Here is a 72,089-nt window from a genome sequence, read left to right as displayed (position 1 = left end):
GTTAAAACTTTAGGCATTAGGGCGAAAGCGTATTTGTAATCCATTTATATGTAAAGATATTCTTTTTCTAAATAAAGTTTTCTAAATGAGATTGAATCGAGATCAATACCTTTTACATTCATTTGCATCTTATAGCATTTCATTGCATCATTTGCATTCAAAATTATAAAAAGACCTTAATTAGTTAAAGTTATTAAAAAGAGAAAGAAAAAGAGAGAGAAAGAGAGAAGAGGGTCACGGCAGAGTGAAAAAGAAGTTAAATGGGAATTAACGACGTTCCCTTACATATCCCCGACTTTTGTGTCAGGAGAGATAGCTTTCTCGGAGAAGGGGGTGTTTAGAAATGAAAAATAATCCCATCAATGTCATACAAGAGGAACGGACTGAACAAAGAAACCTTGAGGGCATTCACTTATGAACCGGGAAGTTCTTTAAACAATTGGACTGCAGAAGAACTTCCTGTAATCTTTAGGAATTTTACGGAGTAATATTCAGAACACTCTTATTGCTTTAAAGCCTAGTAGTAATGAGATTTCTTTTGAGAAGTGGGCTCATATTCAGACATTTTTATTTTCAATAAAACATACTTTTATTATTTATCCGAGTAAAAAATCTTTCATTCTGATTCTTTTGACCTTTGACATTCTTTATAAATTTTCATTTCATGTAAATAGTCATTCTTGAATTCATTTATTCCTTGTATATTCTTTTGTGTGCCTATCATAGATCCTTAGATATCAATGACACGGGCAATGATACTACAGATTCAGAGTTTCTTTAAGTGCGATATGTGTTTAGAAGAATCTCAGTACTTTGAAGGTGACAGAAATTGTGACTTGTTTCTGAATTTGTTGAAAATGGTTTTTACCCGATGAAGTGGTGGTAGGAAATATAGCCTTAGAGGAAGGAAAGATTGCGAAATTGGAATTAGCTGAGGAGACAAAACAAGACCTTGTTGAGACTATTTTGGGAATTCAAAAATGTGGTCCAAAGACGCATGCTGGAGGATTTGCAATTGCCAGGATAAACATGAGGTTTTGGGGCATTGTTAGTCCACCATAGAAATCGCATCAGTTGTACAATGAATGCCAAATTTAAAGGAGTCAAGACTTATGGGGTATGTATGTTATAGGCCCGAGCCCGTCAAAAGTTTCAAGCTGACAATGACTCATCTTTGTGGATGTCAACTACTCCATTAAGAGGGGGAGATAGCTTTATATGCCAATATTACAAAGTCAAAAGTCATCTATTTCAAAAAAAAAAAAAAGAAGAAGATTATATATAACTGCACAATGCCAAAAGTTTGCAATCTTTTCAAAGATAATGTGCCATACCACAGTACAACAAAGGTTGCCAAAAGAAAAGAAAAATAAGAAAAAAACAAATTACAGAAGATGACCGAGACTGGTAAAAATTGGCATAAGAAACTACCGCCCACTCTCTATGCTTACGCTGGGGCAAACACCTTCAATTCCAATTGTTTTAAAGGTTCCAACCATCATCCTTAGAATGGGTGCATTGTTTGGCTTTCCTGAGCAGTCTGATGTGCCGTCAACAGCTGCGATGGTTAGCTCCAGACGGTGGCTATTGATTTCCAGCTATGGGGCATCAGGCCGTACACAGTCTCTGAAGCTTAAAATGATAGATTCTTTCTTCAAAACCAGTTTCTGACAAAGTGGATGACGGTATCATAGACTTCTATACAAGTTCAGAGAAGAGGAAACCTGATCAAATCATTATTTTTAGGGATGGGGTTAGTATTCAATCAAGTTTTGATCAAGTTATTGAGGCTTGCAAGTTCCTTGACGAGAAGTGGAACCCTAAAGATTGTGGTTATTGTTGTACGAAAAACCATCATACCAAGTTTTTTTTCAGCAGGGATCTCCTGACAATGTGCTACATGGTACTATCATTGACAACAAAGTATGCCATCCAAAGAACAATGATTTTTACCTTGGTACCCATGCTGGAATGATTGGAATCACGAGGCTGATCCACTATCATGTTCTCTTAGACCAGGCTGGGTTTTCGGCTGATGATCTGCAAGAGTTTGTTTATTCTCTATCCTATATGTATCAAAGGAGCACCACAGCCATATTTTTTGTGGCTCCTATTTGCTACGCTCATTTGGCAGCTTCACAGTTGGGGGTAATTTATGAAGATTAGGGATGCTTCAGAAACATCATCGAGTCATGGTGGGATGTATGCTCCGAGAGTAATCTCTGTACCTCAGCTTTCCAGGTTGAAGGATAAAGCCAGCAACTTCATTGTTGTCTGCTGAAAATCATTGAACCATCTTTTTGTAGGGTTTGACAAACAACAGCCAGGACTGCTGTTGGGGCAATCCCTTTCTCATGGGTTTATGAATCAAGATTTTTCCTCCAAGTTTTGATGGAGTCAAGAATTGAACACCTCTAGTAAACTTAACTTGAAAGTATTCTTCCTAAGCAAATGTACCAAGAATGGATGACACAGACTTATGACAAAGAAGGTTCGTCCAAAAGAATTTCATAAAGGAAACCTTGTACTAAAAGAGATCCTTCCCATGCAAAAGGATGCTGAATTAGGAAGGGCCATATGTTGCGAAGAGGGCTTTCTCTAGAGGTCCACTGATTTTGACAAGAAATGGATAGGAAGAATTTATCTGATCCAGTGAATTCGGACTCGGTCAAGGAGTATTTTGTCTGAAGGAGAAGGGAAGCCAAGGTGAAAACCCGCAAAGGGCACTTTGGGACTTCTATTTCAAAAAAAAAAAAGAAAAAGAAAAAAATAATAAAAAGAAAAAAAAAGAAAAAATGGAGAGGCCAAGGTGAAAACCCGCAAAGGGCGCTTTGAGACCAAAGGGGTTTTGAGTTGAAAACCCGAAAGGGCAGCTCAAATTTTGAAAGGCGTGCAGTGATCTTGCTATACTAGATTCGACAAGAAGTGAAATATGTTACATACCGGGGCATCAACAAACTACTTTGGATCTTTTAAACACATGTTAAACTCAAAACAGTCTTCACGAAGTTCGCATACGGAAGCCTAAGCTGTGATATCTGGGGCATCTGATTTTTTTTGTCCTGTTTACTATCTTTGGATTCTCTTTCTTCTTAAAGATAGATTAACGTCCTTTGTTTTTTGATAAATCATTCAAATTATCTTCAAGATCAATTTATTCATCCTCCATTATTCATAAAGTATGTTGCATAGAAACAATGACTGATGAACTAAATATCTTTACAAATGAAGTTTTGCATATTACTCTGGAAATTTCTAGATAATACAAGAAACTGAAACAGGACAATTGTTTAAGGAATTCCCATATGTGAGGGTCGGATGTACTCGGGGAAACTGAAATTTCTTCTTCAGTCTAAATGATGATTGAACAAATCAAACAATTCGATCCTGAGAGAGGATCATCTTACAAACATTTTTAGCAGGTCATAGCATTTGAAGAATGGTACAAACCCACAAGCTGAGTAGGAATGAGACTTCGAGAGAAGTAAAGAAAACTTCGATGAGGGAATAAGTGATGACATCCGAAATAGGGGTCATATTCATAACATTTTGCATTATAACATGTCTAATTAGGAGAATTTGACTCACTTCGATCATAGCATCCTAATTATTAGGCATGAACTCATACGCATTCTACAGGTTATGTCTTTTATGGGACAATGTATATCAGAGAAACAAGATTTGGCATCCCTGTGTTTATAGGGAACAGATCGAAGATAGCAGATCTGACACTCCTGTGCCTACAGTGAAGCAGATTGAAGATTTCAGCATGGCATCCATGTGTTTATAGGGAACAAGTTGAAGATAGCAGATTTGGCATCCCTGTATTTATAGGGAACAGATTGAAGATAGCAGATTTGACACTCTGTGCTTACAGCGAAGCAGATCGAAGATTTCAACATGGCATCCCTGTGTTTATAGGGAACAAGTTGAAGATAGCAGATTTGGCATCCCTGTATTTATAGGGAACAAATCGAAGATAACAGATCTAACACTCCGTGATTACAAATGAAGCGATCAAGATTTCAAAGATGGCATCCCTGTGTTTATAAGGAACAAGTTGAAGATAGCAGATTTGGCATCCCTGTGTTTATAGGGAACAAATCGAAGATAGCAGATCTGACATTCCTGTGATTACAGCAAAGCAAATCAAAGATTTCAACATGGCATCCCTGTGTTTATAGGGAACAAGTTGAAGATAGCAGATTTGGCATCCTTGTGTTTATAGGGAACAAATCGAAGATAGCAGATCTGACATTCCTATGCTTATAGCAAAGCAGATCGAAGATTTCAGCATGTCATCCCTGTGTTTATAGGGAACAAATCGAAGATATGGCATCCCTGTGTTTATAGGGAACAAATCAAAGATAACAGATCTGGCATCTCTATTTCGACGGAGAGCAGATACATAGCAGATCTAACCTTCAGATGATTTTATTAAAGCAGATCCAAGATGATTTGGCATCATTGTGTTTACAAGGAGCAAATCAAAGACACAGTAGATTTGGCTTTCACGTATTTACGCTGAAGCAGATCTAAGATGATTTGGCATCTCTGTTTTGCCAGAAAACAAATTGAAGAAGCAGATTTGGCGTCTCTGTGTTCGACGGAGAGCAGATCGAAGATATCAACATGACAATCCTGAGTTTGCAATGAGCAGATTGAGGACCATGAAGTCTGAAGCTGATGAGACCGGGAAAAATGAGTCCTTTTATAGTCTTTGCTTTATTCTCGTTACACGACAATGAGCAAAGAGGGGCAGCTATAATAACCCATTTTTGCCCGGCCCATCTCAGTATTTAAAATAATAAACCCCTAAAAATAAAAATAAAACAAAGTCCAAGTCCAGTATAAAATTACAAACTTATAATTTGGCCCAATCGGAATGACCCATTACTTGAAAGGATTTAAGGTTCATCTATAAGCTTGACTCATATGGAAATATAATCTTTAAGGATATGCAATCTTAGATATGATATGCAATCTTAAATATGATACAATATTAGATATGATATGCAATCTTAGATACGATATGCAATCTTGAAGATATGATCTTGTAATCTTGGAGATTTAATTTGTAGATATCCTTTAATCTTAACCGTTGATGTAATTGATCTGTACCGTTGGATTTGGGGAGGCTCAACTATAAATAGAGGCCTCTCCCTTCATTGTAAATGACTTGAGTTTTGGGAAGCAATAAGAATTCTTAAAAGCATTCACTCAAATTTCTCTCATTCTTGCGTTCTTACTCTCTGTGGTTTGTTCTTATTTTATTCTTCATCTATATTAGTTTTTCAACCTTTTTTATTTTAATTTCTTCATTTTTCAAATATTTATATTTATTCATATATTTTATACATTTGATTATGTATTTTATATATTATAATATTTAACCTTTTATATAGTTTATTTTCAAATATATATTTTCTATGCATATATATATTATATTATCATTTCATGTATTTTGAACTATTGCATTATATTTTTATAATTTATAAATGTTCTATTTATTCATTTTTTGTGTATGTCATTTATCTTATTTGTGCATAGTTTCATTTTTTATATGCTATGTTTAATTATTTCTTTTATGTGCTATTTTATGATATATATTGTTGTATAATTTTTGCATGTATTATGTTTTTCTTTTAGTTTACTCATGTTTTATTTGTTTATTATCTTATATTTACCCTAGTATGATTTTTTTCATTAAACGTATGTTCATGTTATTTAGTTTTGTCATAATGATATTATTTATGTTTGTATGGAAATGTTAGAATAATTTGTACATCTATGCTTCATGACGCATTAATATGTCATCCTAAAACGTCATTTAAAAATAATATTCCAAGGTTTTTTTAAAAAAAATAAAAGGCAATGCTTGATGTTTGAAAACTTTAACTTACTGGGTTGCGACTTTTCTCGTTGAATTCGAATAGTCAAGCACCCTTCTAAGTGATTTTGAGTTTTCAAAACTTAAACAATTATTTCGAGATTTCAAAACATAATGTCCTAACTTACTGGATATGACGTTTTGTTGTTTCGAGATAGAAATTTTCGAAAGACGAGCTTAGTTTTGAAGGTTTTAAAATGTTGCGTCCTAACTTACTGCATGTGATGTTTTGACTCGTTTGAAATAAGTGAGCCTTAGTTTTCAAAATTGAGACATTCTAATTAAAAGAGGTTTGCATCTTAAAACTTTCAAATTTCCGACATTAAAGACACTTGATAATCAATTAGGTACCAATTTTTGGGCGTTACGAGGGTGCTAACCCTTCCTCGTACGTAACCGACTCCCGAATCCATTTTCTCGACTTTCGTAGACCAAAATTAATATTTTAAAACAAAACATTTTATAAGGTGATCCAATCACACCTAAAAAGATTGGTGCCGACTCCCGTTTTCGTTTTTCTTAAAGTAGATTCCCATTTTCCAAAACTCAATTTAAAAATGGTTTCGACATATATATATAAAATTGATTTAAAAGGAAATATATAATGAAATAGATTTAAAGGAAAACACATAAAACAATAGAAAGTCAACAATGCATGTAAAAACACGATGTTCAACCATTCAAAACGATAATATAAGAAACATTTACATATATATAAGTATGAAAACAAATTTATAACAAAACAATATAAACAATATACAAAACAACATGGAAACAATTTGAAAACTATTTAATATGAAAAATTACAAATGAGCAACATATGAAAGGGTTTGAAATGATTTGCATATATAAAAATAAAAATAATAAATAATATTAAAATAAACATTGTGAAAGAAGAGATTTGGAACAAATGGCATGCAAAAATATTTTAAAAAAACATATCTATTTAAAGGTGATGATATATATATATACAAGAATAAAAATCAATGTAAACAATATAATGAAGATATAATAAAAATAGAGAATAAACAATATGCATGATGAATATCAACTCAATGTATAATAAAACAATATATACATGGGAAATTAATATGAACAAATTTTAGAATGATAATAAGTAGATTTAAAATAAATGAAGGAAAAGAATTTTGAAACCAATACATGTATATAATTTTAACCTAAAAAATTTTAAAACTAGGCAACGATGAGGAAATTTGAAGTAAAGTATATAATGAAAATAAGTAATAATCCGTGGAAGAACTCTAAAATAAATATTGCATGAAAATAAATATGAAATACCGAATAATCTAAACAAAATGTATTGCCTTAAAAAGATAACACATAAAATAAAAGCTTAATAGAATTAATACATATATAAAAGTGACAGATGAGGATGTAAAAAATAAAGACCTCTAAAAGAGATAAATTGTGTATAAACAAATTTTATATATATATATATATATATAAAGAGAATGATTAATAAATCATAAAGCAAAAAGTATTTTAAAATAAGAAATCTATTAAAGTAACAAGTATATTAATATACATTCATATAGATTTAAAAAAAACAAATACATGTAAAATAACATAGGTATGATAATATGTATAGGATAAATTATAAATTAGTTACATTATATATTATATGCATAAATGATTTAAAATATACTTATATATATAAGGAGAACTACATGTATAAAATACATGGATTTAATAATATATATATATATATATATATATATATATATATATATATATATATATAGAAATACATAATATTGTCTAGGATATTAAAATAAGTCCACACACATTCAAACATTGAACATGTTATAAATAATAGGCTATACTAAGAAGACTAAATTAAAGTTTAATTAAAACAAGAGAGATAATTTGAAAATAAAGCAGTAACCATAAAGGACTGATATGCAACACGAGTAAATGCGTAGGGATTTAAGATGGAAATAATCCATCCCCCAAAACGCAGTGTTTAAGCGCGGATCAAATTGCAATAAGGTACAAATCACAAGTCCAAATCAAAAAGAAAAAAAAAGGAGCACGGCGCATAAGGCGCAATTGAAAGCTCGCGTGAATGTGGAGGACCTGGGGCGCAAATTCCCAGTTCTGCATGAGAAAGAGCGGATCCGGGTCGCTTTCCGGGTTGGCATACGGACCCTCAATGTCCCAAACGGTGTCGTTTCGCTGTTAATCAATAAAAAGAAAGAAAAAAACCTAAGACCTAAATGCTTCAACAGACTAAAGAAAGGATAGACGAAAGGGAGAAGAGGGGGAGAGGGGAACGACGCCCACAACGCCTCGGTCTTCGCCGATTTCAATGTTCATCGGTGCTCAGCGCCTTCGCCTCCGTCGTGGCACCAGTCTGAAACCCCTCGAAACGTAGGTAAGTTTTCTTCTCCTTTATTTTGCTAAAATTTTTATCTACCAAAGCAAAGAGAAAAAAAGAAAATAACAATAAAAAAACAAAAGGGAGAATCTCAACCGGAGAACCACCTTCAATCTTTTTGAGTATTGTTTCAAACTTTTCGTTTGTATTGATTTCTTTTTTTTGCGTAATCTCTGTGAACCCCTTACAATTGATAATCTTTGTGGCTTTATAGCCGAAAAAAGATAAAAAAAATACAACAAACTTTTATGCTATCTGTTTTTCTTTTTGTCGTGCTGCCTTTTTTGCATTTGTGCGCAGGTACTAATGTACGGAGCTTGGTGGTCGTATGATGCTACGCTGGCGGTGAGGACGAAGGGTTGCTTGGTGGCTACTGCAGCGCCTAGCAGAAACCCTAGGGTTCTGAGTTGGCTGAAGTTTGTTTTGAATTTTGGGCCATTTGGGCCGGGGTATTTGGGTTAGGTTATGGGCTTGTAACTGGGCTATTGGGTTGTATTGAAATTTGGGTTTGTAATGGACTGATGGACTTTTATTTGTTCTATTCTTGTGGTCTGGGCCCGGGCATAATTTGGGCCTTACATCTACAATAAAAACAAAATATTAGAAGTAATAAATAACTTAAGAATTATATTTCATATCCAAACATAATATTCATATATTAACAAAAAGTTACATGATTTCATTAGTTTATATGTCATAATCCATATGTTATAAAATTTTACAACCTCAAAAGTTTGAGATTCAATTTATTAAACTGAATTTGGTTTATAAGCTCATTGTTTGATTGTTATATAATTGTTATTGCTTATGCTTTTTTGTTTATTTATAATATAAGTATTGATATTTTTGTTTGATTATTTTATAAGTAAAAAATGTTTCATTTTTCAAAGCCCCAAAAAATTCATTTAATTTAAATGAATATATTTTACTTTAATAAGCGAATGCGGATACAACTTTTAAATTTTTTATTGAATATATATTAATAACTTGATAAAAAAACAAACAAATATGATAAAAAATTTACCTGTTCTGTTCAATAATAATCCTCTTCCAATTTGCAACCGTTAACTAGTGGGGTTTATGTACCATATATCTGTCCAATTTGATTGGATTCAAGTTGTTATTTAACCATCAAAAATTAATTTTATTTAATAATATGTTCACAATTCAGAATTAGCTTGCACAGAAATGGAAGGGTATTCTAAAGGATTCGTTTACTCCGATTTCTAGACTTAACTAATCCTTCAACTTCAGATTCAGCAACTGAGTAAACAGGATAAACCATGATTTCGTACAAAATAATAGCAAACTCCAATACAACCATGACAAAAAAAAGAGAGAACAAAAATGATTTGCAAACAATTAGTTTGTTCAACTTTCCAGTTTTATGATCAGACCACAAATTTTGGGTTCCACCAATTGATACATGTGGTTAGCCATAAGAGATTGGGCAAGAAAAATATGATGCCAAATGTAACACCTCTAACCCGTATCAGTCGCCAGATTGGGGTTACAAGGTATTATTTGAACTAAATATCATTTTTTTTTGTTTTAACATTAATACATGCACACACTTGGACTAACTTTTAAATCAAACTATTATTAATATCACATAGCCAATTGTAACTTTGACACAATCTAGTATAATATTAAAACATATAAACTTTATAAGTCAATATCTATATATATGTATTCAAAAACATGAATTACCCATATCAAGCCGTGAACATTTTAAAATAAACATATACATGTTCGGTTATAACTAAACTACTTTCAATGCCATATCACATATAACTCATTAACCTATACAACAATCAAAATTCAAATAATCCATTCAATATGCAAAGCAAAAATCGAATCAATCCACTTCATACATTCAAGACATTAAACAAATTTGATACTCATAAAAAAATATATATACCACTCCACCATAATACATTGCCAATTATCCACAAAGAGCTTAATCATAATCCAACAAAATCGAATTTAAGCATGTAAGTTAAGCCATTTTCTCATGGCCTTTATGTACAATGCTATCAAAACAACAAAGTCTCCCAAAATATTATCCTATACATGCCATAATGTTAACTTAGGATTAACTAAGAAGGGGTACCAAAACGTTGCTGGCAAGTGTGATGACTTCGAAGATGGTCCCGAGTATGGAGCGGATCGAAAAGAAATCTAAATAAGAGACAAGTGAACACACCAAATGAGTTTTCAACTCAGTAAGTCATAAGCCATATAATACAAACAATTAGCTGAATATGTCGATCTAGAATCTAGAAAGGTTAATAGATTATCGAAATTATCAATTCAACTACTAGTCAAGTCTTACTGTTAACTCAAGGTATCATATAGCCGAATACCTTAATTCCTTCCTGTAATATTTAACAACGATGAAATAGATGTATTCATGTACCTATGTTTAAATTTTCATGTCCCCAATTTCCTATTCGGACAATAGTTTTGCCCTCCATTCAGTTCCTGCATTTATTTTATCAACAACCAATTTCGCGCACGTAGTGCTCAAGCAAGGAAATTCATATCCATAGTACCATGTTAACCCGCACACATAGTGCCTTAGTAATTCACATACATATTGACATTCTAATCCGCACACATAGTGCCATACAAATTCGCACACATAATGCCATTCAAATTCGCACACATAATGCCAAAATCATTTCGTTTAAACAAGTGATTTATTCAATTAACTAAGTATAATCGGTCACATGCCTTTCAATCAAAAGAATACATAAACGAGAGTAATTCTTTCATGATATGCATACACCAATTATGTATAAAATAACCAAGTTTAATTGCTTATAGACTTACATAATTTTAGATGAAACGGTTGCAATCGGCTACTCGATATTCTTTGCTTTGCCCTTGCTTGATTCCCCTCCTTTGGGTTCTTGAGCTAAAATAAATAAATTAACTAATTTAATTACATTGCTAGTTAGTTATATCCTATAATATTAATGATTTCATATCACGAGAATCACACGGCTAAAATTTGATTTTTTTCACCTTAGGCTTTTAAGCCATTCGACTATTGTTCACCTAATACCACATTAATATCCATAACCCAATCAATATTTCAATAAAACACCTATATTTATATATATGTACATACGGTAACCACTCCTTGCTAATTACTCACATATATATATAAATTTAATAATTTCCATTTCATCTTATAACCATCGTTGTTCAAAACATTGAATCTTTAACTAAAGTTTATCTAATGTCTCAAGGCCGAATGCATATAATTTTTTAGCATATATATAAAGTTTATACTTTAAATAATTTATTCACATACTAATAAGCCGAATATCATCTTCACTAAACATTTAAACCATAATTCCTTAACAATCTTTTCACTTTCGGCATTATCACTACTAAAATAACAATTGCACATCACTTTGTCATTTAACACAAAGTTTCAACACATAACCACCTTGACCGAATACTTTTAAAAACTATCAAAAGCTCCACATTTGTTCATACCATCATTTAAGTTCACCAATATCTATTTAGCTAGCTCATTTTCACCTTTCTAATATTTCTATCCAAAACATAAAAACACTATCTTCTTAGCATTTATCCATTATAACCGAATGCACATTTTGTCACCAATTCAAAAAAATTCACATATGGGTTATAATAAGAGCTTGACTACTAACTCAATTTTCATAAAATTTAATAAAAATAACATAAAATCCTACCTTAATTAACCCTTAAGATGGCCGAATGCCCTTGACATTTTCCTTCTTCTTTCCCTTATGTTTTTGGCAATGAGGATGGAAGAGAAACATTCTATTTCCTTGTTTTTATCACCCCCTACTTAATATATTATAACTTATTTTATATTATAACATATTTCAATTATATAATCTATTATTATAAAAAGCATATAATTATTGTATGCCAACCTCATTACCGTACCCATAATTTAAAAAGGTAAAATAGACATGCAAATCCACCCTTTTAGTAATTCAACAAATTAATCCCTTGGACATTTACCTACCACATTTTTAAAGTTCTCAAACAAGTCCTTTTTAGCTAATTTTACGTTGAAAAGACAAAATTAAAATACCAAATTTTCAAACATATTAATTCAGTCATTAAGCATATAAAATATATGTAATTAAATAAAAAAATAAATTTTTATGACTCGATTTTGTGGTCCCGAAACCACATTCCGACTAGGGTCAAATTAGGATTGTCACACCAAATACACTAAGATAAGCAAAGAACCTAAACCTCACATGGAATAAACAAAGAAAATTTTAAAATCACATAATCTGATTCACAGCACATACCATCAAACATGTATTTTGGAACAGTAAAGTTTCAGCATCAGCTGTAGAATTTATATAATAAAAAGGACTGATACCTCGGATTTTATTATGGTAAGTGCCAAGCAAAGATTATACTTTTCTAGGATGTAACTCACAAGATGTAGAAATACTTCAAACAACAATACTCGAATAAAGAAGACTATAATTTGAAACAAGATGAAGGGCATCATAACCGAAACAAGCACATGATTAACTTTATCCACAAAAATGTCCAGTAATTAAGTGTCAAACAACAATAACCTAAGCAGCTACATGAAAATAGAAACTACAAATATTTAAAAGCATCCAATGTAATAAATGACATTTCTTATGTAATGTTCCCATAAAACTTTTACTAAAATAGATGGATTCATCAAAACAACCTCATAGCCAACTTAAGCCAAAACTGCTGCAACCTTCTTCCTCAGTGCTGCTTCAGTACCTTGTATCATGATCCAACATAAATATTTAACAAAATGAAAGGGGAAAAGCCCTTAAACTAGAACAAAATATGTTTATATAATGAACTAGCAATTTCATACCTTCTCTGAAACCAGTCTTGAACCTACGAGGAACGTGGCAAAGATACCTCATCCTACCAGTTCAAGTGGTCTTTCTTCGGATTGCCTTAGTAGCAGAACAAGTTGCAATGACAGTTCAATAAAGGATCAACCATAAAATGAAGCTTCCTCTTCTCTAAATATATCATCAAATAGCAGGCCTACAAAATCTAACTGCATTAATAACGCTTTATTCCTTTTTTCTTTCTTGGTAGGCAATACATAGGCAAGTTAAAACATCTGAGCAATTAGTGACAATCAAAGGCAAGCAGCAAGTAAAATTGTTTCCAACATCATTCAGTAGAACAAGAGAAAGATTACTCAAATTAGAGTAGGAAATTACCCTCATCATCAGAAGAACCAGATTGCTCAACCATCTTAGTATGTTTTCCAGCCTTTTTAAGCCACTTAAACATTTCAGTTTCCTGAGTGAATTTTCATCCAACAAAGCCATCAGGGGAAATCATGGATATTGGAACCTCGGTAGCTCATATCAAATGTCAAACATAGGAATTTTTCTTAAGAATGCTAGAACTATCTTACAATGGTTAGTAATACAAATGATAACAACGAATAAAATTGAGTGTATGCTGAGAAAGACTAAAATTTAGAAAGACTAAAAATAGATTAATACCTTGATAAATACGTTTGCAGTGCCACTCTTATGAAGACTAGGATCTCGCTGAGAATACAAGATGCGAATAGGGTTGTTATACAGTGAAGTGAAATTAAGTAGATCCAATACCCTAGCCACTGTAGACAGGAAGAACAAAAGCGCACTGGTAATTAATTGAATAATTCAAAAGAATGAAATTATAATTATCTAAAACACCAACTTGTTCTTTCAAAAAAAGAAACATGAACTTGAAAGAAATGAATCATAAAAAGTTAATTTCTAACATACAAGTTCGATCCACTCTTGGGGAGTTGCAAACATGCATTCTATATCTAAAGACTACATACATTATAAGAAGTTCCAAAGCAAAACTAACAATTAACCATTTTTACATTTCCAAGAAACATTAACAATTAACCATCAGCAAGAAATACCTAGATACTATAATACACTTAAACTTTGCAATTAAATTAGATTACAAAGTAATTACCAATAATGTTATACAATTATAATAATTGCATAATATCTTTCAATAACTACATTCCCATTCTAAAAGAACTCACAGTCGAGATGACTATCAAACATCTTTCAATTGTTGATTATTTAATAAAGAACAAGTTTTTAAAGTTAAGTAGAAGTCTAACCACCACGAGGATTGTTATAGTTGACATAGCCGTAGCCGAGAGAACGACCGGTAGCCAAGTCCCGACAAACTCTTACTGAGGCAACCTGAGCCACCTGGCTAAACGTTTGGAAGAGTTGCTCATCAGTAACGGAAGCATCAGGATCCCCGACATAGAATGAAGTCAGCATAAACTGCGGTCCCCCATGTTTGGGAGCAGCGCCGTTTGGCCCGAAAACTGGCGCCTGATACTGAACATGAATTTGTGCCATTAAAAGAACTCTAATCCAACTCTTTTAGATCCTTGTTTTTTATTTTTCATTTTTTACAAAAGTTTAAAAAAAAAAGGTAAAATAAAACCAATAATACAAACATGTTGAAATTATAAAAGAAGAAGAGGAAGAAAAAAGGGGAACTTACAAAGGTTCTCACAAGGGAAAGAAGGCAGCTTTGTAGAGGCGAGGAATGAGTTGGATATGAATCGACGGTTCCCAATGACAGAATCGACGGAGGTACTACTTTTACAACAACGACGAATTGATGAACAATGGGTGAACAAATACAGGGTAAAATTATCTGGGGGAGAAATTTTGCTATTACGTTCGTTGTTGAATAGGCTATTCTTAGCCCCCTTCACCGAATGATGATTTGGTAAATCAGATGAGTAGAAGAGGAATAGCCATTCGCCGAATGAAGAAAACGGTGAAGCAAACTATGGCTTAACTGGTCATCTAAGAATAAGGAGGGAATGGCTATTCCATTCCCTTCAACCAAACGCGGCCTTAAGGATAATGTCCAACATGCCTCAAGTTATTCAACTTGTATTCCTGATTCACCAGCTTGGTGTAATATTTGTCAACAGTGGCAACTCTCTTCATAGTGATATATAAATATTTTTTGGTATCTTCCAAATCCGTTTTATGGCCTATGTTTGGAGTTCATGTGCGTGATTGCTCCTTTTAACAATGCTATCTCCAATAATGTTCGAACATGCATTTTATCTTTAGATGTGTAATGTGTCTTATCATTACACTTATCACTTATTGGTGATATATAATTTTTAATTGGTATAACCACGTGTTCTCATCCGTTTTATGGTCCGAGTCTAATCCTGTTTGGACTAGGGGTGATGTTCAAATAAAATCTTCCTTAACAATGTCCACTTCAAGATTTAAACTTAATCTAAATACTTGAGAAATCATTTGTTATATAATTTTCATTAAAAGGAGGGATAAAATAGGATGGGCCTCGAATTATAATGTATTATGTGAAAGAACAATTTTTGGCATTGTAAGTGCGGCATCGTCAGCAATATATACAAATTTAATTGAGAGAAAAATATGCATATATGATCAAATTATAACCATGACGTACAAAATTAAACCCTAAAAGAGAGGCCTTAAATCGAATACGTTGCTTCCACACTTAAAACATTAGTTCATTAAACAAATAACTTCCAATTATTAAGGAAATATTACCTCAAAAGACTTCATAAATTAATTTATTTAACATTCAAAATGCTTAAACGAATAACTTCCAATTCTAATGAAGCGTTCATTATATATGAGCTATTATGTCATATACAGGGATTGTAATCGAGTTAGTCTAAATTATTTATTTTTATTTTTAAAATTAAATAATCTATTTAACTTAATATAATTACTACATAAAAAATTAGTATTTAAAATAATAAAATTTTAGAGTTGACATTATTAAGAAATATTTACCTCGATCAAAATAAAATTAGACTTAGACAATAAAATAGATGAGGATACTAATCTAAACTCAGTGACAAATTAAGGAAAGTAAGAAAATATAATTCCATAATTAAAATAAATTATATTATTCAAGTGTACTTTAACCTTTTTTTTTTGAAATATATGCATGTGATGGGATTTGAACCCCTAACAATTGCATTGTAAAATTTAAACATTACCATTTCACCAAAACTTTATCTTAAAATATTATGTATATTTTTTACCTTCATCAATTGTATATATTGATAATGTTATTGATTGAGTTGGTGCACGAGTTAATTGGACATCAACCCAAGATCAATAACAACACCATAATAAATAATTATAATGCATTTAATATTCTTAATCTAAACTATTTACCTATTTAAATTTTGTTTTATTCATAATTTAACCTAATTATTTCATTTTAATATTGCATATGTTAAATATGTTATTATTAATCAATTTTAAATCATATCTCGTAACTTTTAAATAGAATTTTTAGTGTTGTTTATATATGATAGGTTAAAAGGGCAATGATATGCATGTTTTTATATACATGGATATAAAGTTCGAGTAAAAGTGATTAAACAAATTAAAGAGAAGTGAAAATCATTTGAACACAGGAAACTCGAAGCACAAACATTACATAAACATTAAACAATCTTTACATCAAACGGCACATTACATTAATTAAACCCACCCTTGATTTACTCTCGATTTTTACTATTTTCAGTGATCTTACACTGCATGCTATTTATTTCACTAACTCTGTAATCCAGTCAAGATGTGGCAAATCCATATCCGCCATCTCAACCCCGTCCCCGTCCCCATCCTCATCCTCATCCTCATCCTTAATACTATTGTTCTTATTTTTCTTATTATTCAGCTCCCTTTCCTCATCTTCCCTCATCTTCAATACCCTCAAACTCTTGAGCAAAGTCGAAACCCCTTCCAGTTGATGTGGCGGCGGCGGTGGTGGTGGTGATGGCTCCACATATTGTGCCTGCATTGACGTGGAACCTTCTACACCACCTGATGGAGACCCCATCATCATCATCAGCTGATGATCTCCTCCCCTTTTCATCACCATCCTCCCCTTGTGTGCAAAAGGGCCGCTGAATTTGGAGTCGGACCTCAGCTGGTCTGGTGTGTGGGCAAAGAAACAAACCTTACGTTGGCAGAACATGCCAGCATTGCATGCACGCGTGCGGTACTTGACGGGGTGCAGCCAGTACTCGAATACGCCGTGAGCGAACTCGCAGGCGTCGCCCTTTTGGCATTTCCCGTTGCGGAAGGCAGGGCAGGCAATGGCGGTGTAGGGGAACTTGCGAGGGTCCCGGCGTTGAGCCTTCTCACCACGGTGGGCGTAGGGGCACTCCGTCCAATCGTGGCTGCGCATCCTGGTGCAGCGTTTGATCTTGTAAGCGTACATGCGGAATTCATCGGACCCATAGATGGCTTCATCAAGGGCATTGTTGTATCGAGCCAGAGCTTGAGCCTGAGCCTGAGCCTGTGCCTGAGCTTGAGCTTGAGCTTCAGCCTCGGCCTCAGCATGGGCCTGGGCAAGATTAAAGCTGGAGATAAACTGTTGCTCTGCGAATTCATAGAAACTGGGATTGGTGACACCTTTCGACATTTCTCTAGATTAATGGGAAATAACGAGATAATCCAAAACCAAATGCAGGTGCAAAATATTGATTGATCTTATTCAAAGGCGTTAACTAGTGCAATTAAGCAAGCAAATCAAGCGCCCCAAAGAAGAGATGAAAATTAAAAGAAACTATATCAATATAACGTATTAGCTAGGTTGAGTCTATTAATGATACAAAGTGATAATAGCAGGAGAATGGATTTGAGTAGAATTATAGTGAGCTGCGGGAATTAATAGAGGAAGAAGAAGAAGAACAGAAAAGGGCGAAAAGCCCATGACTGCATGCTGCTACCTTACTACAGAAACCAAAGAGACAAACAAGCAAATAATAACAATAATGATAAATAAAAAAGGTTGTAGGAGAAGATGAAACACTTGGAAAGTTAAAATGGATTATATAGAGAGAAGTAGGGTTAAAAACTAAAAAGTAAAAGGCAAGGCATGGTGAAAGTTACATTAGTACTCCATAGGCCATACCCATTAACCTGATCTTTCACCTAATAGTAACCGACGTTTTTCTCTTTCTGTCTCTAATGAAGCATTTGCTCCTTCCTTGCTTTCACCCTCCTCTAGCCACATGTTTTTCTTCCATCACTCTACACTTTCTGCTTCCCCTTTTTAATTTACCAACTTTTCTCCAGTATCTATCTTATTCTTTGTTTAATAAATCTCAATCTTTTTACACAACATTTAGGTTTGTGTCAATTTGGTTTTAGATCCCTCTATACTAGTGGTTCTTTTAAAAAGTTAGTTAAATTTATTTGTGCAACAAAATTATAAGATTTTTTTTATAGGACTGCAATTAAAAGTTTTAACCCACAAATGAAATTAAAAAAAAAAGATCGATATAGCTACTTCAATTGTATTTTAAAAATAAATAAATGTTTCATGTTTATGGAATTCATCACATATGCCCAATATTATAGAATCCTATCAACACTATCATACCTTGGCATATCCCTAAATATCAAAGATGAAGACATATAGTTCAATTACTATAATGAATGGCTTGAGCCCTAGATTAGTAAATTGGTGATGTGTTGTTTTCAAATGGTAGTGGATACGTATCGATCAGTACATATTGTTTCAGTCTTAATTCAGTATCAACTAGTATATGTTTCGTCTTGTTCCGGTCAAAATTTTAGTACGTTTTAGTCATTTTGATATGTTTCGATTAATACCAATTTGTATCGGTACATACTTGTCTATAACTGATTAGTACAAAATTTTGACATTTTAAATCAATTTTAATTTTTTATCTTTAATCATTTTAATTTTTTCAAAATTATGTTTAAATTGAAAAGTTATCATCAGCCTAAATAATAATTTTAAAAAATATAGATTGATATAAATATACTTATATAGATATATTTGCATCCATATATAATATAAATTAAAAATGGTACACTAAAACACATTAATACAAATATATACTAGCACTAGCACTAAAATAAAAAAACAGTAAGATATTAACTACATTAGAGAATAATGTGGATTGCAGTTAAGTGCGAATAATGGAGATTAGAGTAATAAAAAAAAGAAAAAGAAAAAAGAGATGGCAATTGCAAATTAATTAATTAATTAATTTTGTGAAATTAAATTGTTGGGTGACATTGAAGTAGAGTAGCATATAGCTTAGGAAGGAAATGGAGGTTAAAAACAGTAAATGACATGGACAGTCACACGTGTTGATTATAAGTAGGCGTACTTATATAAGGACAAAACTGAAAAGTTAGATTCTATGGTACAGGTGTTGAGAGAAAGACATTACTCAGCAACCATGCCATGTCCACACACACACTCACTCACTTGACAAATTTTGTAACTATATGACAAACCTAAGAAACTAACTCTAATTCCCTCGCGGGACTAATATTTCATCCATTCTTTTATGTGAAAATATATTAGTTTAATTATAAATAATTAACTTTATTTTAACCATACAAATTTTATATTAATTTAACTTTTAAGCTATAAAATCAAAACTTGATATAAATTCTGCAATCTAAATCTTAATATAATAATTAAAATTAGTATTTATCTATAAGTCAAATAATTTTTTTATTTTATCCAATAATAAAGGTTCATTGACATCTGCATAAAATATCATCTTTTTTATTTATTTATCTTACAAGGAAATTATATAAATAAAATTTGAAGTTTGAACCCTTATGATTAGAGTGTCAAACAAAAGACTTTACCTATTGGCGTAGATTATAATAAATGGATTAAAAATTAAATAAAGCAAAAAAAAAAAAAAAGAAAAAAAAAAAGAAGAGATTATATTTTAATATATAAAATTTAAATTATTAATTCACCTCAATATAATTGCAAATGATCTCTAGCATATAAGTTGTTTTATTTATTCAAATTTTGTGGGAACCTTAAATGTTGAAAACTATATTTTAATTAATTTGACTTAAGTTAATTACCCAAACCATTGAGATGAGAGTAAGTAGTTGTAACTTCAAAACTACGTATGTTTGCATTCAATATAATGCTAGTGGAAGATTTTATTTTACAAGGAGCTTTTAAGTATTTTTTTAGTTAAGCTTAATGTAGTTTAAAGTTGGGCTCAATTATTACTTTAGTATTTAGTTTATTTTGTATATAATTTCATATTTGAAGTTTCAGAACCTCATATTTGTCACTTCAAAATCTAGTTTTGCTAAAATAATCTGACATTACATGATTCACACAATTTTTTCGAATTAAATAAAAATTCAAAATTTTTTATATAAACTCAGAAAAATTCAGATATTATAAATTATATATTCATTTTTTTAAAATAAATTAAATACAAAATTGTAAGAAAAATCCAAAAATAAATTATTTTTAAAACACATAAAAATGACATATTGCTAAATTAAAATAACTCTTATAGTCCTTTGGGGCTATAATTACAAAACAAATATAATAATATATTTTTAAAATAATTTTTTTAAAAAAGGAAAAATAAAACAGCAACATTTCATGAAAAATAGAAAAGCATTTAAGATTAATAAAAAGTATTATAGATATTTATATATTTATATTATTTTTGTGTGTGTGTTTTTGAATTTTTGCTTTTTTCTTAATTTTATGTAATTTTTTAAAAAAGAAAGAGTATATTTTATAATTTCTGGAAATTTGTTATCTTTTAAAGAATTTTCTGGTTTTTCTAAATTGGTATTCATTAATTTATATTTTATGTATTTAAAACATTTTGTATTTAGTAAAATCGGTTATAAAGATTTTGGCATTACATTTATATATGCTAGTAAGAAGAGATGATTGGGAAGAAAATGTGATGGCATCCCATTTTTTAAAGAATAACTTAATAGATGAAAGTAATTCCCAATTTTATAGAGGAAGAAGGCCAAGATCCTCAATTTTTTTTTTTACTACTTTCACAACCTTTGATTTTGAAATATATATTTATGTCAATTAACATCGCTAATTAATGAGTAGTAAAATTAACTAATTTTACCTCCCTACTGAATTTAACTTTTTAGATTAATTGTTCATGACCATTGCAATTCATGCCTAAAATCACATCATCTTTCTTCACTACTTTTACCTAAAAAAATTCAACTAGAGGATCTCAAGATGTAAAAACATGTCCAAAATTGAACGTGAATTAAGTAAATGAATCATCGTACCTTTGTTGCTGCTTATCAATTTGCTTCCATAATCATACTTGTCAACAACCGTTTCTATGTGAAACCCTAAGCATCTTCGACATTGATTTTTACGATAAGCTTCATACTCATCAAAAGATATCAGACGTTCGAGCAACTTGAATAGCTTAATTTTCAGCATCAGTTTGGTGTAGCAATAGTAAATCATTCGGCGAGCATTTGAAGTATGAACTGATCTCACTAAATCAGAATCCATTGAATTCAAAAGATTAATATGATAGCAAATTGAAAGCTATTTGAAAGAAAATATATTTCGATGCGTTCAATAGTCGGTGGAAACGTTTTAAAATATAAACTTTTTGATACGTGGTGATTAAAAACTATTTGAAAGGAAATATATTTTGATACGTTCGATGGTCGGTGAAAACGTTTTAAACTATAAATTTTTTGATACGTGGTGATTAATGTAAGAAAATTGACGTAGTTTAATTAGTGCAATTTTTATTTTCAAATTTTAAATAAAAATTAAATAATTTTTACAGTGATGCTTTACTTTCAATATCTTTAATAAAAAGAAAAACATCCAAATGTATATATTGGCATTTTAGTTAGGTTATCCCCTTGTTAATTAAACCACTTAAACAATAAATCTGCTAATAAAAAGAAAATCTAATTATGTTATAGTTAGATCATAGCAGTTAATGTTGTATCATCCAATAAACCTGGTGAACAATAGCTGAAACTTGCCGTAAAATGATGGAATTGTGAACTGTAAATATATCTCAATTAATAGATCATAATTGTAGGCAAAATCTTAATGATTTTGTGTATATAATAAACCTAGCTACATTGTTTTCTAATCGAGTTGGTGTTACGAGTCACTAAGCATCAACTTGATTAATAAAATATTTTCTATAATTAAAATAAGTTATATCATTAATTTAAGGGTTCTTTAATCTTTTATTTTTTGAAAAAAGCTAATAAAAAATGTTTATGTGATTAAATTTAAACTCATGTGAATAAAACACTAACATTACCACTTAAGCAAAGATTTATTTTAATATAACATTTACATTTTAATTGTATTATGCATATTTTATTACGTCCACCAATTGTATACATTAATTGAATTGGTGTCACAAGTCAACTCAATATTAACTCAAGATAAACAATTGCAATACATTTAGTATATTCTTAATATGATTCGTTTACATGTTTTAATTTCATTTTATCCATAATTTAATCTACTTTTCATTTTAATATCATACATATTTCATATATTATTACTAATTAGTTTCAAACTATACGTTTAGTTATTTACTATATCTTATTTTTAAATTTACCTCTATGTTTTTACATACATATGCGTACTTTAGAAGATTTTATACAAATTAAATTTAGCCAGAATTATTTCATAGAATACAAGTGATTGAGTTTTATTTTTCATAATGGTATGTTTTACATGGGAAAATTCCGTTATTAGTTAATCAGCATTTATATTTTATATTTATCTATTTTAGTTTTTATATTTTTAAAATTTAAAATTTCAGTAATGATAAAACGGTAATTATTAAGTTTATCAAGTTAAATTCTATGATTTCTAAAGTTTTAAATGGCAAATATATTATTATCTGTGTAACACCATGCTAACTTGTTATTTTTACATAATACTTATAGAAAAGTCAAGTTATTTTAGTTAATGGATTTAAGGGCTAAATCGGAGAAGACTAAATCTATAACTTATGGGATCAATAGCAAAATTTGACCTAACAAGTTTAATTGGTACTGTTTGGATTAGGATAAAATTTGAAAAAGTACAAGGACTAAAAGTAATCAAATTAGAATTAGAGATAAAGTCTACAACTTCTGTATAGTACAGGGACTAATAGTTAAATTTGACCAAAATTGAAAAAGTTACTTTGCTGTAACTTCAGTTTTATCCTAATATAAAATAAAATTATTTAGAATTAAATAAAAGAGAAATTGGGTGGGCATCGACGTAAGGAGGGAAGAGAAATGAAATGAAACTGAAGTATGATGGCGTAAGGTGAAATTGTGATTGTCGGTGAAGAGATAAGGAATTGGAGAGAAAGACAAGACAGAGTCACCTTAATTCCCGCGACCGTTTCTTTTTTCTTTTTCTTTTTTTCGGTAACAAAATGCCAAAAGTATCCAAACAACCCTGACCTCATTTTTACCCTTTTTCTTCTCTCATAATAAATATTGGTTGCTTCCACGTTTTTTTAATCAAAAAGCAGAAAATCAGACTGACAAACAATTTACTCTAAATATTTTATGGGAACCAGTTTATCTAATGATTTAATATTTGATACGTTATTTATATGTTTTTCAAATGATTTTAATTATATTTTTAAATATTTTTGTCCATCAATCTTTATTTTTTAATAAATTTAACGAGAGTTCTGTTAAAAAGTTAACGAATTAATGTATAATATTTTAATGAAATATAATTTATTACTTAGATAACTCAATAAAATAATTACTTGTAGAAAAATAAAATAAAAATTCATGAACTCTTAATTTAAAAAATAAATGTAATTATCTAAAAAATTCAAAATGAATGCACATCACAAGTATTCTCGATTTGATTTAAATTAAGAGTTATTATCTTATTGGGCTACCTAAGTAATAAATTACATCCCATTAAAAATATTTCACATATGAAATTTTACATCATCCAATTAACTTTTTAACGGTAATTTTATCAAATCTATTTAAAAAAATCGAAAAAGAATAAAAGTTAATTACCAAAAAAAACTCAAAAATACAATTAAGTCATTTTAATAAAACATGTAAACATTAATGGCCAAATTTTTCATTAAGACTTAAAATTTTGTAATTTCCTAAAATTAATTATTTAGCAATCTTAATTATTGGATTGAAAATTTGATTTGGCTCATTATAATGTATTACATTTTTTTGTCAATTAAGTACTTTGAAAATTTAAATTCACAAATAAGCATTCTTCATTTTTCTGTAAATTACCTCGTCCTTTCTGATTAACATTGATTCCATCAACATAGTCATCATTATAATTAAAAATAAAAATAATTAAGAAAAGTTAAACTCAATTAAAATTTTCATAAAATAAGATTCTTTTTCATGTTGGTTTTATAGTTCATAGATTAATTATTTCGAATTTCGAGTTTCATGGTTACTTCTCTCAATAATATTATTTTCAAGGTTTAAACTTGAATCTCGCTTTAAAAGTATAATGAATTTTGTCGATTGAGTCTTATCTCGATTGATATTAACATTGTTGCCAATGTAAAAATACGTGAGTTCGAGTGCACTAAAATATATTATCCTCCTATTTATTTCCAAAAAGTAACAAATAAAAATAAAAAATCTTCTCTTCATTCTCTTATATTTTTCTTTGATTACTTATTTTTATATTTTTGTTTTCAAATATATATATATATATATATATATATGAAAGTTTTGATCTAAACAAGGATTAAAACTACCTATTTTGCAAAATAATAAATATTAATATAAGATAACTTTTGATTTCTTATATTTTTATATAAAATATTATTATAATGAGATTTAAACTTAAGTCACCACTAAATTTTAAAGTTTCAATTTAATTATTTCAACTAAAACGTCATTTATTTTTATATAAATTATTATAAATATATTTCTTATACAATTTTTCATCCACATTATGGATGCGCTGTAATCTAATATAAATAATACACATTTGAACAACAATGATCAAAATCAAACACTATAATAATAAATTGATAATCGAAATATCTTTAAACCTAAAAAATAAATAAAATCCATATGTGATAGAATTTAACAACTATAAAAATAAAAGAAAAGAAAAAAGAAGAGAAGTAAACAAAGAATTAGTGAAAGTTTTGCATTTTGTAAAGAATTGAAAAATATATAAATGCCAATCATGATCATTTGATTATACAAATTAAATTTTAGCATATTAAATAATTTAAAATGTGAGTTTAATCCTTATATTTTAAGGATTAAAATATTATCACACAATCAATAATTATTATATAAACGGTGTTTGAATATAAATCAATACAAGATTCGTGTTACACTTTTACGTATAAATCCGTCTAATTTCAATAAATATATATTAAGGGTAAACTATATCAATATTCATTCAATTTTGATAAAATAATAAATTAGTCACTAGTGTTATCGAAAAGTGATAAATTAGTCACCCAATAATGTTTTCGAAAAGGATTTTAGAAGAGTTTTTGAAGCTGTTGAAAACATCATCTATGACAGTAACGATCATCTTTCATCTTCTGTTTCTGTTTCTATTGAAGCACCAAAGGGTTGTCTCAAGTTCTTGCTCTCTCACTGTTTTTATTTTTCATCCCTTATTACTATTGCCTATTAAAATTGAGATAAGGAAAGGGAGGAGTTTAGCTCCTTGTAGCGACGGAGGAGGAGAAGGTGTTGTTTGAGGTGGTAGGTCGTTGTCGTTTTGAAAAGTGGCACGGGTAAGGAAAAGTAAAATATTTCTTCGTTTGGGAATAGAGGAAAACAAGAGAGAATTGAGAGGGTGATTAGAGGGCGAGGAATGAAGAAGATGGCATGAAAATGGACGGCAGGGATGATTTGGGGATGCGTTGAGAGCGGAAATGGATGGAAATGTCGGGATTAAGTGAGAAAGGAGTGGTGGTGGCTACTAAACTCTTTATTGTTTGGTTGCCAAAAAAATCAACAGATAAAATGAAAGAGAAAACTCAAATAAACAGTGGGTATCTCCATTTCTTCTTTCTGCTTCTTGTTCTTCCATCAGCTAGGGTTTTTAAATTGGATTTTCACCATGGCTAGTTAACGTGTCACATCAGTGTCTTCGTTACATCTGTAATAGAAAATGATTATTGGTGACTAATTTATTATTTTTCTAACGTTTAGTGATTAAGTTGTAACTTTTCGAAGTTTAGTGATTGTTGGTATACTTTACCCAAAAATTAATAGTGAATTGAAACTTTTGAGCCATGCTGGAAGCCTATGCGGAGAAGATGAAAATTTCGAGCTGACTTAACCTATGGATAATGTTACCTTTGGATGATTCCATGATTGGTTATCATCATTTCTACATCATTGTTGCTTATCAACGGTGTATTTACTAATTCAATTTTCAATTCACTTAAAGAAAATTATTTTCGTAAATCAAAATGGTCGTACATCAAGGAGACCATGGTTCCAGTGATTAATTACAGTACCTACTGAAACGATTTTACATTATCAATTTATGATATTTTAAAAACAAAAAGAAAATTGCAAGAGACTCATACATCATTATGAATATGATTTGTAATTTTTATACTTCCTATATTCTTATTGCCTTTTTGACTCTTAATATATGTACTCTAAACTTGTTTTCAAATTTCTTCTTTATGTTTACGAGTGTGGAATTTTAATGTATTTATTAAATTGTATATACACAATACATTATTTAATTATTCATTTATGATAGATTGATAAGATTCTAAAATTTCACCACTCACAAGTGTGCTGACAATTTTTAAAATTTCCTTTAAAAATCTTGTGCTTTACTGTTACAGATAGAGAGTTGAAATGATGTAACAATAACTCAACTCTAATCAACTTCAGATTATGTTTTAATTGAAGAAGTTGGCTTCAATCACAGCCAGTTAATTGATCCCTTTAAGTGATAAGGTTTTGTTGAGGGAGAAGAGGAGAAAAATCATTAAAAAATCAACCATATTTCAAGATAGTCTCATTCATGATCCTCTTACAATCCTTTCACTTCAATTAAAGGATATGCAAGTTAGTTAATAAGTTAAGTGTTTTTTGGTTATTTCATAAAATAGTATTATGATAGCAACCATTAGTTTTTATAGACAAAATTATGTTGTTGTTGTGATTATCAAATGTTTGTGAGCTAATTGTTATTACAGTTGTTGAAAAATGTATGATATAAAGAAGCTGTTCTATAATGTATAATTTTCATTAATTTTAATTTTGTTAGATTATTTGTTATTACGAAAGGTTGAAATAGTTAAAATTGTAGTGTTATTATAGTTTAAACATTTGTTGAATATGTTTTAGTAAGATATGAAGTTAGATTATTTGTTATTAATAAGGGTTAAAATTGTAGTTAAACTTTTATTCTTTTAGTAAATCAACTGGATATTTATTAAAGTATAAAAACAGACCAAAAAACAAACATTAAATTAGTTCCGAGAAATCACTGGATTTAATCCTAAAGGATAAATAATCAAAACTAAATGCAAAGAGCGGGCCCAACAATGTAATAACAGAAAAAGGCCTAGAAAACAAAAAACAAAAAAAATAAAGAAAAAGGAAACCTAATCCCTATTCCAATCAACATCAACAGCTGGATTCCACAAATCTGTTGCCTTTTCACATATCTGTTCTAGTAGTTCAAACGACAATAGTTTCCAAAAACTTTCTTTCTTCTACAATCTATTTTCTCTATAGATCTTCTATGAAACTACCTCAATCTGGGTGCCTCGGCCATCGTTCTTAAGAGCGCGACGAATGTAGTCTGGTATAGCTCCCACTAGGTACTTTCCCTCTCCCCTTTTCAACGCTTCATGTGCATTATTATGGGCACATTCATTTTCCGATCTATGAATAAACTGGAAATCAATCTCTTGAAAATGGAACTTTTTTCTTTGAATATCTCTAATAAGCGCCCCAATAATTGATTTATCTGGATCTGTAGTTTGGCATTTCTTAATAACTGTTCTTGAATCCCCCACAATTGCTAATGAATTAAATCTTATTAAGATTCCTAATTGAATAGCTTGCAAACATGCCTGTGCTTCTGCCACAAACAGAAATGAGATTGCACTGTGTATGACTGTCTTTGAGGCTAAAATCTCACCCATCACACCGCGAACCACCAGTCCCGAAGTAGATTTGGAAGATCGTCTGCTGAAGTCTGCATCAAAATAAATTGTCATCCTCATATTTCCTTTGGGTTGTCTGTGCCCTCTACCAACACTTAAAGTAAGTGGCTTCTCCTCCAAACCATCTAACTTTGCCATATGACATTAGATTCATTTCGACAAATCCCTTCTCATCATGATTTTTCCTTCATGTATTAACTGATTTCTTGAAATCTAGATTTACCATAATGCACAGCAAAAGAATCGACATTGTTTCCTAGTACCCATACTGAAAACCCAGGTAAGTCACTCCCAAATACTTTGAATTGTATTATTAAAAATCCAAGAAAGATTTAAGTTCTGCCATACCTCTATTGTTGTAGGGCAGTGTCGAAAAATGTGATTGTTGTCCTCTTCTGAACTACGACATCGGAGACAAGAAACATTCACTACCACTCTTTGTGCCTGAGATTAATTAAAGTAGAAATATAGTTTTAAGAGATTCACCATATAGTGATTGTAATTTTTTAAGGAAGATGTAAATTCCATAGTTTCCTGTAAAAATCCTTGATCTCGGTCTGTATTAAATTAATATTAGGACCCAAATTAGCCTCTTGTAATAGTTCATAGGCGATTCTGATTAAGAATTCGCCAGAAGATTCTCCTCTCTAAACTTGGAAATCATTGTATGCTGCTTTTGCCAAAGGAATCTAAAGAATTTTCTGTGCAATGTCCGTATGAAAGGTATTAGCGATTAAGTCAGCCTTCCAAGTTTTATTTGTGGCATCAATTAGATTCGAAACTAACTTCAGTTCTTCATTGTTGGTAATGTTTCTTAAACTATTTGCATCAACTCCCAGTATCCACAAATCATCCCAAATAGATATTTGAACCCCCTACTGACCCTCCAGCACAATCTATTTTTTAAAAGACCCTTTGCTGCCCAAACACTTTTCGAGGTGAATGAAGGTAAATTCCCTAACTATGCGTTAATAAAATTTGAATTCGGGTAGTATTTGGGTTTCAGAACTCTAGCTAACAAAGAATTTGGAAAATTAACAAGACGCCAACCTTTCTTGACTAATAACATAACATTAAATTGTCCAAGATTTTGGAACCCCAAACTATCATTTTCTTTTAAGGTGCAAAGATCCCTCCAAACACGCCAGTGAATACCCCACTTGCCACTACTTTTCTACCACTAGAACTTCGCAATAATACTCTCTAGGTCAGCACATAAGGATATAGGTAGTAAAAAACAAGCCATTGTATAGGTCGGTATATACTGAAGAATAGCCTTTATGAACACTTCTTTCCCACATTGGGGTAGATGCCTAATAGCCTTTATGAACACTTCTTTCCCACATTGAGGTAGATGCCTAACACTCTAATTATCAATACGCTGCTTAAACCTATCCTCTAAAGTTTGGAAAGACGATTTGTTCCTTCTACCCACCATGTTGGGAAAGCCAAGATAACATTATGGGTTATTTGAACTAGTGGTGAGCAAAACTCAATTTGACTCGAAAAAATAAAAAAAAATTCAAATTTCAACTTAAACAAATCGAGTTATTCTAGTCAACTAGAATTTTTTTTGAATTTCGAGTTCGCATCGAGTTGAGTTTTTGAATTCGAATAACTCGAATAATTCGAATATCAAACTATAATATTTTACATTTTTACCCCAAACTCTCAAACCTTTTTACTTTTCCCTCAAAACTTTTACTCTTTCCTACTTTTCCCCCAAAACTTTTACTCTCTTTCCATCCTAACCCTTCAATCTACCCAAACTCTATTTCCCACCAAAATTTTACTCTTATATTTACTTTTCTCAAAATTTTACTCCCAAAAACCCTCAAAACTTTTTATTTTCCCCCAAAATTTTCACTCCCTCCCACTTTCCCCCTAAAATTTTTACTTCCTAAACAATTTGTCATAATTGACACAATGACCTGAACAATTTTCGTACTCGAGCAAAATTCTCTTTAATAAATGAGCTCCTTTGTTTGTTGCCTCCCCAAACAAAATACAATCATTTGCAAATAGCAAATGCGAGACCTGTGGATCACTTCTACTGGTCTTAACCTTTCTCAATAATCTTTCCCTCATTACAAGTTGAATAAGACTAGTTAAGCCCTCTTCGCATATTAAAAATAGAAACGGGCTCAAAGGATCACCCTGTCTTAGTCCTATAGTTGGACGAAAGTTTTCTCCAACATGACCATTAAAGACCACAGAATAAGAAACCGTGGACACATATTTCATGAGAGATCCAATCTAGCCTGGATCAAAATCCATTCGCACCATCATTTTCTTAACAAAGCTCCATTCAACCCTATCATACGCTTTACTCATATCAAGTTTCACCGCCTTAAACCCCTTTTTCGCCATCTTCTTTTATTTTAAGATATGTAAAATTTCGTAAGCCAACAAAACATTGTCCGAAATTAACCTCCTAGGTACAAAAGCGCTCTGTGCAACATCAATGCATTTTTCTAACACTTCTTTAAAGCGGTTCGCTATTACCTTTGCCATCAATTTATAAAGTACGTTGCATAAACTAATGGGCCGAAAATGAGTAATATTGGAAGGATTGACAATTTTAGGAATTAACATAATATGAGTAGCATTAATCGAAGTAACATCCATACCTCCATTCAAAAGTCATAAGCAAAAGGATGTGACATCTTCTCCAATGATATGCCAACATTTCTGGTAAAATAAAGCCGGGAATCCATCCTTACCTGGTGCTTTTGCCGAATGAATCTCCTCCTTTGTTTATCTCACCGTGCGTCGTTTATTGTCTTCTTAAAAAATACAACGATCAATACCCGAGAAATGGTGGTCATAATTTCCCTTTCACCCGTTGAAAATAAATTCTAAAAATTAGATCTAGCAATTACTTCCATTTTTCGTATGACTTTTATTTCTATTCTATCCTTATGCTGCATTTTACGAATGAAATTTCTTCTCCGTCGTTGTGTCGCTTGACTATGGAAGAATGCTATATCGTTATCCCCAAGTTTCAGCCAATTCATTCAAGCCCTTTGTTCCCAATACCGCTCATCCTTTTCAATCTCAAAGTTGAGTTTAATCTTTGTATCAATAATTTCAGACAAATTATTATCATCCATTTTGGCTCCCATCAGCTTTGACAGCCTTGAGGTTAAAAACTCCTTTTTCCTTTTTTTGTTCTGTCATATTCGAGCAGCCCATCTCTTCAAACCTTTTCTTAAGCTTTCCAGCTTTTGTAACAAATCTCCTGTTGACCTTTCCCAAATGTGTTTGACTTCGACAGCGAACGATTCCTCCAAAACCCACCAAGCTTCAAATTTAAATTTCTTTCCAGTCAACCAATTGTCTTCCCTTTTCTTGGTAATTAAAAGTGGACAATGATTCGAAAAAGAGTGCAAAAGATGTTGAATTGATACTTCAAGAAACAAAGACATCCATTCCTTAGTAGCCACACCTCTATCTAAACGCTCTTAGATGTTCGTTTCTAGCAAATTGTCTCTTTTCCATGTGAATTAATTTCTGGAATAACCCACATCCATCAAATAACAATCCTCTAGCACGTTTCAAAATACTTCCATTCTTCTTTCATCTAAAGGTAACCCTCATTTTTTCTCAAAACCATACATAATTTCGTTAAAATCCTCATAGAGAAACCAAGGGATCACCTCAGTACCACAAAGACTTTTCAAAAGAGCCCATGATTCATCTTTATCCTGTGCATAAGGGGTGCCATAGAAACCTGTACATCTCCACTTATTCCCATCTTCAAAGTCTTCAATAATCACACCAATGTGCCTTTTAGAGAAATTTCAAAGCTTAATAATAACATCACGCCGCCATGCCAAACACAACCCTCCTCTAAAACTATTAGAGTCAACATCAATGCCATTAACAAAACCACAACTTTGTCGAACTCTTTTCATCTGAATCTTACTAATCTTTATCTTCATAAAAAAGACCATCTGGGGATTATATATCTTCAGCGAATACTGAAGTCGTCACATTGTTCGTGGAGTCCCCAAACCACGGACATTCCAACTTAAGATTTTCATTGCACCCGGTCGATTTGCCTTTTGGCAGCCGCCGATGATAGAAGATTACTTTCCAACATTCTCATATTCTTTACCTCCAAAATATTGATCTCTTCCCTAGCTATCGACTCCTCAATCACCCCTAGGTCTCTTTTTCCCCTCTTCTCCTATTAACACACCTTCTTCCAAATTTTGATCCATTGCAGATTGAACCTGTCTTGTCGATGAGTTTCCTCCCCATTGTAAGGAAGAAGTTGAATTCCCTTCCAAATTGATTCTTAATACAGGGTCAATACCATTTTCGTATCCCAATTTATCTCCCATATCTCACAACCTACTTTTTGGAGCTCGACTGTCATCAAAATTTCCACCCTTTTCTCCCTCCCTACCCTCATGTAACTAGACACTGCTCAAAGCTAAAGCTCTTCTAGATTACGCTCGCAATGACAGATCCCAACCCATTACAGTAATCTACACCCAACGCCATTTTTTCCTCACAAAATAAGTCACTGTGACCCAATCGACCACAATAGAAACAGAAAAGTGTTAGTCTTTCATATTTAAACCTGACATATGAGCAATTTCCGAAAAACATAACATGTTTCTTCCTCTTTGAATGGTGGCGTATATCAAGTTAAACTTTTTTTCACAGAAAATTTCAATTTCCTTTCCCCATATCTATACCATCATACTCCAAGCACTTACCTATGAAATTGCCTAATTGCTTTGCCAAAATCTCGGAGAAAAAACCTGTGGGAACATAATGAATCTGTACCTAAAAAGATGTCAAGAGTAAAAGGACTTTTAAGGGGACTTCCTCCCATTGCAGCGTGTTTAGTAACAACAAGTGATTGTTAAAAGTCCATGGTGATCCCTTAAAAAGTCTCTCCATATCCATGAGATGAAGAAATTAAAACAAAAACATTTTTTCCCCCAGATCCCAGATTTGGACGCCTCTAACAGGATGCCACAAATTTGCCATAGTGCTTCTCATTGCTGGGAAGTGAATAACGCTAGCTTTTAGGAAACACCCCACCAGTCAAAAAAACCCTACATCCTTTTTCGTGTTCGACTCAATCTGTACTTGTAAAACCACTTCTTATTCATTAAGCGTTAATCCAACAAATTTAGTTTCTATGAATGCTAATAAGGAATTTCAAATGTAAGAATCAATTCTCAAAGGGAATAGAGAAAATCTTGCTAAGCAACCACCGCCAAAATAAACACCAAACTAAAGAACACAAAAGAAAAAAAACCTAAAATCATGCTAGAGAGGGTAAACAGTAGCATGCTAGGGTAGCGGACCTTTTTTTTGAACTAGCCCAAAATCTTATACCATAAATAATAACTTAACTCCTCTTAATCAAAGAATATTTCCTACTAAACTCCAATACAAATAACTTGTTTGGATTCTTTGCTGTTAAGAATTATTAAGTTTTTTTTTTATAAAATTCGAAATGTACTATTTGCCAGCTTTAAGATATATATTCCATTAATAATGGAGTTTAACGTGTATTTAAAAGTGATGCTTTATTGGATAAAAAAAAAAGAGGATATTGAGGAAAATCTAAGTTAAAAATATTAAGTGAATATCTAACATGAAGTATAAATTTCTGAAATCTAATAGAAGGGGTGCAAATACATAGTGGTGGATTTCAACGATAAAAAAACTGACGTGATGATGATGCTTGGTCATCGAAAATTGAAAATGTTACTATGGAGTTGTTAATAAAGATTGAAGATATGCTCGATATTAAGTATGACATTCCAATTCGGGCAAATACATCAATTATCTCGGTGTCTATATATGATATTCCATGTGTGATGGTGCCTAAACCAATTTCTGCCTTTTGTATTCTTCCTATTTTATTGGTCCCGCCATGATTTCATAGCTTAATCATGAATAATTCTAGTATGTATTTACTAAAAAATTATCACGTATGTATGTATATAAAAATCATATATTATATTATAATTATACGTTTAAAAATAATATACAATAAATAAAAATACATGATTTGAAATTAATAAATTCAACGTAAATGTAGAAAGTGAAAGATGCAATATGTATAGGTTTAATGTAATAATATTAAAAAAAAATCAAATGACACATTGGGTGTAGTGGAAAAATTGAGTTGATTGATGTTGATGGTATAGATATAAACCTCACAATTTGTAACTTTTAAATGGTTATATATAAAATGTAAAAGATAAAAATATTGTTAAAAATGTAATTTGTTTGAAAATTGTGACAGCATGTGTTAAATTATAATACAGATGATTAGAAACAAAAAATGGAGTAAAGCGGAGACGTTATTAACAACATGAATTATATTCCTATCGCACTTGTATTATTTTTATTGTTATTATATTTAAATCACTATAACTATGCTTTTAGCGTTGAGTAATGTTCAAAATTATGAGATTTTATATTTCATAATTTGCACGTATTTTAATTGCATCATATCTTAATAATTTTGTTATACAGTGATACAATTGTTGTTAAAAATCTCAATTAATTTATTTAGAAATTCAAGTTTTTAATTCGAGCATAAAAAGAGTCGAAATTGTGAAATGAAATAAGAAAATTTTGATATAATATCAAAATTTTATCTTATGTTGGATAAATATAGTCTGAAAATATAATTATCTAAACATATTGGTATCAAAATTGTTATTCAACTTGCAACACTCTTTGGATAAAATATTAAAAAAAAAAAAGAAATATGAAAGTTCAATTATCTGTAAAACCTTCTCAATTAGAGGATTATCTGCTCTTAAATAATAATAAACAGCTAAATTGGATAAATGTTTAAATATATTTAGCTTATATTTATTAGTCGATAAGAGAAAACAATCATGAATAATTTAATATTGATCGTAATACTTGCAGACCAAGGTTTCCCAGCATTAATTAATCAAAATCTTTATATATAATGTTCTCAAATGAAATTACATAACATCTGCGTATCAAATCTTTCCATACTCCACACTTTGACAAGAAAATCGGCTATAAATCCTTGCTTTCTTTTTTCACTTTTTGAATCAACCAGAAATTCAGAGATGATGGCCAAGGGAACAGGGAGAAAGTGTTCTCATTGCGGACATAATGGCCATAATTCCAGAACTTGTAGTAATGGGAAGCGGGGTTATGTAAAGCTTTTTGGGGTGAATATAGCTGCCATGGCTCAAACTCAAGAATGTTTGATGCAGAGAAGTTTTAGTATGGGAAATCTGCCCTTCCATGCTGAAAACCATAACAATGGTGGCGGTGTGGATGATGGGTATTTTTCTGAAGGACACATTCATTCTGAGAACCACAATGCAGCAGCCCATGACATCAAAAGAGGTACTCAATGAGTTTTGTATTTGGAATGGGAATCATCACTTGCTTTTTCTATCACTTCTTTTTCTATCTTCTTTCATATATTTGGAACATAAATAAACATGTATTTGATTATAACAAAATTTTCAATTTATTCCTTTTTTCTGGTATATAACTTGTAAACTGTACTGTAAAACACTGGGAATGTTTTGTTTTTCTGGAACAGCGAAGCCATGGACGGAAGAGGAGCATAGAATGTTCTTGGAAGGGTTGAGAAAACTGGGGAAAGGTGATTGGAGAGGAATTTCAAAGAATTATGTAATAAGTAGGACCCCAGTTCAAGTTGCAAGCCATGCACAAAAGTATTTTCTCAGGCTGCAAGATGCAGGGAATAATAGGAAGAAACGCCGACCAAGCTTATTTGACATGTCTTTTCAAGAATCCAAATCAGAATCGGTATTACCTCTTAATCCCATTCTTACAACATGTTTGTATGTACAGTTTAATTTGTTCATGTTGATGACTAGAGTTACATGGTTTAAATTTCACAGAATGAATGTCCTTGGGGTTCCCCCTCAAAAGAACCCAGTACTAGAGATTCATCTCAGATTGTGAACCGACTCCCACATCTTTGCTCCGATGATCGTTCACTTATGTCGATGATTGCATTGCCTAGTTCCCCAACTTATAATCAAACGATTCAACACATGGTAAGTACCTATCTGCAATTTCCCTCTCAGATTACCCTACATAGATAACTTCATGAATTAATGTTTTTAACAGGCAGAAGTAACTCCGAATATGATGCAGTCTCTGCCATTCCTGAATGCAAAGAATTATACCGGATATTGCCATGATTACTTCAGTAAAGCCATTGCAAATGTAGATGTCTGTGTACCGTCTGATCACCCTTCTCCCAGGTCGGTTCAGGACAACATGTTTACAGCAGACCCTGGTGCTTCTTCATCAACAGATGATCTTTTAGAGCTCAAGGTTGCTGCCCCTCAATCATCAAAGAGCACAACTCTACCATTCATTAGAGTGATTCGAAATACACACAATTTTCATTAATTTCAGTGTCCAGTGTCCAGTGTCCAGTTTTGAACAGTTTTTCAGACACACAGAGGAATATATACGATTTGAAAAAAAGTGCTTTTATGGCTATCCATCAAAAGTGGGGGAATATGGCCAAAAAAAATGATAAAATTAACATTGCTGAATAGCAAACTAGAGAGTAAAAAATAAAAAATAAAAAAATAAAAGGCGAAAGAAGTATTATAATTCTACGTGGTAGCATATTTTTCATCTGTTGAGAGCAGAATTTAACTAAGAAGAGCAGCATCCGCCACTCTTCTGGTTAACTGGTTTTCCTTTTATCTGCACCATCGACGGCCTTGCCATACTGGACGCTGGCTGGCTTGCCATCCTGCACATGATGGCATGAGATGAAAGTAGTTCAAATGTTAATGAAAGCAGCTCGGTTGATTGTTAAAGACAGTACCTGTTCTTAATATCAGCCTACCATTGCCATAAAAGCCTGCTGGACATTAGTAGCATTTTTCGCGCTAGTCTCCATAAACGGAATGCCAAGTTCATGTGTAAACGCCTATGAAACAGAAAATCATTAATGCGATGGTTGTTTTAGTTTTTCTATAGTTTGATGAAAATAAGCAGCAGATGGATGTTGAACCCCTGTTTGTTTTCACCTGGGCTGCTTCGGGTGAAACGACCTTTTTTGCAGTAAGGTCAGACTTGTTTCCAACGAGTAGCTTGTTCACATCCTCACTACCATAACGACTGATTTCATTCAACCATTGATTAACAATATTGTTGAAACTCTCTTGGTCAGTTACATCATAAACTATCTGCCACATATGAAAGATTACTGTTACAAACGTACCCAAAACTTCTTCATAAATGATCTGGAACCTAGAGATGTGGAGAGAGAAGTTACTATAATGCCATGCGCCCCACGATAATAGCTGCTAGTGATTGTCCGGAACCGTTCTGCCCTGCAGTATCCCACTGCATGTTTCGTGGGGGAAAAACGAAGCACACATATATGTGCTTTAGTAGCTATAATTTAAAGAACAAAGCCATAATTGCACATTTGCATTATGTTTAAGGGCCTACAGGTATGCAACCAATATTTTACAGACTTTGGCCCCAAAAATGGTAAGATTATAGTTTTATCCTTCAAAAATTGTAAATTTATATATTAATACAATAGTAAAAGTGCATTTTAACTCCCCAGATTTTACAATTTAATTCGGGTTACAGACACAACTTTTAAAAGTAACATATAAACAACTATATGCTATCTACGAGCAAGTTTAATCAAACAAATAAGGGAAAAGATTGTTACAATTTGAAGTTTTATAATCTTCCCATCGTGCTCCACAGTGCATATTTTCTGTATACATATTTGAGTTCCGTAAAAATTAAAATTAAGAACACTAGAGTAGGAGTAAAGATAGATGAGAGATGCTCACAAAGTCGACGCCAATTGTGCTTATGTAACTGTCCAGATGCGAATCATCCTGCATTTGAGTTATGAAATTAATACATCATTTCAGTATGGAGCATTGAAAAAGACTCATTTATTTTGTGACCTTGAATTGCAACACTGGATTCTTACAGCAAATCTGAGGAGAAGACATGATTTACCAACTCCAGAGTATCCGATCAGCAAGAGTTAGAACAAGTAGTCACTGCACACATAAATTATTAAAATTTTCAAAAATCCATAAATATGAAAACAAATAAGTGATGAGGGGAGCTTACTATTCAGGATTCATGCCTGTTGTTTGGGTGGGGCCAGTCCGAGGGATGGGGACACAGAGAAGGAAGTGAAGAGCCGGGTAATATTGTTTTAACTACATTACCGAAAAGTTTGCATCTTTATGAGCATGCCAATCAATGGTATCCGCACTGAATATTTTCCCAAGTCAAACTTTGATCCCTAATTATTGTTTTTTTTCACCGTTTATAAAAAGTTATTTTTATTTTAATTTTTAAAAATAAATAAACGAACTAATGTCAATAAATTTGATACTATGATTCTTTTTAAAGCTTGTGCTAAGCTCTCTCTATGCCTTGGGGAGAAAAGCAAATCTTGTGAGCTGGGAAATTTCCCCTTTTTATACATAAATAAATTAAAAAAATTTAAATAGCCAAATAGGTTGTGAATTGGATTATTTATTAAAATGGTACTTTTTATTAATTGCATCTATCTAACAGGTGTTACTCTTTTTTATTATATTAAAATATATATATTTTAAATAAAATATTATTTCTTATTTTTATAAAAAATATTTAATTTTTTGTACAAGTTAAAATACAGTCAATGGGTCAAAATACGAGCTCGAAAATAAGTCGCGCCTCGCACCTAACAGGTAGGCGTGAATGCCTTGTCCCCCGCACAGTGCACACTCCCTTCGAAGTTAAGTCTGGATTTGTAATTGGATTGAAACATAATTAGTCCAGGTTAAGTATGTATGAACAAAAATAGTCATACTTCATCCCGATTAAGTATGTGAAAGGTATTTATGTTGGTACATTGATTTGGTTATTAAGTCTATCATTTTGGCATGTTTTAGAAGTGTTTAATCGTATTTTGAAGACTTAATAACCAAAATCAATGTACCAACATAAATACCTTTCACATACTTACTGCGGATGAAGTATGACTATTTGTGTTCATACATACTTAACCCGGACTAATTATGTTTCAATCTAATTACAAACCCGGACTTAACTTCGGAGGAGGATGTGCACTGTGCAGGGGGACAGGGCATTCAAGCCTGTTTTGACCTTTGACCGTATTTTGGCTTGTATAAAAAATTAAATATTTTTAATAAAAATAAAAAATAATATTTTAATATAAGAAAATGAGTCGCACTTGTCAGATAGACAGGACTAAAAAACATATTATTTTGATAAATAATCAAGCAAACAACTTATTTGGGTATTTTTTTTTTCAATTTATTTATGTAAAAAACCCAAAATTTCCTATTAGATGTGAAATTATTTATAAGTTATAAAATTATTAAACATTTCTAATTTATCTATTACATTATTTTATATTTATTAAATATGTCATATTATCTTAAAAATATCCAATCTATTTACACCCATTTTCTGAAAGAATAATTGTTATGATTTTCACTATTATCAACTTGTTATCTGATTACTCGATTGGGTCTTAACCTGTCGATCCTTGTGGTTTGCATCCTTTTATGAGATTACATGATGTAAGTCGTACCACCATGCACGATTTAAGTTTACATCATCATGTAAATAAACTTACAACTAAAAGATACATGTTAACCCTAAAATAAAATATGTGTTAACATCAAAAAATTACACAATTTAATCATTTTAAAAAAACTACACACTCTAAATACCGATAATAATGAATTTTGTTACTGAAAAGACCAACAACTAAAACAGTATCTTGACAAAACAGGGGTAACAAAAACCACATAATTAGCCACAATATAATAATAAAAATCTCAATAAAATATTTTGTTTTCCAGAAAATAAAAAATAGGAAAAAATCCGAACAAAAATTGGGAAAATATTATCACCATTGTTGTTTCTCCAAGGTCCAATACCCAAAGGTTCCTGACCCAATTTCTACACACCTACAAACAATGCTTCGAAGCCTTACGCTTGTTGCCACCACCTCTACTTCCACCATCTCCAAACCTTTATTATTTTCTCCCTCCCGCAAACTCACCCTTTTTTCCTCTCCTTTTTTTCTCCCTTTCCCTCAAACCAAACGATCCCTTTCACTGCACCGGTCCCCCATGAACATCCTCAAAAGCTTCGGTTTCGGAGCCAACAACAAGCCAACTCCACCAATGCAAAACTCTGCTGTCGCTCAAGGTCCGGACGATGACGTCCCTGCTCCTGCTCAGCAGTTTGCTCAGTTTGGTGCGGGGTGTTTTTGGGGCGTTGAATTGGCGTTTCAGAGAGTTCCAGGTGTCACCAAGACGGAGGTCGGGTATACCCAAGGGTTCAGGGATAATCCGAGTTACGAAGACGTCTGTTCTGGGACTACGAACCATAATGAAGTTGTGAGGGTTCAGTATGACCCTAAAGAGTGCAGCTTTGACACTTTGCTTGATGTCTTTTGGGCTGGCCTTGATCCTACCACCCTCAATCGCCAGGTGGGTTTCTTTTTAATGATGTGAGAAATTTTGGGTTTTTAGAGATTGAACTTCTATATACTTTCAGCTTGTGAGTTTTGTCAATTTCCCCTTATTGAGCTTGACTCTTGCAATTTTGAATTATCTTATTATATTGATACTTTTTTATTTTTTTTGGGGGGGGGGGGGATTCTGTCATCTATTGTTAATTGGTATATTTTGAGGGTGTTATTGGTTAATTTGACTGAATTCATTCATAGATGATAGTAGATGTGTTTTCCTTTCGTTACATAAAGCTTAAAGCTGATGTTCTTGTTGCATCTTCTCCAAAATTTGCATATAAAACTTGTGAACCTTTGGAAATGTCAACAGTTAGGACGTTTGTTTAGATGAAGTTTGAATGTTAGGTAACTGGATATCTCACCCTGCAAAAAGTTCTTCCTTTTTCCACAAAATCAAGCCATTTATGTAGTTGAAAGTTGTGAATTTTAGATTCTGCTTTCTAAGTGAGTTATGTTCATTATCTCTGACTTACAAATGACTATGAAATAGCAGATGTTATAGTTTATCGTCATAAAATCATGTTATTTTTCTCAGAGTAATGGATCTTATGCAGGGTAATCTTTTATTCATGTTGGTATAACTGTCTGCGGTGCGCACCATAGGCCTTCTGTTCTAATAAGTTCGAATCCATTGACAGGGGAATGATGTTGGGACACAATACAGATCCGGTATATACTATTACACACCAGAGCAGGAGAACGCAGCGCGGGAGTCCATGGAAAAACAACAGAAACTGTTGAACCGAAAGATTGTTACAGAGCTTCTACCCGCCAAGAAGTTCTATAGAGCAGAGAAATATCACCAGCAGTACCTTGCGAAAGGAGGTCGATTTGGTTTCAAACAATCTGCAGAGAAAGGTTGCAACGATCCAATCCGATGCTACGGCTAAGTTGCCACTATTGCATATGCATTTCAAGTTTGTGATTGTTTATAGCTATATGCTTTTGCCTGTCAGTGGCATATAATAATACATTGAAAAACCCTTCTGTTGATGCAATGAATGCTTGCTTATTTATGTAGTTACTGAACATATGGATTTGTAATTCTTTACCGGAATCTATGTTTGTCGTATATGTTAAGTGATAGGAATTCATGTTTAAACTTTCAAATGTGTGGATTAAGCATTAATTTTGAAACACACCTTTGTGATGAAGACTCCATAATATATTATTGCAGCTCGTTTCATTGATAGTGTGGCTCTATGTTACCGGAGTTTTTATTTTTCTTTGGAGGGGGGGTTAAACATCTCGCTTTCATCAAATGAGAGAGAAAGGTATAAACATAAAAGGGTACAATCTCAAATTTAGTTTTCAATGTTTACAATTTTTTTGTCAATAACTTCTTCGAAAACAGTCCAATTTATTGTCATTCTTTCAATTTTTTTTGTTTTTTTAATAAGAATATTGATTAAAACATTAAATTTAAAACATGGTTGCATGCCAATTTACATGTGCTTAATGTTAATTTTATAAAATTTTAATTTTAGATTATTTGTTGATGTATCATATAACAAATAATATTATGTCAACATGAACTATATATGAATTGTCATGTGGGTTGTCAAGACAATATTAGTCATTATTTTGTTAAAACATAATTTAATTTTTTGAAAAATCAAAGTCAATTTTAATTAAAAAGAAGATAAAGAACCAAATTAATAAAAAATAAAACTAAATTTTACATTGGGAATTATCCCAATAGAAAGTCCGAAATGGCAAAAACCCATTCTCAAAAAACCTTAGCGCCCGAAGAAAAGAAAAGAAAAACCCTAGCACCATAGTACACAACATATCAGAGCCACTATCGCCAGTGGAGATTGTCATTGCCAAAGGAGGTCAAACAGTCAAAGAATAAGGCAAGAGTACCAATCTCTGGCATGTAACGCCTCGGAGGCCATGCAGCAACAACCCGAAAAAAGCACCTTCAACCACCTTGTATTGGGGGAGAGTCGATGACGGGAGGGGAGAAATTGCGGCCTTTACTTCACTTTAGCCACTAGATTAGATTTGGTGCGACGGTTTCGATCTCCTTGTGTTGCGAACCCAAAGAGGCCATGGAGGAAGTGGTGCTACCTAAAAGCACTGGGGGATGCTGATGGAAAACAAATGGTCCAAACCTAACATAGTTGCAAAATCAATCCAAGAAAAGCCTCTACTAAAATGATGACTGATTGACGAGAGAATCGAAAGAGAAGCTAGAAAAATATCGCACAATTTTTCAGTATCTGCAAACTTCGCCCATGTACATATAAAGAAGGAATTGCTTTCTAAGAAAATATCACTATAAATAGGTTTAGTAGCATAGCAAACATATAAAGAAGGAATTGCTTTCTAAGAAAATATCACTATAAATAGGTTTAGTAGCATAGCAAACAACCAAAATCTTTCAAGTGATATAAAGATGAAGGCTTTTTTATAAAATAATTCATAAGTAAATTTTCAACTTACTACAACAGTAGGCAGTCTATTGATAATATAGCAAGTTGTAAGAATGCACCCACCCAAAAACTTAATAGGCATATTAGAATGAAATTTTATGGCTCTTGCAACATCCAACAAATGTTTTATTTTTGCTACCTCATTTTGCTATGGGGTATAAACACAACTGCTTTGATGAATTATACCAAGAGATTCAAAGTAAGAATTACCTTCATTATGGAAAAATTCATGAACATTATCACTTCTATTGATCTTGATATTAACAAAAAACTGATTTTGAACCATTATAATCGATTGTTTTAAACATACCGTTTCATTAATTTTAAGTCTTAGCAAATAAACGTTATTCTTGAGCAGTCACCAACAATGGTTAAAAAGTACCTATGACCACTATAAGTAGATATTTTGAAAATAAAATAAAATGAAATAAAATAAAATAAAGAGCACACAAATTTTTACGTGAAAACCCTTTCGGGAAAAAAAAACCACGGGTACAGGAGAAGAAAATTCACTATGTCAAATTCGAATTATTACAAGAGGAATAGACTATGTCTATTTATAGGCTTGTAAAGTCATATTCTAGTAAGACTGAAACACCTTATTCTAATCAATATAAAATAGATGGAGTTTAATAAGGTTTAAAAAATCTTATTCTGAAATAAGATAAAAAAAAGTGTAGTTCTATATGGATTTTACTTTTATTTTATTTTACCACTGTATTTTATTTAAATAAGGATTTGGGTCATTTAATTCTAACAATCTCCACCTTGACACGAATTCTCAATGAACAAGTTCTTCATCGCGAACTCTCAACAAACAAGTTCTCCACCTTTTCCATAAAACCCCTTAAGGGTTTAACTTCAACAATGGACACCAACCAAGTCTAAGCATGCTCAAACTTGGTTATAAGAAGTGACTTAGTCATCATATCTGCAGGATTTTCATGAGTACTAATTTTGCTCACAACAATATCACCATGAGAAATAATATCACGAATAAAATGATACCGAACATCAATGTGTTTTGTTCTCTCGTGAAACATTTGATCTTTTATAAGGAAGATTGCACTCTGACTGTCACAAAATATAGTACTGATTTGAAGGTCTTCATTGAATTCACTAAAGAGTCCCTTCAACTAGATAGCTTCTTTACAAGCCTCAGTAATTGCCATGTACTCAGCTTCAGTGGTAGACAAAACGACTGTAGTTTGCAAAGTGGCTTTCTGACTAATTGCACAACCTCTGATTGTAAAGACATAACCTGTGAGAGATCTTCTTCTGTCAAGGTCTCCAGCAAAATCAGCGTCAACATACCCAATGACTTTATCTCTAGTTCTTCCAAACTGTAAGCAAACATCAGTAGTACCTCGTAAGTATCTTAAAATCTACTAAACTACTTTCCAGTGTTCTTTACCTGGATTTGCCATGTATCTGCTAACTACACTGACTGCATATGATAAGTCTGGACGTGAACAAACCATAGCATACATGAGAGATCCCACTGCACTAGAGTATGGAATATGTGACATGTACTCAATCTCATTATCTGATTGTGGAGACAAAGCCGATGAAAGTCTAAAATGGGCTGCTAAAGGAGTACTAACAGGCTTAGCACTTTGCATATTGAACCTGCAAAGAACTTTCTTAATGTACCCCTTCTGACTTGGTACAATTTACTTACTTTTCTATCTCTGATAATCTCCATACCAAGTATCTTCTTTGCTAGTCCTAAATCTTTCATCTTAAATTCTTTACTTAGTTGAGTTTTGACCTTTCTTATCTCTCTTTTATCTTTTACTGCTATCAACATGTCATCAACATAAAGAAGTAGATACACAAAAGAACCATCACTGTTTTTCTTAAAGTAAACACAACTGTCAAAACTATTTCTTTTGAAATCATGAGTAGTCATAAATAAATCAAACCTCTTGTACCACTGCCTTGGTGACCGTTTCAAACCGTAAAGGGACTTTTTCAGAAAGCAAACATAGTCCTCTTTTTTTAGACTGTAAGACCCTCTGGTTGTTGCATGTAAATATCCTCATCAAGTTTTCTATGCAAAAATATAGCTTTTACATCTAACTGCTCAAGCTTCAAATCATGCATGGCCACAATACCAAGTAAAGCTCGAATCGAACTATGCTTAACAACTGGGGAGAACACATCTGTGAAGTCCACTATTTGAATTTGACTGTAACCCTTTGCAACAGACCTTACTTTATATCTGGATTCTTAAACTCCTGGAGTCCCTTCTTTCTTTTTAAACACCCATTTACAACGAACAACCTTTTTACCTTTAGGAAGTTTCACAAGATCCCATGTTCTGTTTTTATGGAGTGATTCCATCTCCTCTTGCATAGCAAACATCCACTTTTCTGAGTCTTCAAAGCTAACTGCCTCAGAATAATTAGATGGCTCTATATCTTCAGCCATATTTAAAGCATAAGCAACTAGATCAGCCTCAGCATACTTCTTTGGAGGTTTAATTTCTCTTCTGGTTCTATTTTTGGCGATAGAGTATTGCGGTGAAGAAGCAACTCTATTCTCAATTTTTGTATTGGCTTAAGGAGTCGACTCTGTATTAATCTGATGCTCCACCTGCTTTTGATTTTCTTTATTGGAAGAGTCTTTAAGAGATAAGTTAGGCAGTATAGCAGTTTCATAAAAAACAACATCTTTACTAATTACAATTTTTCTATTTTCAGGACACCATAGTTTATACCCTTTTACATCAGCTTTATAACCAAGAAAAACACATTTAATGGATCTCGGTTCCAATTTTCTGTTATCAATATGAGCATATGTAGGACACCCCAAAATTTTTAAATCAGAATAATTTGCAGGATTACCAGGCCATACCTCTTGCGGAGTCTTTTTCTCAATGGCAACGGATGGGGATCGGTTGATCAAAAAACATGCAGTAGAGGCTGTTTCGGCTCAAAACGACTTTTGTAAATTGGAATTTGACAACATACATCGAACTTTCTCCATGATCGTTCTGTTCATTCGTTCTGCAACGCTATTTTACTGCGGAGTATGGCAAACTATCAAGTGTCTCACGATCCTTTCTGACTTGTACAATTTATTAAACTCATCAGAACAGAACTTTAAACCATTGTCTCTGCGGAGGAATTTTATTTGTTTTTCTGTCTATTTTTCAATCATAATTTTTCGAGACTTAAATGCGGAAAACACATTGCTTTTCTGTTTCAAGAAGAATGCCCAAACTTTTCTGAAAAAATCATCAATAAAGGTTAGCATATAATTACCTCCACCTCTCGAAAGCACTCTGGATGGCCCCCACAGATCAGAATGAATATACTCCAACGTTCTCTTTGTGTTATGGATTCCTCTGGTGAATCGAACTCTCTTTTGCTTTCCAAAAACACAGTGCTCATAAAAATTCAGTTTGTAAATTACTTACCCATCAAGAAGTCCTATTTTGCTTAATTCTGCCATACCATTCTCATTTATATGCCCTAACCGCATATGACAAAGTTTAGTAATATCATCATCTAACAAGGAAGAAGAAGCGACAGCTGCATCACCAGTAATAGTAGAACCTTACAAAACATATAACTTGGCAGTCTTTCTCTGCCCTTTCATCACAACAAGGAATCTTTGGAAATATTTAAAACCCTACTTTTAGCTGTGTATCTATACCCTTTTGAATCAAGAGTACTCAACGAAATTAAATTTCTTTTCAATTCTGGAACATGTCGTATGTCACTAAGTTTTCTGACAACTCCATCAAACATCTTAACTTTAATTGTTCCAACACCTGTGATTTTACACGAAGCATTATTTCCCATCAAAACAACACTTTCAGACACTGTTTCGTAAGTTGTAAACTAATCCCGATTAGGACTCATGTGGAAGGTGCAACCTGAATCAAGTATCCACACCTCGCTCACTTTAGAATTGTTGACTAAAGAGGTTAGAAGTTCACCATCGTTGTAGTCTTCTACAACATCAGCTTCACCAAACTTTTCTGGTTATTTTCCCTTTTGATTCGCAGCCTCCATTTTAATCTTGTTCTGTAGCTTATAGCACTCAGATTTAATGTGCCCTTTCTTCTTGCAGAAGTTACAAGTTTTACCTCTATTTGAAGACTTTGATCTACCCTTAGATTTACCGTGAGGATTTCGTTCATGTGTCTTTTCACGATCATCTTCAGCATTTCAATTTTGTCTCCCATAAACAAAGAGACCCTCTCCCTGATAGTCGAGTTTAACCACAAGATGCTTCATCTTATCATACGAAGTCAAAAAATCATAAACCTCATCAATTGTGAGAGACTCGTGGATATATAAAATCATGTCTCTAAAGGTTGAATAAGACGGGGGCAACGAACAAAGTAAAATCAACCCTAGATCTTTCTTATCATACTGGACCTCCATAGCCTCCAAGTTTGAGAGAATTTCTTTAAGCACTGTTAAATGTTCGTGTACATACGCACCTTCCTCCAAACGATGAGCATAAAGACACTGCTTAATATGCAATTTGCTTGTTGGAGTTTTCAACATACATATTTGTTCTAACCTCTTCCAGAATGTAGCAGTGGTCTTCTCTTTCATCACATCTTACAAAATTTTGTTGGACAAATATAGATGTAATTGTGTTAATGCCTTTCGAACCTTACGCTTCTTCTCTTTATCTATTAATGTCGAAGGCATCTTATCTATCCCTAGCAGGGCATCCTCCATATCCATCTGGACAAGAACTGCTTGCATCTTAATCTGCCACAACGCAGATCTGGTGTTGCGATCCAGCAGCGAAATTTCATACTTCAAAGATGCCATTACTGTGATTGAGATGAACAACCCGAAAGCTCTAATACCAATTTGTGAAAATAAAATAAAACAAAATAAAGAACACACAATTTTTTACGTGGAAACCCTTTCTGGAAAAAAAACCACTGACAGAGGAGAAGAAAATTCACTATGTCAAATTCGAATTATTACAAGAGGAATAGATTATGTCTATTTATAGGCTTGTAAGCCAGATTCTAATAAGACTGAAACACCTTATTCTAATCAATATAAAATAAATGGAGTTTAATAAGGTTTAAAAAACCTTATTCTAAAATAAAATAAAAGAAGTGTAGTTCTATATGGATTTTACTTTTATTTTATTTTATCACTGTATTTTATTTAAATAAGTATTCGGGTCATTTAATTTTAACAGATATTCTATATGCTCCCCAAAGATAAATATGAATAAGATGAAAAGGAATTTCTGATCAAGCATTGCTAATAGGAAAAGGCAATTTGGGGTGTGTTTGAATAGATGGTGCCTTTATCTGCGGTTAGTGTAAAAATAACGGTGACGATGAGATTAAATACTGTAGTGATACTATAGTGTGAGATAAAAAGTAAACTAAACACATTGCACTGCACCGCCCATCCAAACCCACACTTAGTTTGTTAAGTTGTGTTTATACCCCATAGTTGTAGTGATACTATACTGTATCAAAAAGTAAGCTAAACAATGGTGCCACTTGATTGGACTAACTTGCTATGAGTATGTTTCTTGGATTACTAGGTAATGGTCACAACATTATTCGCAGTGATTATCATGAGTGCCACTTGATTGGACTGACCCGCTATGAGTATGTTTCTTAGATTACTATGTAATAGTCACAACATTATTCGTAGTGATTACTATATATGATCCTCAGACTTGAGATCATCATTATCCTAATATTGTGAGTCGTATATTTTGTTACAGACAAACGTCCACCGTAACTGGTTGTCCTATAAACGCTGATGTTGGATATATCACAATCTATGTAGTGGGATATGGTTGATCAATATATGATTTATCCTTCTTACATAATGGGAGCAATATCTTAGGATATCTTAGGCTACTTGATTGAGTGAGACTAGAAATGCAAGGTCATGCTCGAATAAGTTAGTATGAGATATCATACTTATTTGTTTATCATAATCTACTCAGGATATCAAGAAACATTAGATGGACTATGCAAGTGTGACTATTTCATGACTTGTGTCCATTCTAGATATAAAGGACAAAATGATTTAATACATAAAGGGTTAATCACAGAAAGGTTATGTCGAATCATGACTTATTGTAATTTAGGTAGCCATGATGTATTGCTAGATGCCACTTATTGTTTGTAATATTAGAGTTGTTCTAGCATTACTACTAACGTTACAAGAACCTATAGGGTCATGCTCTATGGTTGAAATGAACGAAATCTAAATATAATTGGTACTATTTTTAGCTCTTACATGAATTAAATTGATTATAGAATTAATTTAATTGAGCGATTAAATATCGAACAAATTATAACACATAATGAGAACATGGTTAAATTAATATATAAAAATTTGATTTGTATAAAATTTAACTAAACATAATTTACTAAAATTATTTTTATAATTATTGTAATTATAATTTATGATCGAATAATATTATAATTATTGTAATTGTAATTTTCAATTAAACATTATTATAGTTATGATAATTATAATTATTATATTCGGTTAATTATTATAATAAATTTTGATTCATATTAAAATATTAACTATTCCCAAATTAGGAAATATAAGATTTTTAAGAAAACCTAATATACTTAAAATAAAAAGAGCGAGGTTTAACATCCGTTATATAGTGAATTCTCTCTGAAAAGTTTAAGAGAGTTCTTGCTGTTCGTTGTCATACCGGGTGAATTATGTAGAGGCTGAAACTTTTCGTAGTGGCTTGAAATCGACATACAATTGTGTAATCAGTTTCACAACAGTTATCTTTGGTTTTTCAGACGATTAAAGGTAATTGTTCATACCCTCATACCCCGATTTATTCCTCGCACATGGATCACTGGATGTATTGTCGGATTTAATTTTTCCTGCTGTGCCATGAGGTGTACCGGTGTTCTTACACACTTAAAGTTGATCCATAAATATCTTTATGATATATACCATCAACAAACCTAGTTTACTTTTAATCAATAGCGTCACACGCATTGACCTATAATTCTTCCAAGGCTTTGATTGATGATCATGAATCAAAGAAACATTCAACGACTACTTAAGTATACTTTCTTTACTATTAAAGTATTGTTAATAACGAAAACTAATAAAGAACTGATCAACAATAAGAAAATATATTGGAGTCTTGAGTGACTCTGATACCAAGTTAAATTAATGATAATGATAAATGATTGATGAGGAAATTGAGAGAGAAACAAGAAAAATATAATATAGTTTTTGAATATCTATAAACTGTTTGTCAGCTAACTTAACTAACGTTATACATTACTAACAAATACTTGGGACAACCTTTCTAGTTGTCTAGCTACTGATGAAGGGAGGCTGAGAAAGAGGAAGTAAGGTCTGAACTTATTTTACTAAAAGAGACGGAAAATGCAAAGAAAGAAGCCAAATGAGGAGTGATACAAGACTAATCACTGTGATGGCGGTGGCAAAGAGGCTTGCACGAAAAACCTAGAGTTATTAATTTTAGAGAGAAGGATGGTTGGGGAGAAAGATTTGAAACACCATAACACAACCAACGTGTAAAGCATGAAACCCTGAATGAAGAAGAAAGCTCCAATTGCTGTCGTGTCCTAAGTATACTGGTTGGTTCACAATGAAAATAAATAAATTGAGAGGAAAGTATTTCTTATAAATCACGATAGTTTAGGTGCTTGCTGGACCACACTTACCTTTGGTAATCTGAAGTTATGAATGATGAATTGCCTCCACTTTTCCTAGTTTGACTTGTTAAAGTAGACTTTGCGTGTTTAATTTAATTTAATATAATCATATTTGATTTGCTGATTAAAATTAATTTCGTCAAACGTAGTGTACAAGTAAAAATGAAAGTACATTGATTTAATTCACAATGAATAAGCACACGAGTGTGTAGTAATGATGGAAGCAAGAACGCTGGCAGTAACCAGTTTTTAAGTTTCCACTTCTACAAATAATTACACCATAAATTGGAGTTAATCCTCTGTTTTGAATTAAGTTTTTAGGGTAAATTCAAAACTGATTTGTGAAAACATGTAGAAGTTGGTCAATGCATAGCCTACCAAAACGCACTTTCCTTTTTCTTTGGATAGGAACATCGGAGCTGAAGGCAGGTCAAAATCATTTGGTAAATGTGAGATTTACTTTTTCTTATAACTTACTCAGCTAAGATATGAATATATATATATATATATATATATAAATTACTTCAAAGTGTTGATAAAAAGATTTAACCAATAAAATTAAATTTAATAGATTCAAACTTCAATTCAATTGCACTCTTAATTTAAAATTCAAACATATATTTCTCCAATCTTTATTTATTTTTTCTCAAAGATTTCTATATCACATGTTTTCTTGTTTTACAAGTCAAGTTCTATTTATATTTTTCACAACTCACTAGGATTGTGAAGTTAAATTCATTCATAAGAAAAGGAAACCTCTAATTATGGATTTGCCTAACCTCGACTTACAAGAAGAAGAAAAATATTTACCATTTCCATCCTGTTTAAATGCAAAAATCCCCATTTGAATGATAGCTAGAGAAAACAAAGTTGGTTGAGTTTTATCTATAATCTAACTCGACTTTCTTTCTTTCTTTTTTTTTTTTTTTTAAAGACATCCAAATTTAACAAAATTGGAGTATGAAACAATTGAAATGATGACCTCAATCTCAAAACATAAAGTTAGGAGGGTATTATAAGGAAAGCAAAAGATAGAGATGTAAATTAGTTCCAAATAATTATGGACACTAAGTTTGCCTAATAACATGTGCTCCTATTTAAGCCTTGGAGGGCCAAAAACAGCTAAACTAAGCCCCTTTGAAATTATGTGAATTCGTCTCTTGACCAAGCCAAAAAAAAAAAAAAAAAAAACTAAACAAACGCTATATCTTATAAGACACAGCTAAGCTAAGCTAAGCTAACAACACAAAGAACAAAAACTCAAACACCCAACCCAACCCAACAAACAACAAGAAAAAACAATGGCAGAAGCAGAGACCAACACCATCATCAACGACAAGGACGACCAAGAAATTGTTCCCAAGATCATAACTTTCTTGTCTTCTTTGCTGCAAAGAGTGGCAGAGTCGAATGATCATTGCCGGTTGTTTCAGTCGCAGAAGATCTCAGTTTTTCATGGTCTTACCAGACCTACTATTTCCATCAAAAGCTATCTCGAGAGGATCTTTAAGTATGCAAATTGCAGCCCATCATGTTTCGTGGTTGCCTATGTTTATCTCGATCGCTTCGTGCAGATGCAACCGTCTTTGCCTATCAATTCTTACAATGTGCATAGGTTGCTACTAACCAGTGTTTTGGTTTCTGCCAAATTCATGGATGACATGTAAGTTTTTCTTTTAATTTATGGTTCCTGGAAATTACTTTCTTAGATCTTCATGGTATTTTTTTATGTTTATTTCATGATTGGGTTTCTCTTAGATTCTTTATTAAAGACTAAACATGTTCTGTTTCTATATGTCATGATCTTTCAGTTTGCAACTTCAAAATTCATCTCAATTTCAATGTTTGATTTGTGTTGATATGTTCTTTCCCGCAAATTTTACAAAGTATCTATCTCCTCATAACACAAATCAAGCAAGCCTGGAAATACTGTTTTCCAAACAAGTACAGCCAAAAATGGAAATTTATTTTTTCTTACAGCCATGTGAAAAAAAAAAATCATTTCTGACCAGACAACCCTACCGTATATGTGCTGGTGTTGTCTCTGTCAATCAAGGCACGCCAATAAATTCTCATAAAATTGCAACAAGTTTGTAAGAATGACAAGAACTGTCATTATTATTAGTCATTAGAGCTAATGACAGCTCAATCATGACCATGCAATTTGTTGTAAACAAGCCAAAATATACTGAATTCCGTGTTCAATTATTGGCTTAACATGCTCCCTCCTGATTTTACAAGCAATCACAGCAGTTGTTTGTCATTTTTTCTTTTCACTTTCTAACTTTACTCATAAGCAATTGAAGTTATACCAATGGATTAACCGCACTGGATAAATGCTTTAACCAGAAAAAGGAAAAAAGAAAAAGCTTATATTTTCATATTTCACCATCAAGCTTAATCTTTTATTTGTTTTTCAGGTATTACAACAATGCCTACTATGCCAAAGTGGGAGGAATCAGCACGGTAGAGATGAACCTTCTTGAAGTGGATTTTTTATTTGGCTTGGGGTTCCATTTAAATGTGGCACCTACAACTTTCCACACTTACTGCACTTTTCTCCAAAGAGAAATGTGCATGCAAATTCAATACCCTTTACAACAGTTGCTGCCTCAACCTTCTTTCAACATTGGGAGGCCCTTGAAGATCCATTGCTGTTTCAAGGAAGATGAATCCTCTCATCACCACCAACTTGCAGTTTAAGCCATTGTTCTTATGGTGGATTAGATGGCCATATATTAGTTGTGTATAAAAAAAAAAAAGAAAAAAAAAAGAAAAAGAACTCCTGAGATGTTGCCTCAACCACATTGATTCAAGACATGAAAGTCAAATATCTCATTGGGTTCTTTGCCTTTCTGTCAATGTGCTGTAAGAACATGTCAAAAACATCAGTTTTCCTGGTTAATCATGGTTATCCACTTCCTTCTTTTTCCAGTTAATTTAGTGCAATGGTAGATGAGAGTTTAGTGTTTACACTTTACAGTCTGGCTAACATGATCTTGCCATGGTTGTTTTAAAGTGGGTCACTGAGTTAGACTCCCTGGTGCCAACCATTCAAACACCAACTGAATAACTTCTATATTGTTGGCTTTAAGGAAAATATTTAAATGTTGATTACACTGTTTTTGTGTTTATTATGGTATTGAAAATGCATTATTCCAACACAAAGCTGGTAATTTGAAAGTTAACAATAACCCCCATAAATAGAAATGAAGTTTGATAAAATTTGGTGAAGGATAAAATGGGAGAACAATTACTAGCTAAGAGCTTCAAAAGCTCAAATGCTTTAAGCTTTTCTGATGGAGATTAGAAATCATAAGAGGGAAAGAGAGTCATTTATTATGCTTCCCAGCCTCGGAGGAGAGTTGCACGAGCAACACGGTTAACACCGAGTGTAAAGGCACCCATCCGGAGATTGCAATGGTGAGTCTGGCACATGGTTTTGATGTTGTGGAAAGCTTGAGTCATATACCTCTTCAGCTCCTTGTTCACTTTGTCTTCATCCCACATGAAACCTTGAATGTTCTGCCAAATTGAATGTAAAATAATTAAAAACATGCTATACTATCTACTTTTATCAACTCCACTGAATTGTTCTCCCCAGCCGGAATAGTATGATCAACTCTTTCCCTTAGAACTGTCCTTGGGAGTTTCCTATCTTATTCAGATGAAGAAAAAAGTGCAGACATAACATTTACTGAAACAATGCTGCGATATCTTTGACTTTCATTGCACCATGAGAGAGTTTGATCAAAGCATCATACAAGGTTGTGTGATTCTTTAATAGCATAAGGCTTTATTTTATTCTAAAGGTTCCATGGTTTAAACTTTAAATAGAAAATGCATGGCAGAGTAGAAAACCATTTTCTTTTTCCTCTCCATGTTTTCAAAATAAAATCTAACCTGAACCCACTCAAAGTAGCTGACAGTCACCCCTCCTGCATTTGCATATATGTCAGGCAGTATTATTACTCCTTTCTTTGATAGAATCTGCAACAATGGAGGTTCAGATCAGAATTTCGCTTTGACATTAGAAGCAGAAAAGGAGGAGCAAATATACCTCATCTGCTTCCGGGTCACTGGGATGGTTTGCAGCCTCTATTATGAACTTTGCCTTCACATGTGCGGCGTTTTCCCTTTAAAGGTGAACATGATGTGTCAATTGATGAGAATATAAGATGAACCCAACCAAGATACGGTTAAAGAGAGTTTGTTCCCGAAAAGATTGCAAAAGAGCCAAGAGTTTGTTCTACTTCGACTATATTAACCTATATAGAACAAGTGTATCATAGTGTTTCAACCTCTAACCCCATTGAGTCATTACCAATCCAATAAATTTCTACACAGGATAAAGTAAACTTTGCGCTCCAACAGTTTAGATGAAATAAATGTGCGGAACAAGATGTTTGGCAAAGAATCCTAACCTGTTCAGCACTCCACCTAAAGCACATGGGACAAGAACATCACATTCGTGTACCAGAAGTTCACTTGGATCCAGGGAATCTCCGCCACTGAAGCCTGTCAAACTTCCAGTAGCTTCTTTATGCTTTAGCAGCTGAGGTATATCGATTCCATTTTGATTCTTAACAGCACCAGTGACGTCACTCACCGCAATAACCTTACCACCCCTCTCATGTATAAGCCTTGCTACCCAAGACCCAACATTACCGAAACCCTACAAAAAAATTAATAATATAAGCATTAACAGAAGTTCGGGAACATGTCAAAGGAAATGGCATTTTAACCATCTAAGAATTCATGTTGACTTTAACCTGGATAATGAAGGTCAAACCCTTAACTGCCTTCCAATATTCAGCAAGTAAAGCTTCAGTTGCATATACAACACCTCGACCTGTTGCAGCTTCCCTGCCTAGCGATCCACCTAGATCCTAAAATTCCCAATATAACAATATTTACATTTTGTTATACTATGATTAATGATACCTTTCTGGACAGATTACAAGCTTTGAAACTCAAGTCTTCATAACTTACTATCGGCTTTCCTGTAACAACAGCCGGGGAGTGTCCATGAAACTTAGAATACTCATCCAAAATCCATGCCATTGTCTACACATAATTAATCTCAATATACAAATAATTTAAGAGAGTAAATGAAATTGAAACAAAGTTAATGGGAAAAGAAACATATCTCAGCGAGGACTGTATAACCTGTGCATTAGTTCCCATGTCTGGGGCAGGAACATCTGTATGTATACCAATGAGATCATGGATCTTTTGAGTGAAGACGCGAGTTAGACGTTCCAATTCACTCTTACTTAAGTCCCTAGGAGAGCATCCTATGCCACCTTTTGCACCACCATATGGAATGTCTGCTACAGCAGTCTTCCAGGTCATTAGTTGAGCAAGTGCATTTACTTCATCAGGGTCAACCTTCAAACAAAATAAACAAACATAGGTTGTCAAAGCTCATAGTTTGTACTTCCATGATGTAAGAACATCACATATATGCACATTGAAACATGCTTTCCTGTAATCCCTAAGAGGCCAAGAGTTACCTTTTAAATTATTATAATTATGACATTCAAATCAAAGTATATATTGGAGTTTTAAAGGTTACTTTTTGGCGATCTATCAAAAAAGTTGTAACAGGATAATAATATTATATTACTCTAATTCCACAACGAAACAACAGAATCAAAAAACAAAAAACCAATAAAAGACAAAAATGCCAAAAGAAGAGATGAAAAAGACAATGTTAACCTCAGGATGATATCTGATTCCTCCTTTCATGGGACCACGAGCATTATCATGCTGTATTCTGAATCCAACGTAGGACACCAAGGTTCCATCGTCCTTGGGAATTGTGCACTCCACCTGATAACCGAGAAACACCATTCAAAACACACAACATTCCAAGATCAAAGGACTAAAGAAATACTTTCCATCTAACAACCAGGAAAGATAAGATTTTTTTTCCCTGCAATACCTTGATCTCTCTAAATGGGATCAGAAGAGACTTTTCAAGCTTAGAATCCAAGCCAAGTAGGCGAGAGGCCAGGCGGAAATTGCGGCTAGTTCCAGCAAGAGCATTCATGGCTACCAATTAAAACCTCAAAACGAGAAATACCCAGAAGTAGGACTGATCGAAAGATGAAGAGAAACAACAGTATGAAGCATAAAACAAGGAACTGTAAGAGAAACAAGTTGATCAATGAAAGAAGAGACTTTTTTTTTCTTGGGTGCTAAAAAAGAACGTTTCTTCAAAGGAAGAGAAGGGGCAAATCATATACTTCGGGAAGTTCCTTTAAGAGAGAGTAAAATGAAGAAAGAAAAAAGAGAATGGGAACAAGCGACTGTTAGGAGGCGTGAATTGAGCGGTGGAAAATCAAAGAATTTTAAGAACGAGCATTGGTTCCTAGATTTAACTAACTTCAATTTGGGAGACTGATATTTTGCATTAAAAGCTTTACTATACGAAACAAAGACCAAAACCCACTTTTTCTTTATTTTTCATATATATTGGATACAAGTGGGCCCATGTAATGGATTGTTCTTAAAACTTCAGAGCCATCCATGGTGGGTTACAGTAAAGGAGTCGACCGATTCACATTTTGATCAGTAGTAGTACAGAATCAAATATTTAGTTACTATTTTGGCAATTTAAAGCTTAGTTTAGGTTACTTTAGCTGAAGTGTTGATCAAACAGCTCGTGCATGCCACCCGCTCTTGCTCTGCTCGATTTATTGCTTATTGTATTAATTTTCAAATTCGTACTGGATTACCAAATAAGAAAGAAAATCAGCTTGAGCTCGAACATTAACCAAAAAGACTAGTTTACCATTAATGGGAAGTGGAAGCCAAAGTACAAACACATATCACATTGTGACCAGACACGTTGCCATTGATGTTTTTTTCCAACTGAAGCTGTCTCCCTAAACAGTTTGGTCACCACTTTAAAGTTTGAACCCCAAAAATAAAAGTTGATCCCATATAAATCCTAATCTTTAGAAAACTAAAGCAACAGGAAACTGAGAAAATTAAATCCTATTTTCTACAACAAGGAATCCTTAGATATATTTCAGAAAACTTGGCATTTATCACTGTTGAAGCAAAGCACATAGTCAATCTCGGATTGATGGATCCATCACACTCTGCAAGCTCACAATTTGAGAAAAATCGTGCCCACCGTTTGGCAAGCAAACTGTACCTCATCCTTCTCCTTCCATATTATAGAACAACAATGTGACCATTATAAAATTAGCAATGGTCTTCTCAAAATTGCTGCTTCTGAGTCTGATGTGTGATCCATCTTAATACGGCCGGTATCTCATGGGCCGCCTGAACCTTGGAACCCTCCTGAAACCGAGGTCAACTGAGTTAATATTTTCGATAACAAGGTTACTTGGAAGAAACTATCATATTAAATTCCCCTAAATTGTTTTATCAGGACCGACTTGGGAGCCATGGATGATTGCCAAAAAGTGTAAACATTACAGGCATAGCAAATGCTAGATAACAGAGATCATCTCGGTATGATTTGTGACCATCTGTGAGATCTTTTCCACTTCCATGTGTCTAATTCCGAATAACCAAATAGATGTTATAGTAAAACCAAAACCGACTCAACTAACTTCCAGGGAACCTGAAACATATCAAGTTATCCTTTTCTTCCTATCCAACAATCATACAAAGCAAACAAAATTTCATGCTTACCCATAGCCATAGGGAGGATAAAAAGCAGGCATGAAAGGCCTTCGGGAGCGGAAGTAAGGATTGGATGGCCTTCCTCGATATTGTTTCATTCCAGGAATATTTGTTCGCTTAGCCGAGACCTATGGATAAACCAAACACACTTTTATTGCCATGTAGTTCATGAACTAAAAATTCACACATATATCATGATATAAACCTTCAACTGGCGACCATGCAATTCTGATTCATTTAACAGTAGAGCATTTTGGACAGCATCAATTTCAACAAATTCAACGTAAGCAAATCCTTTAGGTTGACCAAACTTATCGGTCAAAATTGTAACTCTGTTCACTGTTCCACAGGATTGAAAATGCTGTTGTACTTCCTCAGGTGTACATGCATAGTCTACCTGTTTTTGAAAAGATATATAAAGAAAAAAGAATGTTAGCCCACATCCAGATCATTTGTTCACAAGCATAGAGGAATCATCTAGTTATACTTTCATTGAGATCATTTGTTGTACATCAAAACACTTCAGAAGTTACTTAAAGAAGAAAAACGGCATTAAACATAAACTACATTAATATTTCAATCAATTTGTTTTGATCACATTTAAGTTGACATCAATACAAAACTAAGACATGATTTTCCAAGCAATTACATGCACATAAAAACACATTTCAAACAACATGAATGCACAAACATAAAACCAAAATTGAAAAACTTTCCTATACCCTTACTTGCCAAACAAAAGCACAATCATACTTTCAGCTAACTTACAAGTAAATTTTTAACATTAAGATAATAATTGGACCACAAGTAAGGTAAATGAGACAATTTAACAAAATAAACATATATAAGGCATAGGAAAGAGTTGATAAACCTCACATTACCAACATAAATCGAGCGGGAATCCACTTCCTCCTTTTCAGCTTGACTTGCAGAAGCACTTGAGGAATCTTCATACACATCCAGGAAAAAAAAGTAAAAACAAATCAGTTTGCTAGACATAAACAATTCATACACAAAACGGTTCATAATTCAAAAAGAAATCAAATCAATTATAAAGAAGTTCAATTTCAATTTCATGATTAAGAAGAGATTCTCCTTCTCAAACAAGACAAGTAAATCCCAATCAAAGTCATACTTGTTAAAAAATACAGCCAAAAGCTCAGATCAAATACAAACTGATAAAAAAAATAAAAGTTAAGAGAAAAAGATAAAGAACCTTGGACAGCGCCCATCTCCTTCTCGACTTTAGCCTGCATTTCACGTAAAGCTCCCGCCTCTTCCTCGATTTCCCTAAGCCTCTTTTTCATGTCTTCCAAGTCCTATTTTTTTTTTCAAAATACAAAATTTTTTTTCATCAGAAAAATAGCTCAGCTAAAGATAAGAAAAAGGAAAAAAGCTAAAATGAGAAAGAGGGCAACTTTGGAGGAACTAGGATCTTGTTGAAGGCCTTGGTCGTTGCCTTGGTAATCCTCAGCTCCAGCAGTCATATCGAACTCCGCATCCATCTCTCCTTCCTCGTCAGGGATCTCCCCTCCGTACACCTCGTGCTCTTGCTCTTCGTATTGATCCATTCTAGTCAAATTCGGGGGAATTTTGGAATTAGGGTTTTATTCTTCGTTATGGATTTGGGGGAAAGGTTAGGGAACGGATAGACAAAGATTAAAACCTGGCACTTGTGTGGGGAATGATAGTTACGCCCGTCACGTGTGTCTTCGAGATATATTTCTTTAATACGGAGATGGACCATCTAATAAGTTTAATTTAACGGTGTTAAAAAATTAAAAAAAAGGGTTTATTTAACGTATCACACTATTTTTTCAAAGTGTGATAAGCATAATTAAAGAATAAATATAAATATATATTTAAATAAGGGTAAGTATAAAATAATTATAAATATAATAAAGGAGTTATTAAGTAAAATTAAATTATTATAGTTTTATTATATTAAGAATTAATACAGTTTAAACTAAAGTTAAATAAATTGAATTAATTAGACTAAACCACGCAGACTCAAATTTTAAAAATAAATGAGATCAAAGCAGTGGATTATTATTATTTGTAGTACGTTAAAATGATTGAGAAAAGTAAGTAATATTTAATCAACATAAATAGCATAAGAAATGGTGCGAAAATAAGATTAAAAAAAAGTGATTTAATTTCTTATTGACTTGAGGTATGTCACATGTTACAAGCCAATGGCATAGGAAGATAATAATAAAAAAATAGATGCCTAGTTATTTTCCACCGGAGGGTGTGCCTGAATGACTAACATATGGTGATTAAATTAATATTTAGGAGGAGGAAGCAGCCATTTGGTAGCTTCAATGAAGTTAAGAACCAGGAATGGTAGGACTTCCGCACCTGATAGCTGCTTCACGAATGGCTCTCGCTTACTGGGATTTGCACCTGGCCCCTTGCACTTGTATTCTCCATAATAAACAGTTCTGCATCATTCCCACCTTAATAAGATTTTGTTTCTTAGAAGGATTAATATATATAGAAAAAGTAATTTATCTTACTTGGCTCGTTCAGGAAACCTATTATGAGTCCATCCAGCAGGATTGACGACGTTGCTCATATCAGTATATGCATAAACAACTCTTGGATTGCTCCTCCAAGCCCTCCCCAAAAATGAATTGCTGGCTGTTCCGGTAATGCTGCCATGCACGAACGAATAACCCGTGTCTTCCGATGAACTTTCTCTCGCTTGTGCTGTTATCACTGTAAATCCTCCACCTTCTCGCTTCTCCACGAATATGTCCGTGTTCTATATCCAACTTTTCCAATCAATATATACATTTAACATAACATGTCTTGTTGTTAAATCTATTTTGGTCAAGAAGAATAGTACCAGATACAAAGATTTCCCACTTCCGAAAATGAAATCAACCGTGCCTGAAACATAACAGTCCTTGAAGAAATGGTTACCCTTGTCATCACACAACGTGTCCTGGAAACCGTAGATATTGCAGTTATAGATAGCCGACCTATCGCCGGACACTCTCAATGCAACCGCTTGTCCTCCTACCGTTTTCCCGCTTTCTGGCTTCGGAGCTGAGTTCTATAAAAGCAATCCCAATTCATTAAGATTCAAACTTACCCATGCAATGCATTCAGTTCAACCAATTATGTCTACATTAACATACCACTATATTGAGATTAGCTGCCACAAAGTAATTAGACTCGGCAATTAGAGTGGCGCTGTTAACGGTTCCATACTCCTTGGCGGTGCCGCCGAATGTCAAATTGGGCATGTTTTTTGGATCTCCCAACAATGTAATGAATGGCTTCCCTCGTTCAATTTTGATTTTCTCTTTGTAAACCCCAGGTCCGATGGATATAATCACACGCTTGGTATTCCCTAATGGAACACTCTCGATGGCTTTCTTTACGCTATTGAATTCTCCACCACCACCTTGCCTCACCTTTATGACTTTAGGATTACTCTCAGCCTGAATCAACTCTGGGTCTAAGCTGTTACCCCTTTCTTTCACAGGTTTGATAATGCCTTCAAACCAAGCGTTTACTTGCCGTTTATCTGCCGGTATTTGTTGGGATACAATTGCCGGAGCAATCAAGAGAATACTTATGCAGATTACTGCATAAACTTCACTGTTTTCCATTCTTTTTCTTCCCCCTCTTTTTTTTGGGTAATATGTTTTTTTGGGGTAATATTTTTTTTCTTTTTTTTTTATGGTGTGTTTGCTTTCTGAGTGACTTCAATTTATAAGATAAATTGGTGACGAAATGTCTGGGAACGTAAGCTTTGGAGGATTCTTCGCATTGCCACTCATTTATGGTTTCGTGCCACTCATATGTTTGTAGTTCCTGGTTGAAGCTTGCTACGAAACTCAAACCAACTCTTTCGGTTAGTGGCGCCATTAATGAGTTATATTGAATGTGATTGTTGCTTATACACAACACCCATAATTGTTTCGGTCTTAAAAGTCTTGAGACAATATATTCTCATTCATTTGAATTTTATTTAAGAATGGAAACCCACGTGTGCCTCATTAAGAAATTATTTATTAGGTTTATATAAATAAAGAAAAAATTTATCACTAGATGGAATTTGGAATTCAAGTTTCAAATGATTTTTTCTTTCAATTCATGAGATGTGGGAAAAAATTGATCCACCCACGAGTTTAGGTGTCTTAGTATCGGTATCTTAATTATGTGTGATTTATATTATATATAAAATGATTAATTAAATTAATATTAAAATATTCTTATATTAAAAGATAATTAATATTATTATAAGTACACTTTTATCTTTTAATATTTATATATAATATTTTAAATTAAACAACTAAAAACATTATTTAAAAATAAAATATAAGATCAACTAATTCAAATAGAAATTTCTTATCACTCCAACATTAATTATTTATTGAAATAATTTTATTAATACAAAATATTTTCATTCACCCATTGTGAGTAATAAAATTTATTATTGATAATTTTAGAAACAAATATCATAAACCCAAAATGACATCTTTTGTTCATCAATTAATTACTATATTACAAAATTTTGATGAATGTAAGTGATTGAATGGGTTGACGTTACTTGTCTATTTGGCTCCAACTCACTTGTGAAAATACCAAAGATTTATTATTTTTATAAAGTGAAAATATTATTTTAAGGGTATTTTTTCTTTTAATATATTTATATAATTTACAAAATACACATATAATGTAATTTGAACTCAAAACATCATTACTAACTCTATTATTTCAACCAAAGTCACATTTGATTTTTTTATCATTTTTTATAAATTTGTTACATAAAATTTTCACCCATATCGTGTTTGTGCCATAATTTAATAGTCATTTATAATTTTGTTAGAGGTTGTTCACTTTTAGCACTATTAAAACTATGTGCTTGTTTTGTTCATAATGAACATTTATAAGAGACACCTCTACTCTTCCGTTTATATAGGTAGTGTTTTTGTCAAAAAAAAAAAAAGAAAAAGAAAAAAGTAGTGTTCCTTTTATATTTCCCATCACTTCAAAGATAAAAGTTGACAACAAGCTTTTGATGAGCGATAGTAATATCAGCGATGATAGTGAGATTAAAATCAACTATAAGATGTTTGTTTGGATTTAAACGCAATTATAACGTTAAAATGAGAATTGAAATGACTATTAAGGGCATTACATTAAAAATGATGTATAATAAAAGTTTAAATTATTTTATTTTTATGAAATTACTAAAAACATGTGAAATTGTAATTTTATTTAGTAAAATAATATGTATCAAAATATTTTTATAGATATTTTAATTATTTATTTTATTAAATGATAAATAATTTTAAATTTTTATAGTTAATTAATTTTGTTATAATAGCCAAGTATATATCTACAAATCGAAAGATCATACTTAAGTATCTATTTTTATAGTTAATAAAATTTTAAAGTATATATTTGGACGCTAAATTTTAAGTATGTCATTTTAGAAAATAATTAGGGTTTTGGATCGATTTTTTTATATTTAGGGAAATAAGTCAATTTTGGAGCTAGTTTTTTGTTTCTCTCTTCTCGACTTATTTTTTGTGTGTTTGAAATTTGGGGAGAAAAATTTATTTGTGTTTGTGTCTAAGGTAGACATTGTGATAGTTTTAAGGTATATTTGAGTTCACGAAGATGCGATAGCGCTTGAAGACCCACACATTTCATCTACTGTGTCGGGATGGAACCATTACCTTAGAACCCCATTGCATTGCAACTTAAGCTCCGAGTTCACGTTGCTTATAGGTAACAGGTTGAGTTATAACTAGGGGTACTAGTTGATGGTGTTATGCGGTCACGGGTTAGAGCATAACTCTGGAGCCCTGAAAACAGTGGTTATGTGATCACGAGTTCAAGTTTCATGATACCGGAAGAGGATGCTTTATAAATCTGATGCATAAGTTTGAGATCATAATCTTAGGGAAAGCTAAAAGGCTTTCTAATATAATCAGCTTATTCTTTTTCTCCATCTCCATTAAAGCAGTATCCTTAACCTCCATGTTTGAAACCTGTGACGGATTTGGGGGCAGGAGGACTTTTAAGGGGAGTGTAATATCCCTAAATCGGGTCTAGTAGTTTCGGGTATATTTTTTGGGTTTTGAGTGTGAAACTAGGAATTTATGAGATTTCTAGTAATTTTAATTTTATTCATCTAAAATAGATTATTGTGTCGAAAAAATAAAAATAATTTTGGAAAATTAATTTTAAAGATTTTAAATATTTATTAGTGAAATAATTAGTTTGGTTTGAAAAAGAATTTTAAAATAATTTTTATTGGGGTTAATTTGAGTTAAATTTAAATATTAATTAAATTGGGTTTAATAGTAAAACAAGAGAAAATTTAGAGTATTTATTTGGAAAATAAACCTTAAAATTCAGAATTTTGGAGGGAAATAATTAAATGGTAAAACAAGGAAAATGTGGGAGTGACCATTAGGTAAATTCCCCAATTTTTAAATTATGATGGGTTGTTTCAGTTTTAAACACAATGCATCTAACCTACTTTTCACACCATTTACATCAGATTAGAGAGCTATAAATTTCGTTTCCTTTGCATGGTTTTAAAGATCTATCATCAGAGAATAGATCAAATCATTTTCCTTCTCGAAATACTCTCTCAATTCACTAAAAATTATTCTCAAAAGTAGCCAAAAATATTCTGAAATTTCTCAAGCTTCATAAATCAAGATTTTCAATCAACGATTTAGAGCGAATCAAAGGTAATCTTTAATCCTAAACTTGTTTTTATGAAGATTAGAAACATCTTTACATGATTTGAGAGTTAATTAAAGGGTTTTTTTTTTTATCAATGTCATCTTCTTCAAAAGTTTAAGGTGTTTTAATGGTGGATCTTGAATTTTGAGAGGAAATCCACAAATAAATGAATGTTCTAATTCAAAATGGATCTATTAAAAGGTTTTTGGTCTTATTTGTCAAGATTAAACATGAATTGTGAGGTAATTTGAAAAAATCCAAATTTCACCATTTTCATGAACCGATTTTCCGGATTTTTGTGAAATTGATTTAAATGTGAAATTGATGCTTAGTTTATGTGTATTTTGTAACACCCCAAACCTACATCTGTCGCTGAAATAGGGTTTCAGAGCATTGCCAAAACTTATCGATCAAACAGACATAAATTACAAACATTTCTTATCATATTATATTCGAGTCAAAAACCAATTAAACTCATACATACTATCCCTTATTCGAGCCCTTGAGGCCCAAAATACGCGTTAGAAATAAATTGGGACTAATTCAGAAACTCAAAAAAATCGGAAAACATTAAAATATATTTTCAAAGTTGCAGGGTTTACACGGCTAGGAGACACACCCGTGTCTTTGACTGGGTGGGCATTCAAAATAGGGACACACAGCTGTGTCCCAGCCTGTGTCTATACTTGTGTAACTCTCTGTCCTGGGTCGCATGGCTAAACAACACGCCCTTGTGCCAGACCATGTGCCCTTTCGAAATGGTCTTGCACGCCCGTGTGCTAGCCGTATGTCTCACATGGCCCAGTCACATGCCCGTGTGTCTAGCCATGTGGACTCAAAATGTACCTTAAACAACAAGTTTACCATTCCCTGCAAGCTTAGACAATAAGCAACTCAAAAAATCATTCGTTTAACCAATTCAAAACACAATCAAATGCATACAAATCATATCAAAATAAATATCCTAGGTGCCAAACCAATGTATCATCATAGATACCATAATTATATCATCATTTCATATCAATAAAACATCATTCAAATCCAATTTGTAATCATGCCAAATTTAATCTATTTTGCCTAATTCATGTTCATTTAAACATGAACATGTTTATATATTTATATGTATATAACCAACCAATTTTAACTTATAATCTTATTTACAATTGTGAAAATAAAATAAAGAACACACAAATTTTACGTGGAAACCCTTTTGGGAAAAAAACCACGGTGAGAGGAGAAGAAAATTCACTATGTCGAATTCGAATAATTACAAGAGGAATAGACTATGTCTATTTATAGGCTTGTAAAGCCATATTCTAGTAAGATTGAAACACCTTATTCTAATCAATATAAAATAGATGGAGTTTAATAAGATTTAAAAAATCTTATTCTAAAATAAAATAAAAGAAGTGTAGTTCTATATGGATTTTACTTTTATTTTATTTTACCACTGTATTTTATTTAAATAAGGATTCGGGTCATTTAATTCTTACAACAATCAATCCATAAAAATATTTATTATTTAGACACCTTAGGTACATGCCGACACAAAAGAAAAAACATGACCACGTTAGAGTTCAGGACTGTTGTTGGATGCTGAATCGATGATCAAAATTTAGTACCTAACCTGTGCACGGAAAACAAACCGTACATTGAGTAAAAACTCAGTGGTATTTCTATAATCCGAATATTTAAATATAAGAAATTACAAATATACAATTGAAATAGAAATATATATTAATATTTAAATATTACAACAATCATATCATATTTCATTTGTTTCACAAATATCTCAATTCTCATACTTGTTATATAAATAGCTTTTCACAATTTATTTCACATTTCATTATACAATTGCATTGTCCATTCAATATTCATTTCATGAGTATATAACTCATATATTTCATATATTTGCAATGTATTTCACATTCTATTTTCAATTCACTATTTCACTTTCATTTCTTTATACCATGCCATTTCAATATCAATTATAAACTTTATTATTCATTTACCCCTATTGACATGACTCGGACTTGGACGGATACATGGATCCAACCAAAACACACCAGTTTGGCACCTAGTGCCTCATCGGATAATTCGAAGTAATAAATTGACACCAGTGTCTCATTGGTTAAACCGAATTAATTTGGCACCTAGTGCCTCATCGAATTAATGCGAAGTAGTAAATTGACACCCAGTGTCTCATCAACTCAAAGTCGAAGAAATCTCTGAACTCTTCCAATCATATGGCATGCCATCTATATCCGACTCAGCCTGATACAGTTAATAGGGTTTAATTTCACAATTCAAAAACAATCAATATCCAATATCAAATTTTCATATAATCACATATACATATAAATTCAATTCAATATCAAAATGTAAAATACTCACCTCAATCACTTACCATAAGCATTAAATCAAAATACAACAATTAATAATTAGATTTGGGTTACAGAAATACAAACAAAAAATTTTGAGCTATTCCTCGTCGACTTTATCTTTTCCCTTTTTCATTGAGGATTCTGGTACGACGTTAGCTTCGGAATTAAAACAATTAAAATTCATCAATACAATATAATTCAATCTCATATTTAATATTTCAATTTTTTTACTCAATATTTGCCTAAATTCCAATTTAATCATTAAACCGAGACTAACTTTTACTCTTCACATTTAATTCTTTATTTTCATGCAAATTCCACTTTAGACTAAATTTAACTCCCTATTTTCACTTAATCTGTAAATTTTGAATTTTTCAAAATTTAGTCCCTATTACTTAAAATTTACACTTTATTCTACAATTCGAGCCTTTTTCATTTCTAACTTAAAAATCTATCAATTTAATCCCTAATTCTAAAATTATTCAACATAGACAACACTTAGAAACTCAATAATTTCTAAAATTTTAACATGGGTCGAGTAGTATTTAATACCAGGATTCCAAAAATATAAAATTACAAGAAAAAGAGACGAAATTGACTAATCAATTAAGCTTTGAACAATTGAAATCCCTAGCTTTGTGTCTTTCTCCTTCCTTCTTTCTCTTTTTTTTTTATTGAAATCCTTATCTTTGTGTCTTTCTCCTTCCTTCTTTTTCTTTTTCTTTTTCTTTCTATTTCGTTTAACCTTATGCCTTTCTTTTTGTTTCTTTTGTTTATTATATTTACTTATTATAATATATAATATAATATATATACTTAATAATTAAGATATAATATTATAATATTATAATATATATTTTAACTTTAAGTTTTATAAATATCTATTTTATGCCGCCTCATTTATAAGCAATGGAAAAATTGCTTCTTTAGTCCCTTTAATTTTTCTTTAATCTATAATTCAACTTTTACCCTATATACAATTTAGTCCTTTTACCTAATTACTCTTAATTCATGCAAATTCACTTACCCAAAACCTAATTAACCATACAACTAACTTCGTAAATATTTCTAATAAATATTTACGAATCTAATTTACGAAAATGGAGTCTCAGAAATACATTTTCTGACTCCGTGACTATCCCGTCATTACATATTTGGTTTAATATTGATGTTTAGAAGTGATTAGGAAGGCTGGAGAAGTCGATTTTGTGAGGAATCGAGTTTTCGACTTGATGTTACAAATTCGGTAATGTATCTTTGTGACTGAATTTCGATTAGTATAGTTAATTAGAAATTGTGTTTAATATAGCTTTGGAAATGTGGTAATGTCTACTTTACCTCTATTGAAGCTCCGAATCTTGAAGAGGACCAAGATAACCGGAATTGAAGCTTGAAATTGCTTAGTTGATCACTTGTTGTGATAGAATAAAATTGTGTGGTGAGTGTTTCTAATGACGATTTGGTAAATTGACCCTTGATTATGTTTAATTAGTACCTTAATTAATGATTAAAATTAATTAATTATGGATGAATGGTTGATTTTGTAAGATTGGTATTAAATGTGCAAAAATTGAATTTGTATTGAAAAAAAAAGGTAAGTGAATTTTTTGGTGGTATTATGCTATTTAATTAAATTAATTTTAAAGATGATTTTAAGCATGTGTATTGAAATTTTTTATCATGAAATGTTGGTGTTATAATTGGTAACTGAATTTGGGAAATTGATGAATGAATTGCTTGATTTAATTGGATGCTAAAAGGCTATGTTACAAGTGATGGTCACTAAACTAACTACAATTACGACAAAGGCAAGCGGACGTATCGAACAATAGTATAGCTATGGTGAGTAGGGAATATCATATCTAAATTTACTAATCTAAATTAACTAAGAACGTGACAGAGAATGAATTAGGAAAACATTTGAAGATAACCAAAGAGAAAGACAATACCCATGAAAGAATCCACCTAGACTTCACTTATTATTCTGAATCTGAATTAAATAGTTTATTCACTTATGCCTTGATCCATAGAAATCCTTAAATTATGTTAATATCTCTTTCAAGAGTAAGAATAACTGAGTCTAAGTTGATTAATCAAAATCTCTTTCTAATTAAAACCCTATTGTTGCATTAACTTGATCTATGGATTCCCCTATTAGATTTGACTCTAATCCGATAGATTTATGTCGTCTTATTTCTAGGATTGCATGCAACTCCCCTCAATTATGCTAGATCTACTCTTAAACAGGGACTTTTGCTCCACTGAAATAAGAACATTAAACATGAATTAATATCCCTAAAATATTAAAGCAAGAAATAAGCATACATAATTGAGAACAAGAATCAAGTATTTATCATGTAATTCGGAAATCAAATAATAAGATTCATCATAGGTTTCATATTCCCTAGGTATCTAGGGAATTTAGTTTATAATCTAAAAAGAAAACATCTCGAAGTCATAAAAACTACAAGACATAAAGAAATTCAAATAAGCTTTGAAAGAAGTTAAAAGGAGATCTACTTTTGAGTTGGCTCCGATGGTGTTCTTTGAGTAATTTCTTCAATCTTCTCTGCGTACTCCCTTAGGTCTTCTTCTAATTGTTATTTATAGACTTTAGAATGCTCAGAAAGCCTAAAAATTGGGTTTTTTCCACTTGTTAGGGAAGTAGGTTGCGAAATCAACATAGGTTGACACATGGGCGTGTGGTTAGCCTGTGTGGCTCACACAGACGTTTGGCCAACCTGTGTGGAAATGCTTAGGCTGTGTAGATGCTGAAAACAACTTTTTTTGCTCTATTTTGGCTTGTTTTTCGCTCCTTTCGCTCCCCTATGCTCACCTAAGAATAGAAATATGAAATTAAAGGATTAGGAGCATCAAAATCACTAGTTTAAATAATAAATCATCCAAAAACGCATCAAGAATGGGATTAAAAACATGTTACTTTTATGGCTTATCAAATATCCCCACACTTAAACGTTTGCTTGTCCTCAAGAAAAATCCTCAACTCACAATTAAAATTAATCTTTCTCAACTCATAATTCTCATCAATGATGTTTCATCATAATTCACAAATAATCATACATTGATAATTCAACTTAAAGAGCACTAAAGATTCAAAAATTCCAAGTCGAACATTTTTAAAGTATGAAAACACAAGTATTTCCCCTTATCTAAGTAATTACCTTTAATTCAAAATTGACAAGAATTAACATCCTCACTAAATATTTATTCAAATCACTTAAAGTGTTTAAGGTCCAAAAATAAGCACTCAATAGTCAAACATGAAAAGTCATTACCATAGGCTTGTATGAAAATCAAATCTCCACCACTATAAAATGAGATGATACACAAATCAAAAGGTCTTTAAGAGGTTTTAATAGGGCTTAGGTTAAAAGAGTGGAGAAAGTTTGAAAAAGATGGTTAGAATCGAGATCGATTTAATAAATTACCAAATTAGAAAAATAAACAAATGCTGAATTAAAAGCAATTACATCAATTGAAAACTATTCAAGAATAACACGAGCTTCTTCTCAAAATATGAATTTAGCTGTTCAAGCTCAATTAACATAGAACTAAGTAATAATCAATATATATTTATTTTTTTATTTTTTTTCTAATTGAGAATAATAAGAAATAATTCAACAACTTAAACAAAAGGCTAATCAGGAAATTAACCAAATCAAATCTCAATAAAAATTGGAGTCAATAAAACGAGAAAAATTCTCAATGAGCAAAAAATGAGTTATGGGTTAACATTAATTGGTAAATCAAGAAACGGTGTGTAAGGCTCAAAGGGGTTCACTAAGAGTTAATTATGTAGGTAGGCTTTTATAGGATAAGTGGGTTAAAACCTAAGTGCCTTTATCATCTTAGTTTATCAAATCAAATGTGCGGTCTCGACATGCATAATCGAAGCAAGTTCTAGAATAACAAATCAATATTGACACACTCATAACTAATAAAAATGAGCAAGAAAAATGTATGCTGTAAAGGCTCAAAATCTCAAAAAAATTATGGTTTTTGATGTCAATTTTGCAAATCTCAAACTTCAAGGTAATACCTCAATTCAGGGAAATAACCTAAGTTTTTTTTTTATTCTAAAAATGGACTTATCATTCTTGATCCTCTCATGTCTTAAAGTTTAAAACAACCAATGTACAATTATCTATGGATTTAATCTAAAACACATCAATAAAAATCACAAATCGATAAAAATTCATTGTAATAGTAGTATGAGAAAATTACTTAAACACAAGACATAATTTAAGGATTTTCTAATAATTATATAA

At 32.2% G+C, this 72,089-nt stretch overlaps 7 protein-coding genes and 1 pseudogene across 8 annotated transcripts; 3 read left to right on the top strand and 5 right to left on the bottom strand.

Annotated features, from left to right (window-relative positions):
* Positions 1 to 16,780: 16,780 nt before the first annotated feature.
* LOC108478343 (zinc finger CCCH domain-containing protein 54) lies at positions 16,781 to 18,181 on the bottom strand. Its single transcript, XM_017780795.2, has one exon. The coding sequence runs from the start codon at positions 17,802 to 17,804 to the stop codon at positions 16,923 to 16,925; it is 882 nt and encodes a 293-aa protein (XP_017636284.2). The 5' UTR covers positions 17,805 to 18,181; the 3' UTR covers positions 16,781 to 16,922.
* A 17,152-nt stretch (positions 18,182 to 35,333) lies between these two features.
* LOC108477505 (probable transcription factor At5g61620) lies at positions 35,334 to 36,765 on the top strand. The gene is made up of 4 exons (XM_017780051.2): positions 35,334 to 35,718; positions 35,921 to 36,150; positions 36,246 to 36,404; positions 36,478 to 36,765. Exons 1-4 carry the CDS (start codon positions 35,433 to 35,435, stop codon positions 36,763 to 36,765), a joined length of 963 nt encoding a protein of 320 aa, XP_017635540.2. The 5' UTR covers positions 35,334 to 35,432.
* A 255-nt stretch (positions 36,766 to 37,020) lies between these two features.
* On the bottom strand, positions 37,021 to 38,492 carry LOC108478824 (GTP-binding protein YPTM2-like; annotated as a pseudogene).
* Positions 38,493 to 40,206: 1,714 nt separating this feature from the next.
* On the top strand, positions 40,207 to 42,048 carry LOC108476882 (peptide methionine sulfoxide reductase A1-like). The gene is made up of 2 exons (XM_017779241.2): positions 40,207 to 40,868; positions 41,548 to 42,048. Exons 1-2 carry the CDS (start codon positions 40,350 to 40,352, stop codon positions 41,797 to 41,799), a joined length of 771 nt encoding a protein of 256 aa, XP_017634730.1. The 5' UTR covers positions 40,207 to 40,349; the 3' UTR covers positions 41,800 to 42,048.
* Positions 42,049 to 52,157: 10,109 nt separating this feature from the next.
* Positions 52,158 to 53,967, top strand: LOC108476561 (cyclin-U4-1). Its single transcript, XM_017778797.2, has 2 exons — positions 52,158 to 52,691; positions 53,449 to 53,967. Exons 1-2 carry the CDS (start codon positions 52,330 to 52,332, stop codon positions 53,729 to 53,731), a joined length of 645 nt encoding a protein of 214 aa, XP_017634286.1. The 5' UTR covers positions 52,158 to 52,329; the 3' UTR covers positions 53,732 to 53,967.
* Positions 53,968 to 54,081: 114 nt separating this feature from the next.
* On the bottom strand, positions 54,082 to 57,660 carry LOC108476560 (glutamate dehydrogenase 2). The gene is made up of 9 exons (XM_017778796.2): positions 56,976 to 57,660; positions 56,750 to 56,863; positions 56,198 to 56,419; positions 56,021 to 56,095; positions 55,801 to 55,917; positions 55,453 to 55,703; positions 55,089 to 55,164; positions 54,932 to 55,018; positions 54,082 to 54,553 (listed from the first exon to the last, which is right to left on the bottom strand). The coding sequence occupies exons 1-9, from the start codon at positions 57,081 to 57,083 to the stop codon at positions 54,368 to 54,370; spliced, it is 1,236 nt and encodes a 411-aa protein (XP_017634285.1). The 5' UTR covers positions 57,084 to 57,660; the 3' UTR covers positions 54,082 to 54,367.
* Positions 57,661 to 57,805: 145 nt separating this feature from the next.
* Positions 57,806 to 60,430, bottom strand: LOC108476807 (polyadenylate-binding protein 1-like). Of its 2 annotated transcripts, XM_017779145.2 has the most exons (6): positions 60,112 to 60,430; positions 59,910 to 60,012; positions 59,570 to 59,640; positions 58,899 to 59,090; positions 58,703 to 58,821; positions 57,806 to 58,345 (listed from the first exon to the last, which is right to left on the bottom strand). In XM_017779145.2, the coding sequence occupies exons 1-6, from the start codon at positions 60,262 to 60,264 to the stop codon at positions 58,300 to 58,302; spliced, it is 684 nt and encodes a 227-aa protein (XP_017634634.1). In that variant the 5' UTR covers positions 60,265 to 60,430; the 3' UTR covers positions 57,806 to 58,299. The 2 variants fall into 2 exon arrangements, with proteins under 2 accessions (XP_017634634.1, XP_017634635.1); XM_017779146.2 differs by lacking the exon at positions 60,112 to 60,430 and having other exon boundaries at positions 59,575 to 59,640; positions 59,910 to 59,958.
* A 400-nt stretch (positions 60,431 to 60,830) lies between these two features.
* On the bottom strand, positions 60,831 to 62,551 carry LOC108478949 (pectinesterase 1-like). Its single transcript, XM_017781403.2, has 4 exons — positions 61,840 to 62,551; positions 61,545 to 61,754; positions 61,213 to 61,460; positions 60,831 to 61,137 (listed from the first exon to the last, which is right to left on the bottom strand). The coding sequence occupies exons 1-4, from the start codon at positions 62,314 to 62,316 to the stop codon at positions 60,978 to 60,980; spliced, it is 1,095 nt and encodes a 364-aa protein (XP_017636892.1). The 5' UTR covers positions 62,317 to 62,551; the 3' UTR covers positions 60,831 to 60,977.
* Positions 62,552 to 72,089: the final 9,538 nt, after the last annotated feature.

Source organism: Gossypium arboreum, chromosome 12 (genome assembly GCF_025698485.1).
Source record: "Gossypium arboreum isolate Shixiya-1 chromosome 12, ASM2569848v2, whole genome shotgun sequence".
NCBI lineage: Eukaryota > Viridiplantae > Streptophyta > Magnoliopsida > Malvales > Malvaceae > Gossypium > Gossypium arboreum.
Note: the sequence above shows the minus strand (reverse complement) of the source record. Positions and strands in the feature narration are given on the sequence as shown.

What these genes read in the sequence shown, in the direction of transcription:
- LOC108476882 (XM_017779241.2), top strand. Translation starts at nt 40,350, where the DNA reads ATGCTTCGAAGCCTTACGCTTGTTGCCACCACCTCTACTTCCACCATC. An exon ending in CTACCACCCTCAATCGCCAG is followed by an intron (nt 40,869 to 41,547) that starts GTGGGTTTCTTT and finishes ATCCATTGACAG; the next exon opens with GGGAATGATGTTGGGACACA.
- LOC108476561 (XM_017778797.2), top strand. Translation starts at nt 52,330, where the DNA reads ATGGCAGAAGCAGAGACCAACACCATCATCAACGACAAGGACGACCAA. An exon ending in GCCAAATTCATGGATGACAT is followed by an intron (nt 52,692 to 53,448) that starts GTAAGTTTTTCT and finishes TTTGTTTTTCAG; the next exon opens with GTATTACAACAATGCCTACT.
- LOC108476807 (XM_017779145.2), bottom strand. Translation starts at nt 60,264, where the DNA reads ATGGATCAATACGAAGAGCAAGAGCACGAGGTGTACGGAGGGGAGATC. An exon ending in GCTCGATTTATGTTGGTAAT is followed by an intron (nt 59,091 to 59,569) that starts GTGAGGTTTATC and finishes TTTCAAAAACAG; the next exon opens with GTAGACTATGCATGTACACC. An exon ending in TGCATGGTCGCCAGTTGAAG is followed by an intron (nt 58,822 to 58,898) that starts GTTTATATCATG and finishes GTTTATCCATAG; the next exon opens with GTCTCGGCTAAGCGAACAAA.
- LOC108478949 (XM_017781403.2), bottom strand. Translation starts at nt 62,316, where the DNA reads ATGGAAAACAGTGAAGTTTATGCAGTAATCTGCATAAGTATTCTCTTG. An exon ending in CAGCTAATCTCAATATAGTG is followed by an intron (nt 61,755 to 61,839) that starts GTATGTTAATGT and finishes TTGCTTTTATAG; the next exon opens with AACTCAGCTCCGAAGCCAGA. An exon ending in GTGGGAAATCTTTGTATCTG is followed by an intron (nt 61,461 to 61,544) that starts GTACTATTCTTC and finishes AGTTGGATATAG; the next exon opens with AACACGGACATATTCGTGGA.
- LOC108476560 (XM_017778796.2), bottom strand. Translation starts at nt 57,083, where the DNA reads ATGAATGCTCTTGCTGGAACTAGCCGCAATTTCCGCCTGGCCTCTCGC. An exon ending in TCCCATTTAGAGAGATCAAG is followed by an intron (nt 56,864 to 56,975) that starts GTATTGCAGGGA and finishes CTCGGTTATCAG; the next exon opens with GTGGAGTGCACAATTCCCAA. An exon ending in TTAGGTGGAGTGCTGAACAG is followed by an intron (nt 55,165 to 55,452) that starts GTTAGGATTCTT and finishes TCACCTTTAAAG; the next exon opens with GGAAAACGCCGCACATGTGA.
- LOC108477505 (XM_017780051.2), top strand. Translation starts at nt 35,433, where the DNA reads ATGATGGCCAAGGGAACAGGGAGAAAGTGTTCTCATTGCGGACATAAT. An exon ending in AAGAATCCAAATCAGAATCG is followed by an intron (nt 36,151 to 36,245) that starts GTATTACCTCTT and finishes TAAATTTCACAG; the next exon opens with AATGAATGTCCTTGGGGTTC. An exon ending in ATCAAACGATTCAACACATG is followed by an intron (nt 36,405 to 36,477) that starts GTAAGTACCTAT and finishes TGTTTTTAACAG; the next exon opens with GCAGAAGTAACTCCGAATAT.
- LOC108478343 (XM_017780795.2), bottom strand. Translation starts at nt 17,804, where the DNA reads ATGTCGAAAGGTGTCACCAATCCCAGTTTCTATGAATTCGCAGAGCAA.